The sequence below is a fragment of the Artemia franciscana genome, chromosome 5 (assembly GCF_032884065.1).
Source record: "Artemia franciscana chromosome 5, ASM3288406v1, whole genome shotgun sequence".
In the NCBI taxonomy this organism is placed as follows: Eukaryota; Metazoa; Arthropoda; class Branchiopoda; order Anostraca; family Artemiidae; genus Artemia; species Artemia franciscana.
Window position 1 is genome coordinate 57,961,298 of NC_088867.1, and position 72,089 is coordinate 58,033,386.

At 34.0% G+C, this 72,089-nt stretch overlaps 1 long non-coding RNA gene across 1 annotated transcript; it reads left to right on the forward strand.

Moving 5' to 3' along the window:
- Window positions 1-23,005: 23,005 nt before the first annotated feature.
- LOC136027635 (uncharacterized) lies at window positions 23,006-44,250 on the forward strand. The gene is made up of 3 exons (XR_010617639.1): window positions 23,006-23,071; window positions 32,285-33,119; window positions 42,701-44,250. It is a non-coding gene; the product is annotated as an uncharacterized LOC136027635 (long non-coding RNA).
- The last annotated feature ends 27,839 nt before the right edge of the window (window positions 44,251-72,089 follow it).

A 72,089-nucleotide genomic window follows, 5' to 3' on the forward strand; every position in this document is an offset into this window, starting at 1 on the left:
AATTTATTTTTACTTAAATTTTAAGTAAAAAATTAAAAAAATTAAAAAAATTTTAAAAAATTTTAAATCTTAAAATTTTTATTTTACTTTAAATAATAAAATCTTATTTTTACCCAGCCAAATATATTACTATTTCTCGGCTGAAACATCTCACCAAAGGAAGCTGTCAATCAAAACCTTTGATAAGACTTGATAATTGGTGCTATTTGAAGTTTTGACAACCAACGGTCTCTAGAGAATTAAAAGACAGAAGGCTAACCTTACTTCAATTTTGAAGCTCTATGTTTTCAAGTTCACTTAATCACGGCCTTAAAGTAAAAGTTTAAACTTAGCCCAAATGTAACCTGTTCATAACTGGAAAAAAGTAAAAATTAATTGCATGGTCGAAGCTCTTGTTGTGTGACTAGTTTTTCAGATAGGAATCTCACCTATTGGATGACCAAATTTGGCAACAGTCGGATTAGCCTTTTACAGTGTTATAATATCCATTTATGTAAATGCTCTTGGCAGCAAATAAGTCGTGACGGTTCAGATTTGGCTATAAAATATGAACCGATAATTTCCTTTTTAGGTTCATAACTCTTCTCGTATGTCAAACGACTATAAAACCCTGTTTCTGATTCACTGCTTTTCTCGAGACATTTTGGGAGACCATTAAGGGTAAAATCATATTAAAGTTTCATCTTTCTTATTAATCAATGGCCCATAGTCATCTCAGGCTGATAAGGACTACTGACTACAAGAAATTTTTGGCAAGAAAAGCGCCCCTTCGCCATCTAAGTTTTATGATACTAATTGCTAATATTTAATAAAGATAATACTTCATTGGTAACTGCATAATATAAAATATTGATTCAATGCCTAGGAAAGTCTTACTTTGTATTTAACATGGCAGATTTGCAGCTAATATCACAGCTTTATTTGAATTATCTGCAACATGAGCGATATGCTTTTTTGGACTTTCTGTTGAGTTAGCAACATTCAGAACCATTCCATTCTATGGCCATAATCATCCAAATGTTGCATAATTCTCAATGTGCATTTAGAAAAGAACTAAATACGTTTAGATTTGTATTCCTTGAAAAAAGGTTATAACGCCTCTCTCCCTCCTCATACAATGGATCTGATTACAGTTGTATCATAATATTTTTTAGCTTGTATTTAAAAAAAAATATTATTTGTTGACAGGGCGGTGGATTACGCAGTGTAAATTTCGAAAAATCCAAAATAAGTCCCAAAATCAGTCGTTTCTTTAAAAAGCTACAAAAAAAGTTATTTTGAACAAAATTGCCGATAATATGGAGTTTGAATAGCGCTTTTTATAACACTGAGTAGCTTAAAAAGTGTATAACTTCCCTTCCATCACCCATCAAGTCTTTTTCGTGTATCACGACAAAACAAGCCCACGCCATGGGGGAGGGGTACCTCTTTGGCACCAATATATCAGAGATAATGGACACAAAAACTTTGAACCACGTGTTAGAAAACAACTGATCTTATTGGATTTTGAACATTCTTACATACATTGGACTTATGCCTGACCCTAAAATGGTTTTGGAAATGCGATCGCCTTGGGGAACAACTGAGCATGCGGTCATGATTTTGAGATGCCAGAAAGCTATATTTAGCTTGTCTCTTTTGGCCCAACATCTCCTATAGAAACATTGTGTGAAGCTATCTACTGGCAAAACAACATTTAAGATGATTGTGTTTCCTCCATCACATTCTTTTCATCCCAACTTAATAAGTTTGAACGAGAAACTACGTCTTGCATTAATTAATCATCAATAGGGAATGGGTGTGTGATGTCTGTCTGTAATTATAGTTTCAGCATCATTATTTGAAACAATTTTTCAGTTAAAAAATTGCCAAAACCATGGAATAAAAAGGGGCGACCAGCTGCTTTTCTAGTGAATAAACGTTGATTGTCGATTCTCATTAGAACGCTCTGGAAATCTGTATCGTCTTTTCTGATTTAAAAAGTAGAGTCGAGAGAAAGAGTGAAACTTCAGCGTAAAGAGCGTTCAGCGTAACCTACTTACCTCAAAATTTAATCATTATAAGTCTTTTTTTTTATTAATCTCCGAAGATGCCAATAATTGACCGAGAATTTTACCAATAATCCATGGAAACGGATAGTTTATATTTTACTTTTAGCTATTTATTCTTAAATATTTTGAGCGTTTATATAGTCCTGTCCCAAACGATCTGTAATCGCTGTGCAGCACTGTAAGACCCACCGAAATGTTTTGCGACTTACAATCGGCTTTAATCATTTTTCTTTTTTTAAGTAATCTTCGTAGATTTCAACAATTATCCGAGGATTTTACCAACAATTGTTGGTGAAAGCCAAAAAAAAGAAGTTAATTTTCACATTTTAGCCTTTTATTCTTAAAAATATTTTGAGTGTCTATAAAGTCCACCACAAAACGGCGGGCATTTGTCACAAATATTCCTGTAAGTGGTTTTTATGTAACAGCTGTATAGCAGAGGCAGAGAGATTTACAGTTCGCAAGAGGATTCACCGGAAATGTCGGAGTCCAGCCTTTTTAATGCATTGTAGCTTTTGTATTTAATATTGTAATTGTATATATAATTGTAATTATATATAGTAATTAAAAAAGTGTATACAGTAATGCAAGTAATTGTATAATATAATTGTAATTATATATAGTAATTAAAAAAGTGTATACAGTAATACAAGTAATTGGATATATAATTGTAATTATATATAGTTATTAAAAAAGTGTATACAGTAATACAAGTAATTGTAACTATATATAGTAATTAAAAAAGTGTATATAGTAATAAAAGTAATTGTATATATAATTGTAATTATATATAGTAATTACGAAAGTAAAACAGTTCAAAATAGGGATGATACCTTTTATTGACAGTGAAATATAAAATTATTTAACTGGATATTTCGAAAACATATACAGTGTTCATCATCAGCAGTAAAAATGAGTTTTACTGCTGATGATGAACACTGTATATGTGTTCGAAATATCCAGTTAAATAATTTTATATTTCACTGTCAATAAAAAGGTATCATCCCTATTTTGAACTGTTTTACTTTCGTCATGGAAAGGCAGTGTGGTCTTCGAAGTTATATAGTAATTAAAAAAGTGTATACAGTAATACAAGTAATTGTATAATATAATTGTAATTATATATAGTAATTAAAAAAGTGTATACAGTAATACAAGTAATTGTATAATATAACTGTAATTATATATAGTAATTAAAAAAGTGTATACAGTAATAAAATTAATTGTATATATAATTATAATTATATATAGTAATTAAAAAAGTGTATACAGTAATACAAGTAATTGTATAATATAATTGTAATTATATATAGTAATTAAAAAAGTGTATACAGTAATACATGTAATTGTATATATAATTGTAATTATATATAGTAATTAAAAAAGTGTATACAGTAATACAAGTAATTGTATAATATAATTGTAATTGTATGATTGGCATTGAAGCTTCTATAAAAGCTTCTCATTAAAACTGGTACTCTAAAGTAACCAAAGTTAGTTTTGTTGTTGTCTGTCGTTTTTTGCGTTTGTTACTATTTCTCAGCGAAACTAGTTGACAATGTAGGGTAGCTCAAGGTAAGATAAATCATATTTTTGAGATACTAATAGACTATATTTTGAAACACAAGTTCATGCATACAATACCATACTTCCGTGCAAACAGGAAGCGATATGAACTAAAGATTTCGCTGAAATTATTTCCATACAATTTTTTGCAAAAAAAGACGTATTGAATAATTGAAAATCGTATAATTGAAACCCAATGAAGTTCACAGAAAGAATTTTTCCTAAGAAAAGATTCAAAACCTTATTTTCTCTCTCTTTTATGAAAATGTAGAAAAGCATCAATAAAAAAAAAGCATCATCAAAAAAGTATCAACTTCAGGGGAAGAGGAAGAATTTGTTGTACGTGAATTGTAAAAAGTGAGGGTCCCCCATCTTCCCTGGTTAGCAATTTTCTTTTTATTAATTCATAAGATATTTTAACAGAGCTTGACCACGCCCCAGTACAATCATGTTGGCAACGAATAGATCAGCAGGACAGACACACACAGAGATTCATTTAAACAGGGGGGAGGGGAGGACATTAGAAAAAAAAAATTGGTGTTTTGTAAAAATGGCCTAAGCATAAATGAGTTAAGCATTTGACTCAAAAACGCTCGAAGAAATCTATCAGTCGGTCTTTCCAAAACGGGTATATCTATGATTGTGACTAAGATATAAATTGTTCTAAAAGGGCGTATAAAAGAGCGAAAGTCCCTTATCTTGAAAGTATCGAACAATTCAGCAATTAGAACATTTTTAGCAACTTTTTAGGGGTCACTTTTTAGGGGGCAACAACTTTTTAGGGGTCACGTGGGAGGATCTTTCCATGGAAAAACTTCTCACGGGGGAAGAAACTTTCAATGAAGGGGGCGCAGGATTTTTTTGCAATATTTAAAAAAAAGGTAAAAAGGTAAAGGATACGGCATTAAACTTTATAGTCTGTACCGGCGGTGCTGATCTCCGTTTCTCGGCCCTTCATCCAGGAAGTGCAATGGGGGGGCTGGGGGCCAGCCATCCTGTTACAGGATGGCTGGCCCCCAACCCCTTTTGCCTTTTTTAGTTTTTTACCTTTTTTAGTTTTTTTTCTTCTTTTGTATTAATGCTAAAGCCAAGGTTCGAACCTGGAATCTCTCGGACCTAGAACCTGGAACATAACGCTTTACCAACTGAGCTACTTTGGCTTGAATGCATTCGTTTTTGAATTGGTATATGATGAAATAATTCAGACGTCATATGCGGACAGTGACGACACTCGACAGACAGACAGACAACTTAATTTTATATATATATCTATATATATATATATATATATATATATATATATATATATATATATATATATATATACTAGCTGTTGGGGTGGCGCTTCGCACCTCCCCAACACCTAGTTGGTGGGGCGCTTCGCGCCCCCCCAAGCCCCCCCGCGCGCGTAAGTCGTTACGCGCCATATTAGTTACGCGCCATTGTAGCTGTGTCCCTGTGTCCCACCTGTGAATAGAGATAGATATAAATATATATTTTTAACTACGTAAAACATGCGAATATACAACATTCTTCGCTGTCCCATTGTCTGTGCATATAAATAGCATTTATATTTATATGTCTGTGCATATACAAAGCCTTATGTACTAATAATGACGTCATATGCAAACGCTCTTTTTACAAACAAACAAACATGCATGTCCCGGTCGTCATTTATATTCCCTGTGTCCCAGTGTCCCGGTTGTCATTTGTGTCCCGGTCTGTAATTTCTATTCAAACAATCCCTGTGTCTCAGTCGTCAATTATATATCCCGCCTGTGCCCCCGGCGTCCCCGTTGTAGTTGTTTCCCTGCGTCCCGGTCGTCATTTATATTCCCGGTCGTGATTTGTGTCCGGGTGTCCCAGTCTGTAATTTTTCTTTGAGGTTCCTGGTCGTCATTTATATTCCCTCTGTGTCGGTCGTCATTTGTGTCCCGGTCTGTAATTTATCTTTGAGTGTTTTTTCTTTTTAGTTTTTTTAGTTTTTTAGATTTTTTCAGTTTTTTTTTCTCCTTTATTTTTCAGCGTCACTATGAAGTACATATCGCCGAACCTTTGTTTTTTAACTTAAATCTGGTAGGCATTGATACTCTGTATCAATGAAAACTTATCCAAACAAATAATTATAAGGAAAATTTGCCTTGTCGGTTTTTCCCCCCTCCCCCTTCGCATAGATTTATTGTATTTTCAGTGAAAAAGATTGCCCCACTCTAGACTTTGAAAAAAATTATTTTCCCCTATCCCCTGATTCTAGTGAAATGACGCCACTAAATTATATCAAGATCACTTAAGTGTTAAAAACTTGCCATAGAAACAGTTTATACAAAAAACTTCTGCCAGCGAAAACTCATGAGAAGAGTCTCAACCATATAGAAATTGACCTTTTAAAATTCTTGAAAACTACTAAAATTTGTTCTGATAAAGGCTGTTACCAGATTTCACTGTATAGAAATGTATAATTTCATTAAAAGTTGCTGCTGAGTTACTGTCTTTCTTCAGCATTGTGCTCTTCAACAGTGAAAACACCCTATAAGTGACTTTAAGTTGTAACATTTTGACTATTTACGTCACTTCTCTAAACCTTTAAGACAAGTCAGATACGTTGGAAATATGGACAGGGGAGGGGCAGGCTTATTTCAACATTTTCAGCTTCTAGACATTTTTTCGCTGGTGGCTAAAAATTTGATAGAAATGTCTATTGTGGAATATTCGTAATAGCTTTAATGTATCAGTCTTCATTCGAAAAACTGTTATTTATGATATTAATTTCTTAAGGGTTATAGAATAGGCTTCAGGATTTTTTTCTTTGCCGAAATACTGCTTAATCCACGTAAAATATTTCCTAATTGTATATGCTATTTTAAGACCACCTCCCTAAATCTATTCTCAAATCCGCATAGGTGCGTGAACTGTATGGAAACCGTTGCCCTGAAGTACCTCCTCCACTGTTTGTAGTACCTCTGGCTGAAACAATGGACTATGTTTTGATTGGCTTGAAGATCTTTACCCTATGCTTTTAATCAACGACACGCAAAATTTTCTGCCCACTACATGCTGCTTAAGATTTGATCAGTTCTTAAAACTCCTGCTAGTCTGTTGTGCCGATTTATGCTTCTTACGTTTTTGCATAACAGGTCTAAATATCACGGTTCTGCTTAGTTATGCTTGTTTATATTTGTACATCACACTTCTAAATAGTTCTATAAGGTTTTTTAAGATAAAACTTGTTTTCAGGGAAAGCTCTCCGTGCGGAACGTTCTTGGGGGTAATTTTAGTAGCACCGTCCCAGAAACTGTCCAAACATGAGTTCTCAAGTAAAAAATAAAATAAAAAAGAGGATCGATAAACACTTTCCGGAAAAACTTTCTTTTATATTCTAGTGATCTTTAGCCGAGTCTGATTAATGAAGGGTGAAAATTTTGTATCGATTTTGTAACTTAGACTGATTGTCACAGTTTCTTGACTTCAATTCATGAGGCTGAGTTTCCTTGGACCCTCTAAAAATTGTTTATAATTGGGCTTGTAATTTAAGTATCTAGCATAGACAAATGCTATTCAAAGAAACATACTTAGTATTCTAAGAATCGGCTGTCTGATCAATGAACGGTGAAAATTTGATGTTGGTTTGGGACTTGTTTAAGCTTTTCCAGCTTTTTTCTTGATTCTCCAAATTGCTAGAAATCATTCAGCGACTGCATATTTGTCAGTTAATTGAAAAAATAAGAGCTTTTATTTGCTATATCAATATACAGCCAAACTCGATTAGACCTTTCTTAAGCTTTGCTAGAAACAGATGATGTCCATACCGCAAAAATACGGCACTTTCCTTTTTTTTTCACATCAAACTGCTCGAGAATGAGGAGCGATTTGGATTAATCGAAGAGTGATTCAAGGAGTGACCAAAACTCTAAGAAAAGTAATTTGATAAAAATTAATACCTCAAAAGAATTGCCTTATTATGTTGATTCCAAATAGATAAAATTCATGAATTTAAATAGACATCAAAAGCTACGAGCCTGATTTTTGGAGAAGGGTGAAATAACCATTAAGGCGAGTGAACTTGATGAAAATCACACGATTAAATTTAGGATATCAGAGACGGTGGCTGGAGTTTACCCCTCCCCCCTGAAAATACCCTCTGGAAAATAATCCCCTTGGAAAATACCCTCCACTCCCCCCCCCCCCCGCAGAAAACGCCTTTTCAAGACTAGAATATAATTTGCACTTTACTGCAAACAAAGAAAAATTTCAAATGTTTTCGCTTTTGACTTCAATAAATAAAGAAGCATTAAAAGTATAAGGAATAAGTACCAGAATATGTATATTAAACTGACAGTCCCCGTTTACTTTTTTTGTTTTTTTTTTTCAGTAAAGAGCAAATTATGTTCGGGTCTTGATAAAACATGGGGGCTGTCAGCCCTACTCCTTTTAATATTTGCTCGTTTTGAGTTTGACTAGGTTATCTATTGTAATTTCTTTTCGTTTTGGGTTTTATTTATTTATTAAGGGTGACTTGTGGTAGTTATAATTAACTCGCAGAATTTGACAACGCTTTCGTCCGTAAAAACCTTAAACAATAAGAATATGTTGATTCAAAAAGCAATATATACTTTCAAAGAAAAGATAGATCTTTTTAAACATTTTGGTGCCATATGTTTTAGCTTGATTTATAGCTTGAATGTTTTTAGCGAGTATCAATATAGCGCCTGTCTACAACCCTACAACATTATAATCAGGCAAAACCTAGTTTTGGGGAGGAAGTTTATTTTAAACTTAATTTACCGGCTATGATTCTACGTCGTTGGATTCAGCTTAGGGCAAATTGTCTTCCAATCCAGAACAGGCAAAAAACGTTCGACAAAAATAAAATGATAGTTGGTCCTGATAGGCGGTATCTTTGTCCTCTTTGTAAAGATGATGATGAAGACTTGGATCATTTTCTCCGGAAATGCCCGGTGCTCTTGGATTTACGGGAAATTTATTTGCATGGGATTAATTTGATGCTTCCGGGTATTCTACAAAATAGTAACCCAACCACAATATTTCGAGTGGGAGTATATATAGAAAAATCTTTAATAAGAAGAAAAAGTTTTATATGATTAATTTCTTTTGTAGTTAGATTAGGTACTTTTTGCGTTGAATTCTGTTTTTTTTTTTTTTTTTTTTTTTTTTTTTTGTGCGTGTTCGTACTGTTGTTAATTTCCTTGCTTGTCTGTTATTTATTTATATTTTGTGTGTATATGGCCCACGGGTTTTTGAAATACACTTATCTATCTATCTATCTATCTATAGCGCCTGTCTTAATTAATCGTGATCTCTTTTAAAATCGCAATACATGACAGGAAAAGAAATTGACATTCTTGGCATCTGAGACGGAAATTTCAAGTCCCAGATTAAAGTTTATATCATATTTCAGAAAATTGAAAAAAATTGTTAAATACATATATGGCGCAGATACAATTCGACTGTCAGATAAAGGGTTTTCAAGGTTTTTCATAAAGCGTTGTCAAGGGTGTTCAAACTTATCTTTCTGCATGTCAAAAACTGATCTATCGCTGTAACATGATTCAAGCTTGAAGGGAGCTACCCATCTTTTCACCGTGAAGATACGACAAACGAGTTCTGATTCACCAATACTATTTGAAAAAGTACAAAAATTAAAAGTAAAAACTACATACACATTATCACTGGGGCAAATATTGAATCTTTGCAAAAAATTAAATATTAAATCTTTGCAAAAGGTTAAATATTGAATTTTTGTAAAACATTATTTTTTCTGCAAAAAATGATTAATGATTTTAATTAAATTAAAATTAATGGTATAAATTAAAAATAATGATTTTAAAATTATTAGTAAAAATTAAATATAGATTATTTTTTGTGAAAATATTTAATCTTTGCAAAAGATTCAAATATTGAATCTTTGGAAAAGATTATTTTTGTGCAAAAAAATATCTGTAGGTAGTTTTTACTAACAATTTTAAAATCATTAATTTCTTAAATTCCTGTAGAGAAAAGACCCCAGTTACTCGCCAAAGAGGGGTCTATCAAATACCTTGTGACTGTGGAAATTACTATGTTGGCAGGACCCATCAGAATCTGGAAAAACGGCTACAACAGCATAAAAAAGACATAGACAAGGCATGAATTTAAAGTAGTTCCAACAACTCCTTCGATTCTGCTTTAGCTTTGCATATATTTAATAATCCCTCTCCCATGATACTTTTGAAAAATCTTCACTCATCAGTAATGATTTGGGGATAAGACAGGTGGTTCAGGAATCAATCAAAATTAGTCTCAAAATAAATAATAATATTTCACTGAACAGAGACTTAGGGGAGTACTCACTAAATTCTTTATGCTCAAATTTAATTAAAAATGGTCGTACGAACTATTTTACTAAACTAATTTATAATAGTGTTGAACAAGTTACGAAAAGGCCTTTAAGACAGGCTGCTAGAAATGCAAGGTTGGCTCTGAGAAATTGCATTTAGTCACTTTGCTATGCTTTGTTTGAATGTGTTTATCGTCCTACTTCAATCTTTTTGCCAGTCCTGGTTGAACTTCGTTGAAGTAAGGATGCTAGGGCTGTTTTAAAAAAGTTTTTAACAAAATTAGTTTTTATTTTCGCATTTTAATGTAAGTTTATTTATATATACATATTTTTTTTCTTTCTTGTGTTGTGCTGAAGACGGCCCTTGGACATAGGGCCGAAATCTTCAAAGAATTGATTTCTACTGTCTTGAAAAGATTTTCCCTATTGTTTCAACTTTGTATTTGTTTGTTATGGAAAGGCAGTGTGGTCTTCATCGCTATTTTCCATAGATTCTGTAAAAAAAAAAGCCTTGTCATGCATTTAGAATAAAACAATTATAGTGTTTTCAGATTTGCCTGTATTTATGTTTGAGAGTTCATACTGCAAACACCTTTTTGGATATAATCATTAATACAGTAAGACAATTGTTATTCTCTGGCTGGTCATTCAAGGTGTTAGCATCTCGCTAAAGTCAACCGTGCAAAACCTGTTTTTTGCATAAGATTATTGTTGATAGCAAGGAATGATCTAAGGTGATTTTAACTAGATCGTAATTATTGATTTATTTAATGATGGCGAGCGTCAGCAAAAAGGATTTTGAGGACTTTAAAGTTAGCATTAATGCCAAGCTGATGAAACTTGATAAACTTGATATAATTTTGGCAAACCAAAACGAATTGTCACTAAAGTTTGTGAGTTTGAAAGCTGATATTGAAGTCATAAAATCGGATGGAATAGAACGTGGCAATAGGATTCGTGAACTTGAAAGTCAATTGAATGCTCATAAAGCTTCCTGCGAATTACTTTCGAAAGAACTATTGCTAATTGACTTAAAAAGCAGAAAAAAACCTCATCATTCATGGTCTACGAAACGAAAAGGGTAACCAAACCCTGGAATCTAACGTGAAATCATGGATCAGTGATACTTTGGGAATTTCTAGCCCTATTACAATTGACAATTTGTATAGACTGGGGTCTAAAACAAGCAATAACATTACCACTAGGCGAGGCTCATCGAAAACTGAGACGTTAAAACCAGTTTTTCTTTCCCTTAGCAACGACAAAGATGTGCAATTAATTATGCGTAATGTGGGGAAACTTAAAGGGTCCGGAGCTCGCGTTGTGTCTGATCTTCCTCCCAAACTTAACGATATCAGGAACAACCTCCTTGCTAAGGCTAAAGGTCTGCGCGAAGCTGGAAAATGGGAGTCCTCCAGGATCAAACAAAAGGGAGCGGATCTATGGTTAGAAGTATGTCACCTGAACTCTGATAAGTGGATAAAATACGATGACCAACATGAAGCTTAATAGTTATTATTGAACTCCAGTGAAGATTATAATGATTATTTAAAATGTCTATTATTCCTTTTAAGTGACAACAGTTGAAAGTTCTTCTTTTTTCTTTTCTTTTTTTTTTGATGGGGTTTTGTCAAGATAAGTGATGATTTTTGCTGTTAGTATGGGTTATATTTTAATTTGTAGGGAGATATGTATGTGTATGTGTATATGTGGGTATATATATATATATATGTGTATGTATATGTATATGTATATATATATATATTTGTTTCTTTTTTTTCTTGTCGTCATCAGGGTTTGTTTAAAATTTAAATACGATCTAGCCGTAATAATCATGGTCCTTTTTTTTGTCTTTTGTTGTCTTCTTTTTCTTTTTCTTTCATTATTTTCGAGTTCTCACTGGTTCAGTTGTTTTTGCTACTTTAAGACTCAGACGGTATGCATTTTGCGAAAGTTTCTGCTAGTTCGGATCATAATTCTGATTTTGCACATTGGATGATAATTGCATTGGGGATAGACTGAGATACCTTGAGTCTAACCCTTTTGATTTTTCCATATTCCAGAGCCATGATAAATTTTCAGGAAATAAGATAAATGACGGTGGGCTAATTAACTTTCCAAATTGTAAATATAAATTACCTTCCGAAGTTTCTGATCTTCCCAGTACCGGTGTTGTGAGAACAGGATTTTTAAATTGTAGGGGTTTTTTTAGTTCACAGGATGATCTTATTGATGTAGTTCATAAATTATCTTGTCATGTCGTTGGATTCTGTGAGACTTTTCTTACAGACCTGACTCCTCAGGTTGTTTTTCCTGGATATCAATTTATTTTTAAAAACCGATTGACTAGGCGCCAAGGTGGTTTAGCAGTAATAGTTAAAGAAGGTATCTCTTTTCGACGCATTGCAAATCTGGAAGGTTCTCATGAGGAAATGCTTTTTGAAGTAATGGTGACTGAAATTAGTCTTGGAAAAAAAGATATTTTTTTTTGCGTAGTATACCGACCGCCTTCTTCTCCAGTCAAATCTTTCCTCTCTAAACTCCATGATTTTTTGCATCAACCCCATTTTCAAAATAAAGATGTAATCCTTTCCGGAGATTTCAATATTGACCTTCTAGAAACTTCAAATGAATCTTCTGTTGAGTTATTGTCTTCTTGCTTTTCTGCGTGTCTGCTTCCTACTTGCCTGATACCTACAAGAATTTCACCTAGTTCTGCTTCTCTCATTGATAATATTTTTACATCTTTACCTATTCAAGCAAATTTTGCAGTTTTAAGTGATATATCGGATCATTTCCTGCTGGTTTCAGATTTAGCTTTTACTTATAAAATACCACAGGTAAGTAAGGAACGTCAAGGACGGTTAATAAATAAAATAACATTAAAGCACCTGAATGAAAGCCTTGGACTATTGGATTGGCAGGAGGTAATATCCACGGAGGATACAGATATGGCAACTGATAATTTTCTAAGAAATTTCAATTGCTGCCTTGATTCTAGTTGCCCATTTGTTACAATTAAAAGTTGCAGAGAAAAATTTCCTATAAGGCCATGGATAACGTCTGGAATTTTGATATCAGTTAAGAAAAAAAATCAGTTATTTAAAAAGCAGTTAAAGAATCCAACTGATTATAATATTAAAAATTTTAGAATTTTCAAAAATAAATTAACCACAATGATACGTTTGTCGAAACAATTGTATTATAAAAAGTCTTTCGAAGAAGCTCAAAATTCTCCTCGCAAAACGTGGTCTTTAATTAATTATTTTATAAAAAAAGAAAGTAATTCTAATTTTCCTGAAGTTATTAGTTTAGAAGATGGTTCGACTACTAATAAATCGGAGAAAGTGGCTGATATTTTGAATACTCATTTTGCTAAAATAGGAGAGAAAATTGTTTCATCAGTAATGAACCAGTTTGATTCACGTAGTAATAAACATTTTTCTTCATACCTTCCGTCTCCTCAAAGTAATTCAATTTTTCTCGGGCCTATTTCTCATTCTGAAATAACAAAAATAGTGTGTGATCTAAATCCAGGTAATTCAGCGGGAATTGACGGGTCTAGTTCTAAAATTGTTAAAGAAATACTGTCTGCAATAATATTACCATTACAGCATATAATTAATCTTTCATTTAAAACTGGAGTTTTCCCATCTGCTTTTAAAGAAGTGCGGATAGTTCCGCTTCACAAAGGTGACTCTCCTGAAAATCCATCAAATTACCGCCCTATTTCTATTTTGTCAGCATTTTCTAAAATACTTGAGAAGGCAATTTATAAGAGGTTTTATGACTTTCTTAAATCGTCTAATTTCTTCACAAATTTCCAGTTTGGTTTCCGGTCTGGACACAACACTGAACATGCTACCGTTGCTCTTATCCAATATATTCATGAATGCTTAGATAGAGGTGAAATTCCAGCAACAATATATTTAGATTTTAAAAAAGCATTCGATACAATATCCCATTGTATTCTTTTTAGTAAATTGGATAATTGTGGTGTGCGTGGACCGGCGTTGGATCTAGTTAAATCTTATCTTGATATGAGAAAGCAACGATTAGATGGAGGCAATTTTCTCTCTTCACCTGTACATCAGTCTTCGAAGGTTGGGGTACCTCAGGGCTCTGTCCTAGGTCCTCTACTTTTTTTAATTTATATAAATGATTTTCACCGCGCTTTTACATCCCCGTGTCTCAACACACATTTTGCTGATGATACGGCAGTTTCAATTTCTGAAAAGAATGACGAGGAGTTGGAGACAAAACTGAATACTGCATTTTCTAATGTTCTTGATTGGTGTTCTTCAAATTTTATTGCTTTGAATGTATCAAAAACAAATTTCATAATTTACGGCAGAAAGTCAAATATCTGCCCTCGTATTACCCGAGTTACTTCTTCAAAGTATCTATTATCAATATCTCGGGTGAAAATGACAAAGTACCTTGGACTTGTGATTGACGAAAGCTTATCTTTTAAAACACACATTCAAAATCTACGATTAAAGATTTCAAGGTATGTTGGTTTAATGCGAAGGTTAAAGCTTTGTTTGCCCTACTCTGCTTTACGAAGTATTTATTTTGCTCTGATTAAGACTAATATTAATTATTGTTCTCTAGTATATTTATCTACATTTAAAAGCCATATTAAACCAATACAGATTTTACAAAATAAAGCCCTAAGAATCCTTAAACTTTTTATTCCATCACCTATTGAACTTCCAAATAAGTCTTCTACTGCATCTTTATATACTTATCTAGATATACTTCCAGTCACTCAACAATTTGCTTTTGGAGCAATTCTTTTCAAAATCAATTATGACATTAAGAAATTACCGCCATATTACCTCCATCAAAGTTTGTTCTCCCAATCACAAGATTTACATAATTATAACACTCGACAAAAAAAGGATATCTACATTGACAAATATAATACTGAGAGATCTAAATTCGCTCCGTTTTTGTCAATAGCTCGGTGCTGGGATGCTCACAAGGCTCTTATTGATAAATTTTCCTCTATCCATTTAATAAAAAGGAAACTTAAATTTCATTTAGTTCAGGATTATTTTTAATTAATTAAGTATCTTTTTAGTAAGGCAAAGTTTTTGTATGGTTCGTTGCTCTGGGTGATTATGGGCCTCTCAGCTATCTTCCAGTATTAATTTATATTTAATAATATTACTTTCTTAATTTCTTCAACAGTATTGAATGATCCTGAGCTAGCTGCTACTTTCATACTATTGTTGTGTTATTGTATCTTTGCCGTCATGTTTATCTTTGTATTGTAGTGTGTTATTATTTTATTCTTTGTCTAGGCCTAGTTTTTCGAGCTTGTCTCCCCATGGGCCTATGTCATATATGTATATATATATACATGTATGTGTGATTAATAAATAAATGAACTTGAACTTGAAATGAAATGAACGCTGAATGAAAGGGGCACAGACTGGCTTTACCGTGGAAGTTGAAGCTCCTCTTGGCAGCTAAAGCCTTGGCAGCTTGGGGCTAAAGTTTGACTCTTTCTCTTAACTCTTTTTTTAAAACAGTAAGAAACTTTATCGTAAAGAGTGGGTCGTTGAGGAGGAAAAGACCCTTTCATACACGGAGTAATTTCTGTTCGTCTTAAGTTTTAATGTTGCTCCTTACTTTCATTTAAAAAAACTTTTTTTTATTTAATTTCGGGGCGTTTTTGAATTAATGCATGTTTTGATCTTGGCTCTCCGCACATAAATAATTAAAACGAAATTTGCATATTCATTAATTGCAATTAATCGATAGATTTTGAGAAAAAAGGAGCGAGGGAGGAGGCCTAGTTGCCCTCCAAATTTTTGATTACTTTCAAAAGCAACTAGAACTTTTAATTTTTTACAAACGTTTTCATTGGTAAAAAAATATACGTAACTTACGAATTAACTTACGTAGCGACCTTCTATACTCGTATGTTTTTATTGCGTATATCAGGGGGTTCAACCCTCGTCGATACCTAGCTCTTTACACTAAAGCTTAGATTTTGTCCCAATTCCTTAAGAATGACCGCTGAATCACAAAGGCCAAAGAATAAATAGTTGAAATTACTAAAAATACTTTAGCGTAAAGAGTGAGGTATATCGAGGAGGTAAAACCCTTATATGAGTAATAATATTTATTCGTTTTAAGTTTTAATGCTGCTCCTTACTTTCAGTAGAAAAAACTTTTCATATTTATTTTTCCATTGCTTTTTCAAATTATGCTAGAAAATCCTGCTAGGATTGAAATTATCTTCCCCCATGAAAAGTTTCTCAATGGAAATATCCTCCCACGTAACCCCCCCCCCCTCAGTTCTCCCCCCTAAACCAAAAAAATCCCCCTGAAAACGCCTGTACACTTTCCAGTAACCATTACTATATTTAAACACAGGTCAAAGTTTGTAACTTGCGGCCCTTCCCACTGGGACTGCGGGGGAGTAAGTCGTCTCTAAAGACATAGTTATTAGGTTTTTTCGATTATGGTGAATAAAATGGCTATCTCGGAATTTTGATCCGGTGACTTTTGGGAAAAAATGAGCGTGGGAAGGGGCCTAGGTGCCCTCCAAGTTTTGGTCACTTAAAAAGGGCACTAGAACTTTTGATTTCCGTTAGAATGAGCCCTTCCGCGACATTCTAGGACCACTCAGTCTATATATACATCAGTTTATATTTCCATGGAGAAACTTCTCACGGGGGAAGATAATTTCAATAAAGGGGGCGCAGGATTTTCTAGCATAAGTTGAAATAGCAATGGAAAAATAAATATGAAAAGTTTTTTCTACTGAAAGTAAGAAGCAGCATTAAAACTTAAAACGAATAAAAATTATTACTCATATGAGGGGTTTACCTCCTCGTTATACCTCACTCTTTATGCTAAAGTATTTTTAATAGTTTCAACTATTTATTCTACGGCCTTTGTGGTTCAGAGGTCATTCTTAAGGAATTGGGTCAAAATCTAAGCTTTATTGTAAAGAGTGAAGTATCGACGAGGGTTGAACCCCTCATATAAACAATAAAAACATACGAGTAGAGAAGGTCGTTACGTTAGTTAATTCGTAAGTTACGTATATTTTTTACCAATGAAAATGTTTGTAAAAAATTAAAAGTTCTAGTTGCTTTTTAAAGTAATCAAAAATTTGGAGGGCATCTAGGCCTCCTACCTCGCTCCTTTTTTCTCAAAATCTTCCGATTAATTGTAATTAATAAATATGCAAATTTTGTTTTAATTATTTATGTGCGGAGAGCTAAGATCAAAACATGTATTAATTCAAAAACGCCCAGAAATCTAATAATAATAAAAAAAATTTAAATGAAAGTAAGGAGCAACATTAAAACTTAAAGATCATATGAAAATAAAATGAATGTAAAAAAAAATGGGAGATAACATTGAAATATGAGCTAAATAGGTTTGAAGTGGAGGCCTTGGATAAAATTCCCGAGGATCTGACAGATGCAGCTAGACGGCATAATAGTAAATTATTTTACTTGCATGCTAATAAATTGAGAATAGTAGTGAAACCGGACTTGTCCCAGTTAAATATAGTTTGTGATACCTTGGATGTGAAAAAAGAGATTCGTTTTGCAAGGAAGAATAAGCGACAGTACTAAAAGGATTAAAAAATGTTAAGGCACCAGGTGTTGTTTGTGTGGCAAATGAGTTTCTTAAATATGGTTGTTCTGAGATTAGAAATAAGTTACTGAAGATTGTGAATATGATTTTGGAAAAGGGGAAGTACCTAACACTTTAAAAAAAAACTTAATTAAACCACTGTATAAGAAAGGTGATAAGAGTGAGTGTGGCAATAATCGATGAATTAGTCTGGTCTCTGTAGGAAGCAAATGACTTGCTAATATGATACTTTTAAGACTGAGAGATGCTGTAGACAAAGTTTTAAGAGAAGGACAGTGTGGTTTCAGAAAGGTAGAGGATGTGTTGACCAAAATTTCTCTCTTAGGTTAATACTTGAGAAAATCCAAAAACCTTTGGTCCTCAGTTTTATAGATTATGAGCAAGCATTCGATTCTATTGATAGAAGAGCTTTAGCAAAGGTCTCATCCTTGTATGGTATACGAGATAAATTCATTAAAGTGATTAGTGCTATACGAGAATAACACTGCTGCGGTTAAGGTAAGAAATGAGGTTAGCAGCAGGTTTTGTATTAAATCAGGAGTTAGGCCGGGTTGTGTTCTATCCCCCTTTATATTGATCATTTTGATTGACTTTGTCTTAAGGAGCACAGGAAAGGCAATATGAGACGATGGAATCAAACGGGGAGGAAAAGCTATTCTAGACTTAGATTATGCTGATGATTTAAGCATCCTAGGTGAAAGTGTGGGCAAATTGAATGACCTTTTAGAGGTTTCGTGAGTTCAGGCTGCTAAAACAAGTTTGGAAAAATTAATGTTAAGAAGACTAAGTCACTAAAGTTAGGAATAAGTGAAGATGAAAAAGTGACGTTGAGTAACAACACGATTGATCAGGTTAGCTGCTTCACTTACCTTGGTAGTATTATTAGTAAAGATGGTGGGAACAATGAAGATGTTAAAAGTAGAATAGTCAAAGCTCAGGGTGCTTTTTCACTGTTAAAAAAATGTTTGGAAGAATAGGAAGATAAGTTTGCAAATAAAGATTAGAATATTGGAAGCCACAGTGGTGACAGTAGTCAAATATGGCTCTGAAGCATGGGCGCTCCAAAAAGTAGATGAAGCTTTGCTAGATGTTTTCCAGAGAAATTGCCTCCAGATTTTTCTAGGTACCCGGCTGACTGATCGTATTTCAAACAGGAGGGTGTGTGAAAAACGTGGGTTAATCCCGCTTTCTAGGGCTATAATGAAAGAAAGGTAAATGGCTAGGGTAGGTTCTGCGGATAAAGGATGACAGGTTGCTGAAGATTGTCGTTTTTGGCCAACCGTCTAGATCCGTCTAGGTCCGTCCTCGTCTGTGGTGGGAGGATGTTATAAAGAAAGATTTAAAGGAAATAGGAGCTTCCTGGGAGGGCGTAAAGAGGGAAGCTTTGAATAGATCGGGATGGGGGAGGAGCGTAAGTAGCTGTGTTGGTCTTAGGTGGCTTGGTGCTGCAGTAAGTTGTTAGGTAAAGTAGTAGTAGTATTTTGGTTAAATTACATTACGCGACTAAGTAGACTGATCCCTAAGGTAGGTAAAACCTTCTGAGCCACTAATCAGATCTGAAAGACTGACTCAGAGATGAGTAGGAAACATAATTTCTGGTGCTGGTGATTAAAACTGCTAACTTACACCTGTTTCTTACTTACACCTGTTTCTTACTCACTCACACAATTCTGGTGCTCACCTAAACCTTGTTAGGCAAAGGTAACGGAAACCTTCAGGCTCAAGATACTTCTGAAACAAATTCATGGGTACATTGATAAATTCCTGTATGGAGGGCTCTGCAAGTGCAGCACTATAATCTACCTAGTACGGATGTTTGACTTTGTCCTCCAATGGCTCAAAAAAGGTGGTTTTCTCTCTCTCTCTCTCTCTCTCTCTTCCTCTTTCTCAGTTCTTATTTGACGTTTTTTTCTTTTCTTTTTTCAGGAATAAGTCAAAGTTCCTCAAATGTACTTAATTGGTTGCTTCTCGTATGTTATACGTAAATTTGAGCCTATATTTTGAAATGTCGGTTCAATATTGATTAGAAATTCTGCTATTTGCAGGAGTGAGACCAAAATGGTCTCTCCCGGGGAAAAGAGATCTTCCAGATATCTTTGAAAGAAGATATCTGATACTTTTTTCTCTTTATTGTAATATACATTTCTGATCATCCGTTTGTTCTGCGTAGCGCAAAAAAATTTTGCGTCTTGCCCGTGGTGCAACACGCAAAAAAAACAGACATGGTACAATTTTTTGATAGGTGGTACAATTTTTGGGCGTTCTGTGGTACATTTTCTTCCGAAGCGTTGGCAACACTGTTTTCCATTGGAATATTTCTTTGGAGCGAACGTATTGCTACTTTGAGTTCTAAATTAGACACTTGAGGAGAGGATCTGGCCTCTCCTCATATCGAGTTAATAATATCGAGTTCTAAGTTAGACTTTATCTGGTAAAACGTTTGAAAACGGGGTGAATTGTGAATATGAATACACCATCCACATCTGAAAATACAACAGAAATCGAATCAGTGAAAAAACAGAAGGTCGGTATACGTTAGAAAATATTTTTATAAAGAAAAAAAATCATTGAAAAAGAAAATAGAACTTAGTACTTTTTATAACTGGATTTGTAATATAACTAGATAGATTAAATCCATTACAGTTTTGATTATTGAAGTCGTCTGGGGGCAAGGAGGGATGGTGTCAACTCTGGGAAATGTCTAATGGTTTTAATCTTTCCTTTTAATATCTAATCAAAACTCCAATAATTTTCCAAATTCTCTTAAGGGTAATTGAAACACCTAATAAGCACAGATAGCGTCTTGTTCTTTAAGTTTTTGGATTTATGTGCTAAAATATTTAACAGTTTGTGATAACGAACTGTAAGAACGGAGCAACAATGCTGAATAGTAGCCGAAACTCTAGAAAGCAAATTTCAAATTGTTGATTTCAAATCTATAAGATTCATTAAGCTTAATTTTACCAATAAAAGGGTAAGAAACTGTGAAAATTTTGCCTAATATTTGAAAGAGGAAAGAAACACCCACCAAAAGTCAAAATTTTTTAATTAAAATTAAACCATTAAATTTGGTGTATCAGAGAACCCTATTGTAGAGGTTTCAAGCCTCTATCTGCAAAAGTGTAAAATTGTGTATTATTTACCAAGGAAAAATCATGTATGCGTGTTAATTTGTTTCTTTTTTCCCAGGGGGGATTGTATCACACCAACGGTCCTAAAACAGCGGGAGAGGACTCATTTGAACGGAAATTAGAATTGCTGGTGTTCCTCTTATTGTATTAAAAAGATCGGACGGCTACTTGACCCCCTCCATCTCTGACAGATCCAGAGGGAATTTTTTTTTTCTTGTACCCTCTTTTCCTGTTTTTTTTTTACTCTTTTTTTTAGAATGAATTTATCAATTTGGTCACTTGTTGGCACCTTCGTCACGCCGTCCCCCCTCCAAATTTTTGCTCATTTGTATCTTTGTCGTACTGGCCCCCTTATTTTTTCATCCCGATCTGCCCATGCCTCCCGTGTCTGTTTTACCCAAAAATTGTTCGATCTAAAGCTCTGGAATTTAGAAGGCTCTGGGAACGTTAGCCCTACTTCTGTTTGCGAAAATTTGTGTTCCTTTTATGTCTAACTAGATTATTCATTAAAATTTCTGTTCATTTAGTGTCTCGTTTGTTCACTGATAGTGACTTTTGTTCGTTGTAAGTTTGAATAACTATATCAATATAATTTCCACTTGTCATTGGTTTAATTTATCTCTTTACTTTTCTTCAAGAAAATTTTTTTCTGGAAAAGTTTCTTTTTTAATCAATGAAAGTAAATAATGGTACAAAACCGCTATCTCGAAGCCGAAAGAAGGGGGACTACAATTGAAAATTTCCACTCCTTAATTCTAAAAATTTAAAACTTCTACAGCCTTAGCGTTAAAAATACAAATTATGTATTCAAATCGAAGTTTGAAATTATTTTTTGACCCATTCTATGAGCTGCATGCTTTACGTAAAAAAGAAATTAGATTTTAATATTATATTATGAGGCTGGGGGAGAAGATATTTGCGAATATATGGGGTAATTTCTACTTGGTATATATATATATATATATTTTTTTCCACATACAAAACCAAAACACATTTTTTACAAAATGTTGCCGCACTAAGAAAATCGGCAGTAACAAGTAAGCTCTAATTTTGCCTTTTGCGGACGCTCCTGTGATATGTTCGTTAAATTGAATGTCAAGGGCATATAATTCGAAACGTGAATATCGAAAAATCAAGAAAATATGAATTAAATTTTGATTTAGAGAAGAAGAAGAATCAAGAAAATATCAGCCTCTTTTATTGCAGCACAAAGGGATATTTAAGAAAAAAAATACTCAAAATTATTTTACCAAAGGGATTAGGTGTGTGAATGGTCGCCAACAACCCCCCTCCCCAATATATTCTAAAAAATCGAAATATATTATAGGCTTTGCCTAAAAAAAGAATATTTTAGATAAGCTCCGGAAGTAAAAATGCAATTTTGAAATGAATTAGGGTTCCAAAAACTGTTCCATGCTCCCGTGTCTGATTTAAAAAAAAGTGTTTTATTGCTATAAAAGGGGACTGAGAGAGAGGACACTCCCTCCTTACCCCCTCATACATACGTTAGTTTCCGCTTGCTGTAGATCGAAATCTTGTCATTTATGGTCATAAAGCGACCTAGTTTTCAAGAATTTTTTCCAAATAACTAATTTTTTAAAGCATCCAATCTTTATGGTATTTCAAAATTTGTTATTTCAAAATAAATATTTAAAATTTTGATCCAAAATTGAGAGAGGAGATTACAGGGGGAGGGGTATAAAAAGGCGTAAAAAAGGCGGGTTGGTCTCAAATCCCTTTCGACCCTGAAATAACTTCACTAGAATTTACAGTTGCCAATTCAAACCAGAATCTAGCATGGGCCAGAGGGAGAGGGGGCCCCAACATAACCTTCCCCAATACATAGGGTAATTTCTCATTGTTATAGATTATAATCCTGTCATTTATAGCTACGAAATCAAAATAATTTTTAAGTGTTTCCTTCAATTCAACTCATTTTTCTTAAAGCATCGAGCCTTTTTGGGCCAAGATTTGTTGCTATGTTTTGATCGAACAAAAATAATATTTTGGAGAAGGCCCATAAAAAATGAACTCCAAACAAAGTGTAGGCCCAGATCCAAGATTTCCTACGCCTATCGATCAGGCAATTAGGACCATATCTTAGCTGTATCCAAGTGGAAATCCTAATTTCCAACACGTTTCGAAGGTCGTTGTTTCCAAAAGCATTTCTTTGTAACAAAGGATTGGAAGATTTCTAGTTTTTGACCAATCAGAGAGAGAGAAAGGAAAGAGGAACATGGGTCACTTTGGGTGTTATATAAATTATGATTTTGGGGTTTTCTTAGAGTTAGTACGCCATCGTTAGCGGACAGGAAATATAGGGCTATACCTTTGTGTCCTTATTGCAGTGGCCTTGGCCGGTACGTCAAATTTTTTCCTTTGTTCTCAGAGCTTAAGCCATGGATATAATGTCATAGCATCTTGAGACAGGACATGCTAGAACGAAGAGGGATACTTTTAAATTACTAATTTTATGGTTTTGTTTGTATTTTGACAATTCATCCCAAGCCCACCCATAGCCCTAGGCTATGTAGAAAAAAAAATAGCATGATAGTTGACAGAAATTGATTCAAAAACAGAGAAAAAAGAAGAAAATATGGTTCATTGGTACTTGCTGCAAATCATGAAGTAAGAATTCCATCATTATTATCTTTTTTTTGCTTAGTTTCTTGTTATAGCCTAGGGATTTATAAGATCATTAGAGGAAGGGGGGTCTGGGGATGAATTGTTGAGAACGCGAACAAAAGCATAAAAAGGAAAATAAAATTAGCTATCAAAAGATTTCTCTTTTTTCTAGCACGTCTCCATCTAGACAGGTGAGACATTCATGCTATATTTTCACCGGTTTACGGCTTCTGTTTCGATGCATTGAGGAGCAAGAAAAATTAAGCTCTTTTAAATAGGGGTAAACCGACCGATTGTCGGTCACAGACTAAATTCCAGGCAGAATTTTTGATTGGATTCCAACATGCCCAATACTTAATCAAAATACATTAATCTCGGGCACCCGATCTCAGTCAGAGACTTGCTTTTTCTGAGTCACTTCCGAAAAACCTGTTTAGAGGCTCTTTGTCTGGTTATTAGACATTTAATGTCTTGAAATTTGTTATTTTAAATTGGATTTTCAGAGAGAAAATAGTGGATCCAGGATTTTCTTTGGGGGGAGGGGGGCATAATAGGTTGCTTAGATAAACTTGCAAACAAAAAAATACCCGAAATTTTAAAGGGAACCTCAACAATTATGCGTCGTAGGGTAGAGGAAATGGTCTAAAGTACTAAAGAGTTTGGCCTTTATTTTAATGTTTTAAGATGAACAGAGGAGGTGATATGTTGTATGTATAATGCGGAGCTTTAATTAGATGAAAATAGGCAGTAAAGTGGCCACCATTTCTCACATAAACTTAAATTAATAAATTTTGCGCTTCTCATGCATTTATTTTCTATTATACAAATTCCCTAAAAAACTACTAGGCTATGTTGTAAAAGCAATCCCTCTTGGCAAAAGAAAGCAGACCCAAAAGCCCAAAACAGACTAACAAAAAAGTAATGATAGGCCTATCAATCTCTTTGCCTCAGTGCCATAGCAAGACTCAAAAACAAATTTTAGACAGTAAAACGAAGTAAATATTTTGCTTTTCAGTCCCGTTGTGACAACACAATCCTGAAATATCATTTTGACAGCCTAAAGAAGTTAGGATTTTAAATTTCTCCTCCTTGTTATTACGAAACGAAGATTTTCGCCTTGCAGTTGGCTTTTGCGGTAATGGGGACAGATTCCGTTGATAAGCCTAAACTTAATTAGATAATTTTTGGCGGTATGCGACATCAGTCAAATCTAACAAAGACCGCACAAAGTTACTAAAATCTGATTTTTTACAACAATAGTTACTTCAAAAGAATCGCATTTTAATGTTAATTTTAATTATATAAGTTTCATCAAGTTTAGACTTACCCAACAAAAGTTACGAGCCTGATAAAATTTGCCTTATTTTAGAAAATAGGCGGAAACACCACTTAAAAGTCATAGAATATTAACGAAAATCGCATAATCATATTTAGCGTATCAGAAAAACCCTACTTTATGAGTTTCAAGCTCCTATCTACGAAAATTTGGAATTCTGTATATTTTGCCACAACACAGATCACGTATGCGTGTTTCTTTGTTTTTATTGTTGTTGTTTTTACCCAGGGGTGATTGTATTGACCCAGTGGTCCTAGAATGTTGCGAAAGAGCTCATTCTAACGGAAATTTAAAGTTCTAGTTCCCTTTTAAAAACAATGAAAAAATAAATATGAAAAAGTTTTTTCAACTGAAAGTAAGGAGCAGCATTAAAACTTAAAACGAACAGAAATTATTACGCATATGGGGGGTTCCCCTTCTAATACCTTGCTCTTTACGCTAAAGTAATTTTAGTAATTCCAACTTTTTATTCTACGCCCTTTGTGATTCAAGGGTCATTGTTAAGGAATTGGGACAAAATTTAAGCTTGAGCGAAGAGAGAGAGGTATTGACGAGGACCTGAACCCCCTCACATACGTAATAAAACCTACGAATATAGAAGTTTGTTACGTAATTTAATTCGTAAGTTGCGTATATTTTTACTAATAAAACAATCGTAAAATTAAAAGTTCTAGTTGCCTTTTAAGTAATCGAAAAATTCGAGGGTAGCTAGGCCTACTCCTCCAGCTCCTTTTTTTTTCAAAATCGTCAGATCAAAACTATGAGAAAGCCATTTAGCTAAAAATATAAATTAATGTGCAAAATTCGTTCTAATTATTCATGCGCGGAGAGCCAAAATCAAAACATGCATTAATTCAAAAACGTTCGGAAATTCAATAAAACAAGTTTTTTTTTAACTGAAAGTAAGGAGCGAAATTAAAACTTAAAACGAACAGAAATTACTCCGTATATGAAAGGGGCTGTTCTCTCTTCAACGCCCCGCTCTTTACTAAAGTTTTTTAATGTTTTAAAAGGTGGAATGGAGAGAAAGAGTCAAACTTTAGCGTAAAGAGCAAGGTGTTGAAGAGAGAACAGCCTCTTTCATATACAGAGTAATTTCTGTTCGTTTTAAGTTTTAATGTTGCTCCTTACTTTCAGTTAAAATAACGTCTTTTTTATTATTTAATATATCTTAAAACCATATAACAAATATATCTACACAAATTTAGGAAACATCCATTGCTCTAATTCAGCCACATTAAGGAATTCTGACCACCTGCTAATGATGTATCTTGAAGATGGAATTATTTTTCCTTATATATTCAATTCTTGTTTAGCTACTGCCCTTAATTCTCTTTCCTGCTCTTTTGTTTCATTATCTCAAAATCTGTCTTACATTGCATATGCTGATGACATTATCCTTCTAAGCCGGTCCAAGTCTAGTCTTGTTTCTAATTTTAATATTTTAATTAATTGTTTAAAAGGTTTGGGCCTTTATATCAGTTTTGAAAAATGTCAATTTTTTGTTGTAAATTGTTTAGAGGATAATGTCAGGGCGACTCTCGATTGCGGCAAATGTGTTATTTTTCAGTCGTCGCCAATAGTCACTTATTTGGGATTACCTTATGCTGCTTCGAAAAGAGATTTTAAACTAGTCCTGGTTCAGCATGTTCAGATGAAACTACGCAAGGCATTTGGTCTTTTAATTCGTTTTCGGGGTATTTACCGTCGGGACGTCCTTGGTCGTATGTATAGCGCTGTTGCCCTGCCTCATGTATTGTTCCCGTCGCTCCTCTTCCGAAATTTCAGACCTTCTGATCTTTCGCCAATTAAAGTTTCTTATTTTAAATTCTGTAAATTTTTACTTGGTTTCCCCCTTTCTTTTAGAAACACAGAGATTATTTTAAAGCTTAATGTGAAGGATCCTGTAGTCTGTATAAAGAAACAAGAGCTAAGAGCTCATATGTCACTTGTGACGAGGCGAGAAGAGCTAAGAGCCAAGAGATCATATGGTATGAGCTCTAATAAAATTCTATGAATCAATAGATTGATTTAAAAAGGAAAATAAGAGGCTTAATGCCGGTCAGGATTTAAAATAAGAGCTCTGAGTCACGATGTCCTTCTAAATATCAAGATTTATTAAGATCCGATCACCCACTCGTAAGTTATAAATACCTAATTTTTTCTAATTTTTCCTCTCCCTTTAGCCCCCCAGATGATTGAATCTGGGAAAACGACTTTATCAAGTCAAATTGTGCAGCTCCCTGACACGCCTATCAATTTTCATCGTCCCAGGACGTCCAGAAGCACCAAATCACTGAACCCCTCCCCCCAACTCCCCCAAAGAGAGCGAATCCAGTACGATTCTGTCAATCACGTATCAAGGACATTTGTTTATTCTATCCACCAAGCTTCATCCCGATTCCTACACTCAAGTGTTTTTCCAAGATTTCCCCCTCCAACTCCCCCTAGTGTCAAATGATCTGGTCAGGATTTGAAATAAGAGCTCTGAGACATGAATTCTTTCTAAAAATCAAATTTCATTAAGATCTGATCATCTATTCGTAAGATAAAAATACCCCAATTTTAACGTTTTCCAAGAATTCCGGTTTCCCCCTCCGACTCCCCCCAACGTCACAGGATCTGGTCGGAATTTAAAATAAGAACTTTAAAGCACAAGATCCTTCTAAATATCAAATTTCATTAAGATCTGGTCACCCTTTCGTAAGTTACAAATACCTTAATTTTCAAAACTACCTCCCCTCCAATTCCACTAAAGAGAGCAGATTCGGTCCGGTTATGTCAGTCACGTATCTTAGACAGGTTTTTATTCTTCCATTCCATTTAAATGAAGAGGACTTCCATGTGCAGATTACCATTAAATCTTATATAAGTATGCATATATAAGTACATAAGTGCAGTCTTAAAGCAGTTTGTCCATATAGCTTTTTTATTATAAATGTCTATTTTTCAGAACGTCTTACTAGATAAGAGGAAAGATTTCTTGATAACCATATTTAAATTTTCTAACACTAAATTGTGAAAAATTAGTATACATTGTCGCAAAATTGAAAGACTAAATTCTTTTAGCCGAAACCATCGTTAAAGAGTCTATCACCTGCAGTGAATTATTAACACTCCAGTATGGATTAAAATTCGAAAACTTTTTAATACCAAAAAAACAGGTTTTAAGTTTATTTATAATTTCCTTTAAAATTAAAGAGAGGTCAGTAGCAGCAATGCAGGTTGGAAATCTAGCTGCTCCAGCAAATAACCGTGTCCTAGGGGGATTCTTATGAATTTTTACAGTCCAATATAGGAAAGGGAACTTTTTATGATTGTCATTAATTCTAATATTAAATTTTTTTTAAGTATTTCCTTAGTTCTTTCAATTAAATTTTCATCCTCTAAATTCACCTTTTCATTTCACCTTTTCATAAACATTAGTCGTGCATAACTCCCTTGCTAAGACATCACAATACAGCTTCTGACAAATTATGGCAAAATTATTATTAGCTTTATCCACTGGCACAATTACAAATTCATTATGTAGCTTAGCAATTGCTTGTTTTATTCTAGCATTATAAAATAATGGTTTAGTGTTACTATTTTTTATATTAGTATATATTTTATTTTTTATTCTATTAATTAATTAATATATTCTATTAAAAGTTTCTTCCCGTATTCTATTAAAAGTTTCTTCCCAATCTCTCCACTGTAAGAGTTTTCCTAGATTTCAGGTTTCCCCCTCCAACTCCCCCCAATATCACCGGGACCGGTCGGAATTTCAAATAAGAGCTCTGAGACACAATATCCTTCTAAGTATTTAATTTCATTAAGATCCGATGACCCGTCCGTAAGTCACAAATGCCTCATCTTTTCTAATTTTTCCAGAATTAACCGTCCCCTACTAGCCTCCCCACTCAGATGGTTGAATCGCCCTAGCTTATTTGGAAGTGCCCAAACTAGCAAAACCAGAACCGACAGAAATTGCAATAACTGTATGTCACTTGGTAAATACCAAGTGCCATAAAAAGCAGGCCCATCTGTGTCGCGTTTGTTTTTTTAACTTACATAGTCCTTCCCAAACTTTTTCTACCATCCCTTTTCATAAACAAATATCACTCAGTGCCCCGTGCGGATTATTTAATTTCACATTTTAATACCAAATAAACAGAAAGAGTATACAATAATGCACCTACCTTCTTCGTAAATCATACTAAAGAAAAGAGGAAACTGGAATAACTGATGCTATTATTAAACCAATTTTATTATAAAGCATAATAAAGCAAAAAAATTATCTACAATGAAATTTGATTTATGACAAAATCTTGAAACTAGCCATTGAACTTAGAATAGAATAGTAATATATATATATATATATATATATATATATATATATATATATATATATATATATATATATATATGTATATATATATATATATATATATATATATATATATATATATTCATATATTGTTTTTAATATTGCTTTAAGCCAATATTTCGCAATTAAGTGTGGAAAAATTCCATTTTGTCGGCTGTGATTTTGTTCAACCCATAAACGTATTTATTTATCACAGACTGAATAAAAGACGTTTTTTCCAAATATCCTTGTGATTTTTAAAAATAAGTTATATTTTTTAATTTTCTTACAAAAATAAAGTTTAGGTTTTTGAAAAGTGAATAATGGTGAAAATTCATCAATTAGATATCAGGTGAAATAGACCAAACAGTGTAATCAGGTTGTGTCTAAATATATTTAGGATTAAACCATATGAGAGCCACTCAGGTATTGATTTGATCCACTCCATTTTTTTAATATAAATTTTGGTGTCAAGAAAATTCCGACCGGTCCTGGTGATGTTGGGGGGAGTTGGAGGGGGAAACCTGAAATCTTTGAAAACGCTTAGAGGGGAGAGATTGGGATGAAACTTAGTGGGAAAAATAAGCGCAAGTCCTAGATACATGATTGACATAACCAGAACAGATCTGCTCTTTAGGGAAGTTTGGGGGGGGGGATTGGGAAAAATTAGAAAAATGATTTCTAACTTACGAACGACTGATCGGATCTCAACAAATTTGATGTTTAGAAGGACCTGTTAGCTAAGATCTTTATTTTAAATCCCTACCATATCCAGTGTCATTGGGTGGGGGGGGGGGGGCAAAAACCTTTGAAAAAGCTTAGAGTGGAGAGATCGGGATGAAACTTGGTGGGAAGAATAAGCACAAGTACTAGATACGTGATTGATATAGCCGGATCCGCTCTCTTTGGAAGGGGGGAGGGGGCCGATTCGGTAGTTTGGAAAAATTATATGTTTTCAACTTACGAACGGCTGATTTGATCCTAATGAAATCTGATATTTAGAAGGAACTCTTGTCTCTGAGCTTCTATTTTAAATCCTGACCATATCTGGTGACATTTGGGGAGTTTGAGGAGGAAACCGTAAAATCTTGGAAAACACTTAGAGTGGAGAAATCGTAATGATACTTTCTGAGAAGAATAACCATAAGTCCTAGATACATGATTGATATAATCGGACCGGATTGACTCTCTTTAGGGGGGTTAATTTGGAAAAATTTGAAAAAATGAGGTATTTTAACTTACGAACGGGTGATCAGATCTTAATGAAATTTGATATTTTGAAGGACCTCGTGTCTCAGAGCTCATATTTTAAATCTCGACTGGATCCAGCGACATTGGAGTGAGTTGGTGGGGGAACTTGAAATCTTGGAAAACGCTCAGAGTGCAGAGATCGAGATAAAACTTGGTGGGAAGAATGTCCTAGATACGCTATTGACATAACCAGACTGATTCTGCTCTCATTAGGGGAGTTGCGGGGGTTTTAATTCGGAAAAATTTGAAACTTGCGGTGTTTTTATCTTACGAACGGGTAACCAGATCTTACCGAAATTTGATATTTAGAAGGGATTCATGTCTCAGAGCTCTTATTTTAAATACTGACCAGATCTGGTTACATTGGGGGAAGTTGGACGAGGAAACCGGAAATCTTTGAAAACGCTTAGAGTGGAGAGATTGGGAAGAAACTTGGTTGTTAGAATACGTAAATATCGTAGATACGTGATTGATGCAAGTGGAATGGATCTGCTCTCTTTGGGGAAGCTAGGGGGGTCCAGTGCTTTGGCGAGTTCAGTGCTTCTGGACGTGCTAGGACGATAACAATTGGTGGCCGTTTCAGAGACCTGCACAAATTGACTTGATACAGTCATCTTCCCCGATTCGACTATCTGCTGGGCTGAAGAGAGATGAAAAATTAGAAAAAGTGAGGTATTTTTAACGTGCGAATTGGTGATCGGATCTTAATGAGTTTTGATATTTAGAAGGACCTCGTGTCTCAGAGTGTTTTAAATCCTGATCGGTATTAAGCCTCTGATTTTCCTTTTAAATCAATCTATTAATTCTTATAATTTTGCTATTATCTCTCTTCTCGTATCCTTTCTTATAGGACAATTCTTTCTCTTATGTTATTTAGAGACAGTCTAGAACCTTTCTAAACTTTTATTTCAAATTATATAAAATTTGAGGAACAACTTGGTTGAATGCAACCAAAACCAGCTTATGTAACTTATGTTAAATGTAACTGCCGTGATTCTGTTTTAAAACAATTTAATTTAACTTATTCAGTGAGGTAAAATTTAAGTCCTTTATGATCAAACTCATATGATCAATGTTATATGAACCAATATGAATATGAATATGAATATGATCAATATGAATATGAATATATGAACCATATGAACCAATGTTAGATCAACGTATGTAACTGCAGTGATTCTGTTTTTAAACAATTTAATTTAACTTATTCAGTGTGGTAAAATTTAAGTCCAGTATGATCAAACTCGTATGATCAACCAGATCCTCTTCCAGATCCATTGAGTTTTTACATACACTGAAACTATCTTCAGCAATGGCTAAAGACTTCAGAAAGACTAAAGAACAGCTTTAGCTTTACAAATCAAATTAATTCAGTCTGATTGACCTGATATTTTAGATACGGACTGATTTTTACTGGGAATATATACATCAATTACCAATTATAAATTAATTTGAAATTTAATTAACCCTTTGTTTATATATTCTTTTTGCTTACATAGTAGGCCTACAATAAAATACCACTTTTTCTATACCTCATACTTTCTGATAATGACTGAAAACTAAAATCAAAGAATAAAAAGAGTAAAGTGAAAATGTTGAAAAAAACTTTTTTGAAACGTCCTTATGTCTCCAAATGCAAGAAAATTAAAACAAACAAAAAATATGTCTGTGACCCATTCTAAGATAGCTGCTTCTATGTTATAGATGATCAAGCACAACGCATTATAGTTGATGGTAAATAATTCAATTGTTCAATTTACAACCTATTCTATCTAATGAAACTATCACTCATAATTAATAACTATGACTACCATCACGTAGTAAATGATTAAGCATTTATTCATTAGTTAAATTTCTTGCCGTCTTTCGGTCCAGACTAGAATTTTATTTTACTATATCAAGCAAAACTTTTAAGATGAAAAAAAAGGAATTTCTTGTCACGATACACCATGTATGCTAAGAATGGCTGTAACTCAAGAACCTCATCAATATTTATCGCTGATTTTTTTTCAGGTGTAAAGCAGAAGAAAAAGCAGAAGAATATTTTCATAAATAGCATATTCAAGCTTTAACTCATCACCAAAATCAAAAAGTTTTGAGCCACTATGCTCTATTGGAGTCATATAGCACTTCCCATCACTTGAGACATTATTCAATATGGCTTGAACATTTTCAATCCAGATGTTGCTATTTTTTTCGTCAAAAATGGGAAATTTTGTGAATCGGCTTGATCTAAGGAGCTCAAACTCAGAGGGAAAGTCAGTCTCGTCTAGAATATATGTAAATATACTACTATGTACGATACGCTCTGCATTCAGCTCATTGCTCAGGAGCTTGAGAATTTTTCCAAATTCTTCTGGGGTTGAAAGAGGAGAATAGGACTGAATTCTGGACAAAAAATCGTTTTTCTGTTGAATATTTGCTGCCACATTTATAAGTTTGGACAGACTGGAATAGATTTGCTTTCCCGTCGATCGAAAATTAAGCATTGTGCAAGTGACTAGGTCATCAAGTGCATTTTTACTGGACGCATCATTGTCCAATGTAGCCTTTAATGTGTTTCTTAGGATTCCAGTACGTCTATGAAATTTATCGATTGTGAACTGGATATTAGCAATCTCATACTTAACTTCGATAGCCTTTTCTGAAAAATCAATTTTTAAATCAACAAGTGACGTCAGCGAATCAAGCTCCGCTACGATTTGGCCTCCTAGTAGGCTAGAAGCATCGAAAATTACAGATTTCAACCGAGAAACCAACAGACGAACTTTATGACGTTGAAACCTGGTGCTTATCCTGTGTCCGTTTTCTAGATGGCCATTCAAATTACATGGGAAGATTGATGAAGGTATGACAAATTTTTTTTTTTTTTACAACACTATTTCTAAAACTTTTAAACGTGTTAAATGCTTTGTTAATGTCTCTTGTTGAGTTCAACGCATTCAGGATACGAATACCTTCCTGTACAAGTTTCTCCGCTTCAGCACGTTCAATATAAGCAAATGACATTCGTTGTTTGGAACATCGACTAAACATATTTTTTTGTTCCAATACAAATGTGTCTAACATAGGACTAATTTTTTCTGTAATTCCTAATGGTAATTTACTTAGTAGTTCTCGGGAGCTTGAAAGTGTGGTGGAAAAATGTTCCTTCAAGCACTCACGGTCTTGTTTGGGGAAGTACATGCAGACGTGAAGGAGTTTCATCAACTATGATTGAATTTCACTTATTGCAATCTGTATGTTATCATATTTTCCATTGATTTTGTTAGCCGAGCTTCAGTTACATCCCATACTTTCTTAACCAATCCTTTTTTGTCATTCATTTTGGCTTTGCTCTGCAAGGACACTCAATTTGTTTTTTTCCTCATCTGTTAAGGACTTGATAGCTTCAACCAGATTTTCAATCGTATTATTTTATTATATTCATCATTATCTTATCTTATATTATTATTATTATTATTATTATCTTATTATATTCAATCTTATTATTTCTCTCGATTTCATTTAGATTTTCGCTAAAGAGAAACACATACTCAGTTACGTTTTGTTTTGTGTTAGCAGCAAACAAATTATCCATTATGTCAGCATCACGAAATTTGGCACCTGAATTAATCTTTTCAAGTACTAGTTAATACAAATTCGTCATTATTGTTGGTGTAACAACAGTACCAGTAAGGACTCTAACTTGGCCTCTTTCTTGTAAAATCAATGTAATTAATTTAATTAGACTGTTTGAAACGATCTGATCCTTCCCCTTTAAGGCTAGTATATTTTAAATACTCATCTATCCTCGGGAGATGCAAATAAGGGAATCCTACAACTTGAAGTGACTTGAAACATTGCTTTAGTTCTTTGTGTATAGAATTTCGGTTTGTTGCAGTTTGGGTTTCTGATTCAAATTCTTCTTCTAAAACTTCGTCTGTAAGATCTTCGTCACTTTCGTAGCCTTACATTTTATTCACTATTACGACTCATCGCCCGTCCATAAAGTCAGTGCAAAGCTCACCACTCTCATCTTGGATTTTATTTGCCAAATTCAGTAAAAATTCAATTTTGTAAGCTCCTTATCTGCCCGTAAGGAATCGGAGATGCCCTCCAATTTTATTTGTCACTGAAAAAGGGCACTAGAACTTTTTTTCCGTTAGAATGAGCCCTCTCGCAACATTCTTCGACCGCTGGGTCGAAACGATCACCCCCGAAAAAAAAACAAAAAAAAACACGAACCTTGTGATCAGTCTTCTGGCAAAAATACGAAATTCCACTATTCTTAGATAGGAGCTTGAAAATTCTACAGTAGGGTTTTCTGATACCCTCAATATGATGATACTATTATCATTAAGATTCTATGACTTTTAGGGGGGGGGGTATTTTCTCCCATTTTCCAACATAAGGCAAATTCTATCTGGCTTGTAACTTTTGACCACGACTAAATTTGATGAAACCTATATATTTTAAATCCGAATAAAAATCGGATTCTTTTGACGTATCTATTAGTATCAAAATCCCATTTTTAAAGTTTCGTTTACTATTTCGGTTACTATTGAGCCGGATTGCTCCCTGCTATAGTTCGTTACCACGAACTGTTTGATTAGCTCTAAGTTATAAAATTTGCCCACTCCTTGCATATAGTAACTGTTATTGAGAAGTGCACATATATTTTCGGAGGGAAAGGGGTGATTTTTTGCTAAATTGGGTTTCCGTGGGAATAATTATCTACAGAAAGGGAAGTTTTCAATGGTGACCTTTCCTGGAGAAATTTTACACTGAGAGGATTTGAAATAATTTGCAAAACGAAATTCTTTTTAGTGTCTTTCTTTCTCTTTTCCAACTCAATTTGTTTTATAAGATGTTCTGGGGGAATTTACCGGGGGAGATTTTTGGCAGGTTCAGATTTCTGAGAATAATGTACCTGGAAAGGTGATTTCTCGATTGATCGAAGAAACGATTAGAAATTTAACAGTCTTTTGAATTAAAGCATGTAAAGGAGAAGTGATTCAGATTGAATCATCGGTAAAAATATTACGGAGAGGAAGAAAGAATTTTCAGCAGGGATAACATTGTCAGAAGGAAATTTTACAGGATAGGGGAAGGGCTGTTTTAGGTAAAAGGACTTTTCTACTCAAGAGTACCCTGTTATAGGAGGGGATTTTGCTTGGAGGCCGAAGCAGATTGACCAGTATTATATGAAGAACGATAAGAAATGAAATAAAAAGGAAAACGAAGTTTTTCAACAAAAAGTAAGGAACCATACTAAAACTCAAAATGAACAAAAATTATTCTATATATGAATGGGTTACCTCCTCCTTAATACCATTATCTTTATGCAAAAGTTTGGCAGTTTATCTCAATTTCTCAATAAAGACTCCTGAGACACAAGGGATATTAAATGAATAGGGAGCTTTTTTAAAAGTGCTTTAGCGTAAAAAGTAAGCTATGGAGGAGGGGGAGGGATAAACCCTTTATATAAGGAATAACTTCTTTTGGTTTGAGTTTTAACATTGCTCCTTACTTTCAGTTGAAAAAACTTCAGTTTTCTATATTTAAATACCTGAAGAAAGATCTTGGATGCGTGTTTATTTTTTTGTTTCTTGCGTTTTCCCATGGGTAATCGTATTGAATAAATGGTCCCAAAATATTGGAAGAGGTTTCATTCGAACGGAAATGAAGAGTTCTAATGCCCATTTTAGAGTGACAAAAAAAAATTGGAGAGTAACTAAGCCTTGTCTCAAACGCCTTTTCCCCAAAAATTGTCCAATCAAAACTTGAGATATCTATTTCGTTCAACATAGTTGAAAGGTTAATAGGTATACCTTTGGTGATAACATAGCCCCCATCACCCCTGGGAAAAGTTCACTAAACTATAGATCTTGCCCATTTTTATGTATAGCATTTCCTAAAAGGAAGCATGGATTCATTTTTCTGGTGACGAGGGGGGTGGGGAGGAGTTTTCTGCTTCGGATGGTTTCCACGGAAAAATTATCCATGGAAAGGAAAGTTTCTGGGGACTGAAATACAGGAAGTACTGAATGAATAAAATACTGAAATGAAGGAAAGTTACACAGGGGGGAAATGTCAAAATTCGTTTACAGAATTCTTTTTCCTTGTCTAACTTTCTCTTTGGCGACTCAATTTTACGTTTGAAGATATAAAGGGTAACTGTCTGGAGTAAATTTTTACCGGGACTGGATTGTCAAAATGATATTCACCTCGAGGGAGGATCTTCCCTTGAAGGTAGAGCTGGATTTCTTGGCATTATTAAAAAACATCCAGAAATTAAATAATAATAATAATAATAATAATTTATTTATAACCCACAAAGTACATTAAACTGTGGAGTAAATACACACAAAAAAAAAAGAAAAAAAAAACAAGACAAAAAAAAACAACATAATTAACATAGGAGCATAGCAACATACAACATAATTAAATTACCTCAATTCAAAAAATGGCCAAAGATGGTCAAAAACCCCAATCATTTGCCGAGTTTTAAGACATATGTCTTTAGATAAATGTTTCAGTCACGAGGATGCATCAACGATGTCAAATTTAGAAACGACTGTATGATTCCGATACTACCGAGGCAGACGCAGCAAATACTTGCAATACTTAAAGTATCCTGAGCGTATTTTCTTTGTATCCTTCTTGCGAAGGAGGAAAACAAAACCAGAAAGATAAAATGAAAACACAAGTTTTTCAACTGCAAGTAAGAACTAGCATTGAAATTTCAAACGGCCAGAAATTATTATGCTTAAAAGGGGGTTTACTCCTTCTCCATGCCTTGGTAATTACGCTAAAATTGTAATTTTACTCCAATCCCTTAAGGACGACTCATGAAATACAAAGTTCGTTTCGTTGGAATAATGAGAAGCTTTTTAGAAAGCACTAAGAAATTAGCGTGAAGAGCAAGGGATTGAAGAAGGGTCCTCCCCTTAACTACGTAATAATTTATGTTTTTTTTAAGTTTTAATGTTTGTTCTTGATTTTAGTTGAATAAAAAAGTGTTTTTTTTACTTTACTATTTCAAAGCACCCCAGAATTTATTAGTTCAACTGAAATTCCTGCTTTGTCTCCCTCTGACTTGAAACTAAAGATAATAATGATAAATAGTGTGTGATGCATAAATTAAAGAGAGCTTAGGTAAAGAAACATTGTTGGTTGTTAGGGAGGCTAGAACTTTCAATTTAAGCTTAAATGAGCCCTCTCTCAATATTATAGGACCACTGGATCGATAGAATAACCCATGAGGAGAAAATAATTCCATGGTCTTTCTTCTGGTAATTAAATAAAAAAACATTAGTCTTAATGCTAAAAGTAAGGACCAAAATCAAAACTCAAAACCAAAATACGAAAGGGTTTTCCCCTTCCTCAATAACTTGCTTTTTTTACTAAATACTTTAGCACCAAGGCAGACGCAGCAAATACTTGCAATACTTAAAGTATCCTGAGCGTTTTTTTTTGTATCCTTCTTGCGAAGGAGGAGGATAACAAGCTTATCCTGTTAATATATCCCTCATTTTATCAACAATAGGTAAACTAAATATGATAAATTTTACTAAATCACAAATATTAACACATGGCAAAAAACCTGAATGAACTAAACAATTATAGAATTCATTTTTACCATGTGGCTATATTTAAAAAAAAATCCGCTCTATTAGAAACACAATTCAAAATAAATGGCGCTGCATCATGATTTCTCGAACCTCCGAGATTAGTTGAAAATTTCTTTAAATATTTCCAGATAATTCTTTTGATATTTATTTAAATGTTCGTTATAATGAAAACAAAATTTTTTAAATTGCCAAGTTAATTTATTTGCAGAAAAACCTCTTGATATCAATTTTTGGCTTAAGATTTTACATCTATTTTTTAAATCAATATAATTACTACAAATCCTTGCATAACGAAGTAACTGTGAGAAAAACGCCGAATATGTGATATTTGAGTGTATATTACTTTCAGGGAATGGGAAACTAATCACTTCAAAATCAAAATCATCCGTTTTATTATACATTTTAAAACTTAATATATTATTATCACAAATATTAATATTTAAATCTAAGAAATGATCTTCATGACCAGCGCCATAACTAGGTTCAAGAGTAAGCTCTGATGGATATATATTTTTAGAAATATCAATGAAATCCTTACAATTTAAGACCAAAATATCATCTAAATATCTTTTATTATTTGACGAAACATGTTTTAAATTATTTGGATTATTCTTATCCATCTTATATTTATATTCTAGTTGACTTAAAACAAGTCAGCTATAAATGGGCTGGCTTCCCCCCCCCCCATGGGAATTCCCACGATTTGCTTGTACAAATCACCACCAAATCTTATATAAGTATTGTATAAAACAAATTCTAATAACTCAAAAATCATATCCAAGCTGTAACATCTCAAGTTAACTGTAGTATTAAAGCAATTTGTCCATATAGCTTTTTTATTATAAGTGTCTATTTTTAAGAACCTTTTACTAGATAAGAGGAAAGATTTCTTGATAACAGTTTTTAAATTATCTAATACTACATTAAGTGATAAATTAGTAGCCTATACATTGTCGCAAAATCGAAAGACTCAATTCTTTTAGCTGAAACCATTGTTAAAGAATCTATCACCTGCAGTGAATTATTAACACTCCAATATGGATTAAAATTCGAAAATTTTTAATACCAGAACAATAAGTTTTAAGTTTATTTACAATTTCCTTTAAAATTAAAGAGAGGTCAGTAGCAGCAATGCGGGTTGGACATTTAGCTGCTCCAGCAATAAACCGTGGTTTAGGGGGATTCTTATGAAATTTTACAGTCCAATATAGGAAAGGGAACTTTTTATCATTGTCATTTATTTTAATATTAAAATTTTTTAAAAGTATTTCTTCAGTCTTTTCAATTAAATTCTCATCCTCTAAATTTACCTTTTCGTAAACATTAGTTGTGCATAACTCCCTTTTTAAGATATCACAATACAGCTTCTGACAAATTATGGCAAAATTATTATTAGCTTTATCCACTGGCACAATTACAAATTCATTCTGTAGATTAGCAATTGCTTGTTTAATCTTCGCATTATAAAATAATGATTTAGTGTTACTATTTTTTAAGTTAGAATATATTTTATTTCTTATTCTACTAATAATTAAATTCTTCCAACTTTGAAAACTCTCTTTATTTTTATTCTCTTTCTTACACCACTTATCAATAAATAAATCAAAATCATTTTCCAAGCCATCAAGAACAATCGATGGTTTCAGATGATGAGAAAGACGGAAATTAGCCCCTTTATTCATTATAATTTGAAGATCATCTTGCTTTATTATTGACAAGTCTCCTGTTATAACATGTTTGTAAGTAGGATTTGCAAATGGGCCAAGTTGCTTACAATTACAAACCGGTTTCCAATTTATATCACTATCTAATCTTTTAAGTATCAAATTATAATTAAAAATAATTTGCCCAATAGTTTTTGAAAATTTATAAGTTAAAATTGGACTATCATTATAATTCAAATTACTAGGAAGGGCCTGTTTCACATGCCGCTGATTTAAAATTTCTGGTAAATTAATATCTTCAATCTGCTTACAAGTAAAATTAATAGGTAAATATAATCTGTTATCCTTATTACCAATCTTATCAAACTTTTTCCTTTTTGAAATAAATTTTGTTTTAGTTAGAATACAAATTGTATCACATATTACTTTAAAATTATATTCAAGAGCTGTATTATTCTTAACAATCCAGAAAAGTTTGATTAAATTCCTCTTGGATAAATTATTTATACATTTTATTACAGAAATTATACCCCTAGATTCAAGTAGCTGGCATAGATCTATAAAAAGCATATGTAAATCTAATTCATTTTTTCTATTATTTTTCCTATGTCCTCTCGATCGTTTTTTACGTTTAGTAGGACAAGTGAAAGAATGATGGTCCATAAAACCATCAATACATTTAACAACAACCTGAGACATGTCACCATATTTTGCTACACGATCATTTACGAACTGTAAAAAACAGTTTCAATTCTTGATAATAATAGATACATCAAAAGGATAGAATTTTGAAGCTTAATCAAAACATATAAGATTCATGAAGTTTAATGCTACCCATCAAAAGTTATGAGTCTGAGAAACTGCCTAATTTTCACAAAAGGTGGAAACACCCATTAGAAATCAAGTGGTCTTAATGAAATTCACACCATGAGATTCAGAATATCAGAAAACCCTACTGTAGAGGTTTCAAGTTCCTATATACAAAAATGTGGAATTTCAAATTTTTGCCAGAAGCAAGATCACGGATGCGTGTTTATTTGTTTGTTTGTTTGTTTGTTTGTTTGTTTTTGTTTTTTTTTTCAGGGAGAATCATTTCGAACCAGTGATACTATAAGATCAGGATAAGGCTCTTTTGATCATAAATCAAAAGCTCTAGTGTCCTTTTTATGTGACCAAAAATATTAGAGGGCAGCTACCCCCCTCCTACCCCTCTTTTTATCCAAAATTGTCCGAGTTTAATTTTGAGATAGCATTTTTTTCAGCATGGTTAAAAAATGGAATAACTATGTCTTTGAGGATGATTTGACCCCCCACAGCCTCCGGGGAAGGGCTGCAAGTTATGAACTTCGTGCATTTCTTACATACAGTATTGGCTATAGGGAAGTATTACAATATTTTTGGTTGAGGGGCTTCTGGTGGGGGTGATTACGCAGAAAGATATTTCTACGGAGAAGTTTTCGTTTGAGAAGGGAATTTTCCATGGAAGAAGGAGCTGGAATTCTCGGCTTTGATTAAAAAACTATCAAAAATTAAATTGGACGCCTCACTCTTAATTTCTTTGCGAACACTACGAGGAAAATTTCGATCCTCGTATTCAATTTAGGTTAATTTGTGTTTCGACTTTTCTTTTGTTATCATATCTAATTTCTATAAAACCAAATTCTTTAGAAACGATTCCTGAAACACAAGGATCATTTATTTAGAACAATAAACAACCTTTTTAAAAGTACCAAAACCTTTAGCGTGAAGAGCGAGGTGCTGAGGAGGGGGCAACTCCCCTCATGTACCTTATAATTTCTGTTCGTTTTAAGCCTTAATGTTGCTCATTAATTTCAGTTGAAAATATCTTGAAAATGAGCAAAACAAATGTTCAAATTAAATTGTTCAAAGGAAGAAATTTGCCTCTACAGGCTTGCGTCGCAAGTGATTAGACCAAATATAAATATAAAATAAAATATCCATATTGGCTAGGATAAAAGTAAAGAAGAAAAACTTATCCTCATTTGATTTTTTCTTAAAGGGTTTTCGTCGTGTAAAACTTAAACCGTGTCTTTCAAAGAGGGCAATGACTTCACACAACACCCACGGATGTAGACGCTCAAAATCTTCCTCTGATAAATCTTCCATTCTTGTTATTCCACTTTCTACAGGTTCAGGAAAAACATCTTGAAAAAAATGTCAAATTTAGGTTTTTTTTAAATTTGTTATTCTTCGGAGAAACAAACTTACTGTAAATGATTATTCAAACGATACGATGTGGCTATCACTGCAATCCTTGATATATCCTGCTTCTTACAGGTTCAGGAAAAACATCCTGAAAAAATGTCAAATATAATTTTTTTTCTTCGGTGAAACAAATCTTCTGTAAATGATTATTCAAAGGATACGATGTTGCTATCACTGCAATCCTTACATATCCCGCTTTTTACAGCTTCAGGAAAAACATCCCGAAAATGTCAATTTTTTTTTTAATTTGTTATTCTTCGGAGAAACAAAGTTACTGTAAATGATTATTCAAACGATACAATGTGGCTATCACTGCAATCCTTGATATATCCCGCTTTTTACAGGTTCAGGAAGAACATCCTTAAAAAATGTCAATTTTTTTTAAAATTTGTTATTCTTCGGAAAAACAAAGTTATTATAAATGATCATTCAAACAATACGACGTGGTTATCACTGCAATCCTTGATATATCAAACTTTTTACAGGTTGCGGAAAAACATCCTGAAAAAATGTCAAATTTTAGTTTTTTTCTAATTTGATAATCTTCGGAGAAACAAAGTTACTGTAAATGATTATTCAAACAATATGATGTGGCTATCACTGCAGTCCTTGATATATCCCGCTTTTTACAGGTTCAGGTAAAATATCCTGAAATATGTCAAATTATAGTTGTTTTTTTTTTTAATTTGTTATTGTTCGGAGAAACAAAGTTACTGTAAATGATTATTCAAACGATACGATATGGCTATCACTGCAATCCTTGACATATCCCGCTTTTTACAGGTTCAGGAAAAACATCCTGAAAAAATGTCAATTTTTTTTTTAATTGTTATTCTTCGCAGAAACAAAGTTATTATAAATGATCATTCTAACGATACGACGTGGCTATCACTGCAATCCTTAATATATCAAACTTTTTACAGGTTACGGAAAAACATCCTGAAAAAATGGAGTTTGGAGTTCAATTTTCCGATTTGATGAATGCTTATACTCCTGTTTCTTTGGCAAATATTGATATAAGCACCAGGTTTCAACGTCATAAAGTTTGTCAGTTGGTTTTTCGGTTGAAATCTGTAATTTTCGATGCTTCTAGCCTACTAGGAGGCCAAATCGTACCGGAGCTTGATTCGCTGACGTCACTTGTTCATTTAAAAATTGATTTTGCAGAAAGGCTCTCGAAGTTAAGTATGAGATTGCTAATATCCAGTTCACAATCGATGAATTTCAAAGACGTACTGGAATCCTAAGAAACACATTAAAGGCTACATTGGACAATGATGCGTCCAGTAAAAATGCACTTGATGACCTAGTCACTTGCACAATGCTTAATTTTCTATCGACGGGAAAGCAAATCTATTCCAGTCTGTCCAAACTTATAAATGTGGTAGCATATATTCAACAGAAAAACGATTTTTTGTCCAGAATTCAATCCTATTCTCCTCTTTCAACCCCAGAAGAATTTGGAAGAATTCTCAAGCTCCTGAGCAATGAGCTGAATGCAGAGCGTATCGTACATAATAGTATATTTAAATATATTCTATACGAAACTGACTTTCCCTCTGAGTTTGAGCTCGTTAGATCAAGCCGATCCGGAAAATTTCCCATTTTTGACGAAAAAAATGGCAACATCTGGATTGAAAATGTTCAAGCCATATTGAATAATGTCTCAAGTGATGGGAAGTGCTATATGACTTCAATAGAGCATATTGGCTCAAAACTTTTTGATTTTGGTGATGAGTTAAAGCTTGAACCTGCTATTTATGAAAATGCTTACAAAAACCCAGGCCCTGAGTGGATTATTGAAGCATCAACTGTATATAATCATGCTGAACTTATAAATTATCCCTTTTCATCTTATTACAAAATTAGTGTCCCACAAAACTATCAAATAGGCAATGATTTGTACAATATAAATGTGAATATGGCTTCAATTCGTCAACTAGAATTAATTTTCAAAGTATGGATTAAAAAGTGAAAATATTCGCACAAATTTGGTCACTGAAGGATTTTAATCAAGTTGATATTTAAGCGTATGAAAATTTATTGGCACTTTTGTTATTTATTTCTCTTGTTAGATCTTTATTTTTTTTTTATTAGGTGGTACATAGGTGAGACCCATACCTTTGCAAAAAACCACAATAATGAGAACATTCAAAGCCACTAACAAGACTGGAAAGGCTATTATTAATTCACTTATTTAACGTAAATTTATCCAAATAAACGTTTAACTCCATTCTTTATTATGCCGGCTAAACTTTTAAGTCAACGACCTAATTTGTTTTTAATTCGAATCTTAAAAAAAAATCTAAAGATAGAGAAAAAGTCACTATAAAACCTAAGACAAGCAGAAATAAAGTTTTATGAAAGTTCGATATATTTTTTCGAAAAAGTCAGTTTCAGATTTGTTTATTCCTTTTAACTTAATTGTATCTGTTTTTCTTATGTTATTGAATAAACCTTTATCCCTCTTGCATCCATCCTCATGTCTCGTGAAATCCGGGTAAGATAGCAGGTGCTACTAGCTGTCTATTACTTCAAGTTTTTAGTTTATTTTTCCCTTTTCTACAACTACTGGTACTCTTACTACTACTACTACTAGTAGTATTACTGAAGCTAAGGATATTAAGACGAACCTTTCAGAGAATGTTGTGGAAAATCTTAAACTATATAGGAACACACTATGTCAATTTAGGTTATCGAATGGGTGTAACAGGTATATTCCAAGGGCAAACTAGCGTATTCAGTTGAAACTTCCAGTGAATGTTAAAGGCGATGTTGAAATAACCAAAAAGCACTATATGCATACTAAAAAAGCACTATAGCTACCCCTTTCTACCTACAAAATACCCACCGCACTTCCTTCATAATAGCTGATGCACAATTATATTACACATTACATATCAAGCATTAATATGAATATTTATATTAACCACTCATCTTATATGGACTGCAAAACTGTTTCAGCAACTGAGAAGTTCAACATACAAAAACTAAATGCTTTTAGATTGATTGGATATATCAGAATTTTTCAGTTTGTTTCAAATCGTAGTTTGATGATGTAGTCAGTAAATTGACAGAACCAATCAAATTTAGTATTGATGATTCGACAGTTATTTATTTCAGCAGTGCAGGTAATATTTTTGGCGCCAAAATGTTGAGTAAAAGAAAAAAAAAACAAAAAAAAAGAATTGTAAAACACTTTTGTCTCTAAAATAATTAGAACACGATTTTTTTCCACTTTTTTTCTCTTAAAAAATGATATTTCTTTATACTGAAAATGTAACTCATGTTTTTGGCCTTAGTCTTAAAATTTTCAGATTTCCAGGTAAAGGTTTTTTTTATTACTTCTTAGTAATAAAAAAAATATGTCTTTTAAAGTTGTTTATGTTATTGTTCTTGTCTTCTTTGTGCGCCTGTGGTGTCACACTGCTTGTGTGACCGCAGTAAGCTCATCTCTACTTGGCGTTTCGGGGATTCAATTGACATTGAATCTCTTCAATGTCACCGAATATGGTCGGGATTTAAAATTAGAGTTTTAAATCACAAGATCCCTTTAGATATCAAATTTCATTAAGATCTGATCACCTGTTCGTAAGTTACAAATACCTCATTTTTTCTTATTTTTCCAAATTACTCCCCCATTTTCCCCTCTCACAATTCCACTAAAGAGAGCGGATCCGGTTTGGTTATGTCAGTCACCTATCTTGGACTTGTGTTTATTCTTTCTACCAAGTTTCATCCTGATCTCTCTGCCTTAAGCGTTTTACAAGATTTTCGGTCCCCCCCCCCCGTAATGACACTGGACCCGGTCGGGATAAAAAACTAAGAAATCTGAGTTTCGAGGTTCTTCTAAACATGAAATTTCGTTAAGATACGATCACCCTTTCGCAAGTTAAATATACCTCATTTTTTTTAATTTCTTAGAATTAGCCCCCCTCCCAACTCCCCCAAAGAGAGCAGATCCGTTATGTCAATCCCGTATTTAGGACTTGTGCTTATTCTTATCACCAAGTTTCATCCTGATCACTCTAAGCATTTTTCCAGAGTTTAGGTTCCGCCCCCCCCCCAAACATCCCCTTCGCCGGATAAGGTTGAAATATAATATAAGAGCTCTGAGACATAATTTCCTTCCAAATATCAAATTTCATCAAGGTCTGATCAATCTTTCGTAAGTTAAAAATACCTCATTTTTCTAAATTTTCAGAATTAACCCCCCCCCCCATTCCCCAAAGAGAAATGTGAAATATCAAATTTCATTAAGATCTGATCACCCTTTCTAAAGTTACAAATACCTCATTTTTTCTTATTTTTTCAATCGGAATTTAAAACAAGAGCTATGAGACACGATATCCTTCAACACTTCAAATTTCATTAAAGATCCGATCACTCTTTCGTAGGTTAAAAATACCTCATTTTTCTAATTTGTTCAGAATTAAGCCCCCCCCCCCCACCAACTCCTCCAAAGAGAGTGGTTCGTTCTGGTTATGTCAATCATGTATCCAGAGCTTGTGCTTGTTTTTCCCACCAAGTTTCATCCCGATCCCGCCACTCTAAGCATTTTCCAAGGTTCTAGGTTCCTCCCCTCCCCCTCCCTCAATTCTCCTCAATGTCACCGGATCCAGTCGGGATTTAAAATGAGAGCTCTGAGACACAGTATCCTGCCAAACTTCAAATTTCATTAAGATCCCATCACCTGTTCGTAAGTTAAAAATACTTCATTTTTTCAATTTTTTCCGGATAAATTGGTTAATACCAAGTGCCATAAAAAAGAGATTAGTTTATTTGTTAAGAGATATGTCTATCTATTATCCGTATATGCGTAATTGCTAGGGCAGTAGAACCAAGGTAGATAGTCATAGAGATAATTTTATTTTACTAATTAAAAGTAAATACATTTTCCAATTTGGCTGGGTAACTTCACCTACAACAATAAAGTTTGTTTTACCACTAACTGAGTGCGTAGCTTTTCGACCGTATTTCCTAACAAGTTCTTCAGTTTGGTCAAGCTCTAAAGAATCTAGCACGCCGGTTATGACATAAGTTAATCCAGCCAAGCAGCCTTCAGTCCCCTGAAATAAGAAGACATTAAACATATTTATCTAAAAGGAGAAAGGAGGGAATATTCACAATTATCTAATATTATTTCCAAGGACCAAATTAATTGATTGAAAAATAAGTTTTCAACAAAAATTGAAGATCAATATTAAAACATAAATAATTAGAAATTACAGCAAGCTCGAGAGGCAAAAAAAAAACAAAACAGATATTACTAAAAACAGAGACAACACCTCTGAAGGCTGAAGTATCATTTACACTTAATTGAAAATTAAATAGATTCCACAAATTGAAAGCTTTATTGATCCAGTGGATTTTCTATACTTTCGGATATGAATGGTTTTTAAAGAATATTTTAACGAATATTAGGTCCATTAGAACATAATAAAGCCTTTGATGCAAACTGTGGTAGAAATCGGAGGCCATTTGCAGAGCAGGTAGGTCGAAATAGGTGCTTTTTATCAATTTATAATTCTAGTCATATTTTTGCAATTAGTGATTTTAAAACAACATCGATGGCACTCACAAAAATATGTGCCTTAAACTATTGAAAAGGAGCAGTTTCTTTTAAGATTAAAAAAAAAACAAAAAAAAAACAGCTGAATGATTCAGCTTCCTATCAATATGTAGCTAATAGAATCATGTCAAATAGTTTTTGGGCTACAAATTATGTGCATACTAAATATACAATAATATATAGCAGGGGCGTAATTTGCTATGGGGCATGGGGCTACTGCCCCCTTCAGACCCAAGTTTGCCATCCCGCTCAGCTGAAATTTATTTTGAAAATAAAAATATGCCTGCATAATTCAAGTGTACATATAAACAGGTCAGTTTTCTTTAGTATATCTTTGCCTTTGTGGTACCGCTTCGATCATTTTTCAGTTTTCACTGCCATTTTTACTTGATTTGGTAAAATTGGCTCCAACTTTGACCAGCCTCCCCCACCCCAATAATTTTGACGAAATTATGCCACTGATATATAGATACATATCATTATATAATTTTACTACAGACACTATTGTCCTCCACTTGTTCTAACAAATAATATCACAGGGCCAAGAACCATAGAACCCATCTGCCATCTTCATAGTTTCTACAAAAGAGTGAGAATAAGTACTTGAAGCCTTTGAAATAAATAGCTTTTTAGTAGGATTAAAAAAAAGGCTGAATAATTTAGTTTTCGTTTGATATTTAGAATTTAGAATCATATCAATAGTATTTGGGCTAAAAAGTACCTATAGACTACACATGCTATTACCTAAAGTAAAATCATTCCATAGAGACTTTGTAGAGTGTATACAGGATTTTTTCAGGAAGGAGGTTATTTTTTCGGGTAGAACGGAAGAGAGGGGGGGGGGGGTAATAAAAACTCTTATTTATATGAATTTATGTTACTTTTTTGAGACTCAGTAAAAAATTTAGAGAGAGGGCAGACCCGGTAAAACCCCTTGGATAATCCTTATGGTGCTCTAAATGATAAAACCGTAGGGCCCAGAAACACAAGACGTATCTAATTACTTAAAATAGAGCAAAAACTGATTTCTGAAGCTTTTCAATAGAACAGCTTCTGAGAAAAAGAAGCAACTGAAGATAACTAAGAAAAATAAGGCTCCAAGTGCTGCTAGTGTGGTAAATGAGTTTCTTAAACATGGTGGCTCTACGGCTAGAAAAAAGCTACTGAAGATTATGAATATGATTTTGAAAAAGGGGTAGTACCTAAAGATTTTAGGAAAACCTCAATTGAAACACGGTACAAAAAAGGTGATAAGAATGTGTGTCGTAATTATGGAGGCATTAGTCTTGTCTCTTTAGGTAGCAAGTTATTTAGTCATATGATACTTTTTAGACTGAGAGATGTTGTAGACAAAGTTTTAAGAGAATAACAGTGCGGTTTTTGAAGAGGTAGAGGATATGCAGATCAAATTTTAATTTTTAGGTTAATAAGTGTTCGATTCTGTTGATACAAGAGTTTTTGTAAAGGTCTTATCGATGTATGGTATACAACACAAATACATGAAAGTGGTTAGTGCTATGTGCGAGAATAACACTGCTGCGGTTCAGGTAAGAAATGAAGTTAGCAGCTAGTTTTAAATTAAAACAGGAATAAAGCAGGGTTGTGTTCTATCCCCCTTTATATGGATCATTTTGATTGACAATGTCATAAAGGGGACAGGAAAGGAAATGGGAGACCGCAGAATCAAATGTGGAGGAATAATTTTCCTGGACTTAGATTATGCTGATGATTTAAGAATCCTACATGAAAGTGTGTGCAAAATGAATGAACTTTTAGAGGTTTTGCGAGTTCAGATTGCTAGAATAGGTTTGAAAATTAAGGTTAAGAAGACTAAGTTACAAAGGATAGGAGTAAATGAAAATGAAAAGGTGACGTTGGGTAAGCAGCTTCACTTACCTTGGTTACATTATTAGTAAAGACGGTGGGAGCAGTGGAGATGTTAAAAGTAGAATAGCCAAGGCTCAGGGTGTTTTTAGCAGTTAAAAAAATTTGGAAGAATAGGAAGATAAGCCTGCAAATCAAGATTACAATATTGGAAGATACAATGATGACAGTGGTCACATATGACTCTGAAGCATGGGATTTCTGAAAAGCGAATGAAGATTTACTAGATGTTTTCCAGAGAGATTACCTACGAATTGTTTTGGTTACCCGGCCGACTCACCGTATTTCAAACTGTAGGCTGTACGAAAAATGTGGTTTAATGTTGCTTTCTAAGGCTATAATGAAAAAAAGATTGAGAGGGCTAGAGCATAATCTTCGAATAAAGAATGATAGATTGCCAAAAATTGTCCTTTTCAGCCAACCGTCTAGAGCTAGGGATGAGACAATGTCATGAAGAAAGATATAAAGAAAAGGGAACTTCATAGGAGGGTGTAAGAAGGGACGCTTTGAAAAGATGGGGATGGAGGAGGAGCGTGCATTGCTGCGTTGGCCTCAGGCAGCCTGGTGCTGCAGTGGGTTGTTAGTAGCAGTAGTTAGTGGTAAGTAACTGAATAAGTTGGCCTCCTTGTGGCATATAGCAAATAGAATAAGCAACATATACTTAAATGTATTTTTCTCCATATCAAGACGGAAAACAACCTTCACAATTACATTTTAACACAATTAATCGTTGTAAAAAATAATGACAGGTTAAGTTCGATCACAAAAATTTACGCTTCTTTTCTTAAGTAAAAAATAAATAAATGACAAAATTTTAACTTTAACACTCAAATTAGATTTTAGTTAGTCAATGAACTTGCTGAAAGCTCCATATGGACACTGCAACCACCAAGTCCTCTTTGACATATTCAAAGCAATGATAAAAAAAAAAGGATTTAGGGGTTTACAGCATGTGCTAATTGCAAATAAAAAGTGACTTGCATCCCTATTTTGTTTATAAGTCTCAAAATGAATACCTCTGGTATTTCATTACTTCCAAGATTTTTACGTCCTTCTCTTGCCAGATATTGCTGATAATTGAACAATTTTCGTTTCTGTTCTCCTTCTAAACCACTTTTTTGTTCCTTTTGTTCTACACGATGGGGTTCGAGTTTAGGTTCATCTTTAACCCTCTTTTCTGCTGGCATTACTTCCAGTTCATAGGTTTTGCCTTTCTTCACCTTTCAGAATTTTTTTTTATTAGCCTTTCCTGACGCCAATTTATTTAATATTTGCATCTCAGGAGCAACATTTTGATTTTATCTTTCTTTATATGGTAAAGATTTCAGTTTACTTCAAGAAAATAGTGAGGCTGTAGTATATGTGACTTAATGCCAAGTGTGCACCTCAAACCAGACTCATGAATATTACACTACATATTAGAAAGCTGGATATAATGCATGTCTCGCTGTCCTTGATCCAGAACCGAACAACACGAGAGGTGAAGTGTAGTGCTACAGTCAACATAAGAAAGGGATTTCTCAAGTTTTTCTGTAAAGCTCTCATTTTTTTCAGCCATAGTCCTACTTTAAAGCTCAGTTTCAGCCTTTCCAACATGCAGTGTCACATTCATTAATTTTGTTTTGGACCCCAACTGATGTATCCCAGGAAGCTGAAGAAAAAAGTCTTTATTCATCCTTAAATAAGCAATGGTCATTATCTCAGGATCTTCTGATGTTGAGGTCAACTGTTGTTGAGTTATAGTCATTGGGCATTGTATGAAACAAGTGTAAGACAATCCAAGACAATGAAACTGGTATCAGTCTTAAATTAAACTTACACTAAAATTGAGAGAGTCTAAGTGGCACGACGATTCCCTGGTCAGTGGCCCAGCCACCAAAATATTTCATTATAATAATAAATTGTATAAAATTACAGATCAGCTGAAAGACGAACAATTTTCGTGTTTTCTAAATTTAGGCATAAATTGGTCCAAGAACTTCAGACTGCCCTCCTATCACCAGCTTTTCATCATATTAGACTTGTTGCTCCCTATTTGAAGCGGAATAGTGACAGAATAAAGATTCTATCGGTATGACCACAGGCACTTGGCTCCTCCAAGACAACCTTCTACCATCAAATTTTCAAAAAAAGTAGAGAGGAATTTTGTTCACCAATTGGCTTGAAATTTATGGGGCAGACACCCGAGGCTAACAGGACATGATGGGACAAAGTGACATAAACAAGAAGAATCATTTCTAAAACCGCTTTACTATTCTTTGACCAACAATCTATTTGAAACTTATGAAGCAAGCAATTTTTAGCCAAGGGAAAGCAGATGAATTTCCTTTGGCACCCAAAACTTCTGAGGTTTATCTGATTTCCAAGTCAAAGTGTCTGTATTAAGTAAAAACTTGGTAGGGAGGTACCTACAGCCAAAGACCAAAGCTGTTTTGGTTGACCTGAACATGAAGAAAATTCGGTTCTAGAAGAGCTTGTGATAGCCTTTTGAAAAACAATATTAGCTTATCCTTATGTTTCCTGAAACTGCAAACCATGGCACAATGTTACTCCAGCAACACTTTGGTCAGCAAAGCCAACAAACAGTTGCTGCAATATTGCTCTATCGAAAAAAATCTAGCTTCTTGCTTACAGGATAACTTACTCGAGCCGTGATTTATCTAGGGTACACCTGCCCTGGCATGGTAGGTTCAAATTCATACTCGATTGAGAAAAAATATTCCATTAAAACAAAATATCAGAGAATTTTCCTGTTTTCAAGATTTAAGACCCCCATTTGCAAGCTCAAGAAAACTCAGTTATTTTTTCGTTCTCGTGCTGATCTGCTCTTAATCTGCTGATCTGCTTTAATGCTTAACTTTGTGTGTGATTTAGGGCCGTAAGCGTTAAATCATACATCTAAAGTGTTCTACAGAAAATGACAGAAGATGAATAATGGTAGAGTTAACAAAAGACTTTGTAACAAGTTTTGACAAATTTCCATTTTATATCTGGTTAGCTCCTAAGTGACTTTACCGAACTCTATTTGAAAGAAACAACAGATGCCATCCGTACAAATTTCCATTTTATATCTGGTTAGCTCCTAAGTGACTTTACCGAACTCTATATGAAAGAAACGACAGATGCCATCCGTACCCTCAGTCAGTTTATTTGGAAGTTATTACCGGTATAAATATTAGCAAATAAGTTTTTTGCACTGTAAATAGACGTAAAGTAAAAAATATATTTTTTACTTTGGACAGAATCTAGGGTTGAGTTTAATCCCTTAAAAGAATATCTTCAGAGGGGGGAGGGTGTAGGGCCTAATCATTCAAGAACACAGACTTTCACACCAAATTACCAGGATTCATGTTTACTTTCTTTATCATCAGAAACGGTACTTTTTAAATTATCAGAGACGCAATCTAACATAAATTTTGTTTTGGGAACTAAGGCATTAGAAAGAGTTTTTTCTCTCATACAGATAGGTGTGCATAGGTCTGTGGGTCCTCTACAAAATACTACTACTGCTAACAAGACACTGCAGTATCAAGCCGCCCAAGGCCATTACAGCTACGCAAGTTCCTCCTCCATCCTAATCTCTTCAAACCTCCCTCTTCACATATTCCCAGGAAGTTCCCATTTCCCTAAAAAATTTTCTTACGTCACTATCCCACACAAACCAAATACGATCTGCTTTTCGTTTAGCCATAGTCGGTTGGCCGAAAAAGACAGTCTTTCGAAATATGTCATCCGTCATCTGAAGAACGTACCCTAGCCCTTCCAACGTTTCTCTCACCTTAACCAAACTTAAGAAAGGAAAAACGTGTATAATTATAAAAAACAGTGGAACAAAAAAAGGAACAGCAGCAGCAAACTTTAAATAATAAAAATCCAAATATATTGACTCCATGTCGGAGAAACTTTGCAAATGAAAAAAAAAATTAAAGTTGAATTAAACACAAGGTATAAAGACAAAGAAAGAACAAAAGCAAAGAAAAACAAAAAAAACGAATAAATAAAATCATATCTTAGTAACTTCCAAAATGCTGCAATCAGTGTATAAGCCTGAATAAGCACACAGAAACAACAAAGCACTGTCTCTGGTACACCAAATTGTGCCTCGTACTATTTCAGATTGGCAACGAGATATTTTTATTTTCTGGATGTTTATTCAGGCTTTTACCCGGATTGCAGTATTTTGAAGGTTATTCAGATACGAGTTTTATTTATTGATTTTTTTTTTCTTTATACGCTGCATTCATTATATTTAAACTTTTATAATTTAAAGTTTGTTTTTCCACTGTTTGATTAAAATTATACCCATTTCTCTCTCTCTTAAATTCTGTAAATAGAAAAGCAATGTGGTCTAAGAAATAAATCTAAAAAGAGGGATTCAACCACACCTTTCATAAATTTCTCTGGAAGACATCTAGCATATCTTCTTCCGTTTGTCGGAGCGCTCCTGCTTCAAAATTATACTTGATCCATGTCATCACTGTAAATTGCTGTATTCTAATCTTAGTTCACACACGTAACTTCGTATTGTTCTAAACTTTTTCAACTGTAAAAAAAAACCTGAGCCTTGGCTATTCTACTTTTAATATCTTCACTGCACCAACCATCTTCACTAATAACACTACCTAGGTACATGAAGCTGTCCCCATCATCGATCTTTTCGTTACCAACGTCACCTTTTCATCAATAATTTTTCCTAGCCTTAGCGATTTATTTTTCTTAACATTGATTTTCAAACCTATCCTAGCACCCTGAACTCGCAAAACCTCTAAAAGTTCATTCATTTGGCTAACACTTTATCTAGGACGCTTACGTCAACAGCATAATTTTAGTCCATGAATGTTTTACTTCCCATTTGATTGCTTGTTCTCCCATACCTTTGTTGTGCTCCTTGAGACAAAGTCTATCAAACTGATCCCTTTAAAGTGAGATAGAACATAACCCTTCTTAGCTACTGATTTAATACTAAATCATCTACTAGCCTCATTTCCTACCTTTAACATAGCAGTAGTTATTCTTGTACGTAGCAATAATTACTTTAATATATTTATCTCGTATACCATATCAGAATAAGACCTTCGCTAAAGCTCCTCTATCAGTTGAATCACATTCTTGGTCATAATCTATAAAACTGAAGACTAGAGGCATTTGATGACTCAGACGCTTCTCAACTGTTAGCCTAAGAGCGAAAAACCGCACTGTTCTTCTCTTAAAATTTATGTATACAATATCTCAAAGCCAAAAAAGTATCATCATATTAAGTATTTTGCTACTTACAGAAACAAGGCCTTTTTTTATACAGGGTTAAATTAAAGTTTTTAAAATTGCTTGGTATTTCCCTTTTTCCAAAAATAATATTCATAATCATCAGTAACATATTTCTAACCCCATAGCCACTGTTTTTAAAAAACTCATTTATCACGCTATCAGCATCTGGGTATAATCGTTTTTTAGTCCTTTCAGTACTGTTACTATTCTTCCTCACAAATAAATCTTCCTTCACTTCAAAGGTGAAACAAACTTTTACATTCTCCTCTATATATTTTTCTGTAACTCTATCCTGGCTTAGCATATTCTCAAAATGTTCAAGCCATATTTCTTTAACTCTTATCTTATCACTAATTGTGGTCCTGTTCCAATCAAACAGTTCGTGGTAACGAACTGTAGTAAGGAGCGACCCGGCTTAATAGTAAACGAAACTCTAAAAAACGGAATTTCGATACTAAAAGATATATCAAAAGAATCGGATTTTTATGCTGATTTTAAATATATAAGTTTCATCAAATTTAGTCTTTGTCATCAAAAGTTACGAGCCTGAGAAAATTTGCCTAATTTTGGAAAATAGGGGGTAACACCCCCTAAAAGTCATTACACCATCGCATAAAAATTACACCATCGCATTCAGCGTATCAGAGAACCCTATAGAAAAAATTCCAAGGTCCAATCTACAAAAATGTGGAATTTCGTATTTTTTGCCAGAAGACAAATCACGGGTGCGTGTTTATTTTTTTTTTTTTTTTTTTTTTTCCCCAGGGGTCATCGTATCGACCAAGTGGTCCTAGAGTGTTGCAAGAAGGCTCATTCTAACGGAAATGAAAAGTTCTAGTGCCCTTTTTAAGTGACCAAAAAAATTGGAGGGCACCTAGGCCCCCTCCCACGCTCATTTTTTTCCCAAAGTCAACGGATCAAAATTTTGAGATTGCCATTTTGTTCCGCATAGTCGAAAACCATAATAACTATGTCTTTCGGGATGACTTACCCCCCACAGTCCCTGGGGGAGGGGCTGCAAGTTACAAACTTTGACCAATGTTTACATACAGTAGTGGTTACTGGGAAGTGTACCGACGTTATCAGGGGGATTTTTTTGGTTTGGGTGTGGGGTTCAGGGGAGGGGGCTATATGGGAGTTCTTTCCTTGGAGGAGTATTTCATGGGGGAAGAGAAATTCAATGAAAAGGGCGCAGGACTTTCTAGCATTACTATAAAAAAAAAACAATGAAAATATAAACATGAAAAAGTTTTTTCAATTGAAAGTAAGGAGAATCATTAAAACTTAAAACGAACAGAGATTATTACGCATATGAAGGGTTCTAAAAATACTTTAGCATAAAGAGCGAGGTATTTAGGAAGAGATAAATACTTCGCTCTTTATGCTAAAAATTTTTTAAATAATTTCAACTATTTATTCTACGGCCTTTCTGATTCAGGGGTCATTCTTAAAGAATTGGGATAAAACGTAACGTAAGTTATGTACGTTTGTTACGTAAGTTAATTCTTAAGTTACGTTTTTTTTTTACTAATAAAAACGTTCGTTAAAAATTAAAAGATCTAGTTGCCTTTTCGAGTAACCGAAAAATTGGAGGGCAACTAGACCTCCTTCCCCACCCCTTATTTCTCAAAATCGTCTGATCAAAACTAAGAGAAAGCCATTTAGCCAAAAAAAGAATTAATATGCAAATCTCATTTTAGTAATTTATGTACGGAGAGCCAAAATCAGACATGCATTAATTCAAAAACTTTCAGAAATTAAATAAAAAAAAACAAGTTTTTTTTAATGAAAGTAAGGAGCGACATTAAAACTTAAAACGAACAGAAATTACTCCGTATATGAAAGGGGCTTTTCCTCCTCGACACCCCGCTCCTTGCGCTAAAGTTTGATTCTTTCTCGCAACTCTACTTTTTAAAACAATAAAAAACTTTAGCGTAAGGAGCGGGGTGTCGAGGAGGAAAAGCCCCTTTCATATACGGAGTAATTTCTGTTCGTTTTAAGTTTTAATGTCGCTCCTTACTTTCATTAAAAAAAACTTGTTTTTTTTTATTTAATCTTTAACAGGAACAAATCTAGATTGACTATTCCCTCTCAATTTATTAATATACCTATATCAGTACAATATTTTACTATTATGCAATCTAGCTGCATGTTCCAGATAAAGAGTCAATTGGAAAGGTGATCTTGCTCAAAATCATAGTCCTGGAATGCTTTTTATGGCACTTGGTATCTATCAAGTGACATATAGCGATCGCTAATTCGGTCTGTCTCTCTGGCCCGGTTTTGCTACTTTAGGCACTTCCGGGTAAGGTAAGACAATGAAATTTGGCATGTGTATCAGGAATCAGACCAGATTAAATTAATAGTTTTCGTTTTCCCCATTAGACCATCTGGGGGGAGTGGGGGAACGGTTAAATCGGAAAAATTAGAAAAAATTAGGCATTTTTAACTTACGAACGGATGATCGCATCTTAATGAAATTCCATGTTTGGAAAGATATCGTGTCTCAGAGCTTTTATTTTAAATTCCTTCTCGATCCAAAAATATTGGGAGAATTGGGGGAGGGAACCTAAAATTTTGAAAAATGCTTAGAGTGGAGGGATCATGATGAAACTTGGTTGGAAAAATAAACACGAGTCCTAGATACGTGATTGACATAACCAGAATGGATCCGCTCTCTTTGGGGCAGTTGGGCAGGGGGAGAGTTAATTCTGAAAAATTCGAAAAAATGAGGTATATTTAACTTACGAAGGAGTAATCGGATCTTAATGAAATTTGATGTCTGGAAGGATGTCAGGTTACAGAGCTCTTATTTTATATCCCGACGGGATCCGATGACATTGGGGTGAGTTGGGGGGAACCTAAAATCCTGGAAAACGCTTAGAGTGGAGGGATCAGGATGAAACTTGGTGGAAAAATAAGCACAAGTCTTAGACACGTGATTGACATAACCGGAATAGATCTGCTCTCTTTGGTGGAGCTGGAGGTTGTTAATTTGGAAAAATTGAGGTATTTTTAACTTTAGAATGAGTGATCGGATTCTAATGAAATTTGATATTTAGAAGGAGCTCATGTCTCAGAGCTGTAACTTCAAATACCGACCAGATCTGTTGACATTGGGGAGATTCGGAGGGTGAACCCGAAAACTTGGAAAACGCTTAGAGTGGAGATATTGGGAAGAAACTTGGTGGGTAGAATAAACAAATGCCGTTGGAACGTGATTGACGTAACAGGAATTGATCAGCTCTCTTTGGGGGAGTTAGGGGGTGGGGCTCAGAGCTTTAGCAACTTTGGTGCTTCTAGACGTGCTAGGACGATAAAAATTGATAGGCGAGTCAGGGAGCTGCACAAATTGACTTGATAAAATTGTTTTTCCGATTCGACCATCTAGGGAGCTGAAGGGAGAGGAAAAATTATAAAAATTGAAGTATTTTTAACTTACGAGTGGGTTATCGGCTCTCAGTGAATTTGATATTTAGAAGGACCTTGTGTCTCAGAGCTCTTATTTTAAATACCAACCGGCATTAAGCCTCGAATTTTCCTTTTATATCAATCTATTGATTCTTAGAATTTTGCTAGAGACCATACCATATGAGCTCTTGGCTCTTAACTCTTCCGACTTCGTCACAAGTGCCATATGAGCTCTTAGCTCTTGTTTTTATAGAAAAAGAATTACCGCATCTTTGTGCTAAATTAAATAATCAATCAATCCTTTTATTGATACTAATTACAAAACGATAAAATAGACCAATACTTCAAATATAATTATTAAAGCAATCAATTGGTGAAGCAATTCTTTCAGTTTGAATTTTGATAATTTAGAGGAGTAGATTTATGCTCCGAAATTGAGTTCAAAGCTGGAAAACCAGTCACTTCTAATTGGAATATTTGTGGAAATATAAGAATATTCTAAAACGTACTCTTGAGTATTGCTAAAAAGAGACCATCAAAACATGGTGTTGTTAAAAGTTTGGCATCAAAGAGTAAGACCATTTAATGACTAAAAATAGGGTCAGATAAACATGTATTATAACATTAGTTAGCTTTACCAAATAGTAACAACGATATGAAATATAATTTTTGGAATATGAAGTAAATCGGTAACTTGGTCGTAAGCCATCAGCCAGCAATGACGCATGTTCGAAGTTGACGGACTAACCTGAAAACTCGGATTGTGAGAGAGGGGTGTAGTTACTACAGCATTAATTTTAGCATTATCAATGGCTGCAATATTTTTCTTTTTCATTTGTATGAATTTCTTATTAATTTCATTAAGCCTTTTTTTATTATTTCTTTTATTAATGTTTGTAAAAATTAGTTTCGGAATCTGTGATAGTAATACAGAAGAGGACCCAATAAATTATATATAAGCGTTTTAAAGCAATAAGTATACGAGTGTCTTCGGGAGGGGGGATATTTTCATATGTAATATGCAGTTCTATTTGTTATAGGTAATCTTGGTACTTTGACAGTACGTGGTCCCTAAGACCCTCTCCCCCTGCACACATAAATACCTGATTTAAAACGTATCACCTTGAGACAATCATTTACTAGGGTAAATTAGAAAGTTAGGTATACTTTAAATTAGCAAGGTTATGAAAACAGAAATACTTTTTTGCCAGTTTGATCCATCTTAGCTGGCTGAGAACACGGATTTTCTTGTATTTTCTTTTGGTTATTTCAGGTTATGAAGTTTTTAGGACAATAAATGTTTCTCTAAGTACCCACATTGAGCCAAATAAATGAATAAGTGAAGCTAATTAGTTAAATTTTACAAAGTTCTTCGTCTGAAAAAACTCAAACATAACAACTTTATCGATCCCCGAAGATGACAACTTACGATTATCAAATTGTCAGGTAAGGCCGTATCAAAGGTGGAGGGAGCACGGTCTATGTGCACTGTACTACTAGTCCACAAAAGATTTTTTCACAAGGAGAAACTCTTTCTTTCCCTTGGAAAACTGAAAATCACCAACGCCATCTAAACTTCGGTGATTGACCATTTGTCTTATTTTGGATACATTAAATGTTTGTAAGAGTAAATGAAGTGGCGTAATGTCGGGAATGAAATTGCCAGGTCAAAGTTGAAAAACTTACATAGACCTGCCAGGACTTTCCACGCTAATCCAGTTCTACTTAGCGAAGATTTGATTTCGACATGACCTTTCATGTCATGCTGACATGTGACTTGCAGACATGACATACATGTTATGTTTGTTAACAACGGTGCAGCACCAAGCCTCTTGAAGCCAACACAGGAACATCCAAATTTATTCAAAACTTCCCTCTTTACACCCTCCCAGGTATTCCCCATTTCCTTTAAATCTTTCCTTACGACATCCTCCCATCCTAATTTGGTTCGACCTGTTTTTCGTTTGGTGCTAGATGGTTGGCCGACAGAGACTTAAAACTTTTTGACTTGAAATAATATTTAAAAACAATACCGATTAGATACTAATTAGTTCTGTCAATTATCCAGCTGGCTTTGATGTTTTTTTATTCTATTAAAAATGTCGCCAGACGCTAAAATGTTAGAAGCACTAGTGAATATCCACCATGTTAAATTACCTAAGATCTAACTCTAATGAGTTTCCCAGTCTCTTTGGTATAATTTAAAAAAAAAAAAGTTTTTTTTAGCTGAAAGTAAGGAGCAACATTAATACTTAAAACAGACAGAAATTACTCCGTATATGAAAGGGGCTTTTCCTCCTCAATCCCCTGCTCTTTACGCTAAATTTTGACTCTTTCTCTTAACTTTACTTTTTAAAACAGTAAAAAACTTTAGTGTACAGAGTTGGAAATTGAGGAGGAATAGCTCCTTCCATATACGGAGTAATTTCTGTCCGTTTTAATGTCGCTATTACTTTCAGCAAAAAAGCTTGTTTGTTTATTTAATTTCTGAACGTTTTTGAATTAACACCTCTTTTGATTTTGGCTCTCTTCACATAAATAAATAAAACGAAATTTTTAAATCAATTTTTTCTAGCTGAATGGCTTTCTCATAGTTCTAATTGGAAAATTTTGAGAAGAAAAGGAGCAGGGAGGAGGCCTAGTTGCCCTCCAATTTTTAGATTACTTAAAAAGACAACTGGAACTTTTAATTTCTTACGAACGTTTCCATTAGTAGAAAATATACGTAGCTTACGAATTAACTTAAGTAAAGAACCTATGTTCGTATGTTTTTATTACGTATATTAGGGGGCTCACCCCCTCGTCAATACCTCGGTCTTTACACTAAAGCTTAAATTTTGTCCCAGTTCCTTAAAAATGACCTCTGAATCACAAAGGCCGTAGAATAAATAGTTGAAATTACTAAAAATACTTTAGCGTAAATAGCGAGGTATTACGAGGAGGCTAATCCCTCATATGCGTAATAATTTCTGTTCGTCTTAAGTTTTAATCCTGATCCTTACTTTCAGTTGATAAACTTCATATATATTTTTTCGTTTTTTTTTTTTAATAATGCTAGAAAACCCTGCACCACCTTCATTGAAATTCTCTTCCCCCATGGCAAATTCCTCCATAGAAAGATCCTCCCATGTAGACCCCCCTCACCCAAATCCAAAAATTTCCTCCTGAAAACGTCTGTACACATCCCAATAACCATTACTATATGTAAACACTGGTCAAAGTTTATAACTTGCAGGCCCTCCCACATGGACTGTGGGGGAGTAAGCCGTCCCCAAAGACAATAGTTAATAGGTTGAATAGGAATCGACTATGGTGAATAAAATGACTATCTCAGAATTTTGATTTGGTGACTTTGGGAGAAAATGAGCGTGGGAGGGGGCCTAGGTTTCCTCCTATGTTTTTGGTCACTTAAAAAGGGCGCTATAGCTTTTAATTTTCCGTTAGAATAAGCCCTCTTGGGACATTCTAAGGCAACTCCCACCCCTGGGGAAAAAAAACAACAAACATCCGTGATCTGTCTTCTGGCAGAAAATGCGAAATTTCACATTTTTGTAGATAGGAGCTTAAAACTTCTACATTAGGGTTATCTGATACGCTGAATCTTATGGTGTGATATTCGTTAATATTGCATGAGTCTTAGGGGCTGTTTCTTTCTATTTTCCAAAATAAGGCAAATTTTCTCAGGCTTGTAACTTTTGATGGGTAAGACTAAACTTGATGAAACTTATATATTTAAAATCAACATAAAAATACGATTCTTTTGATGTAACTATTGGTACCGAAATTCCATGTTTTTAGTTTTGGTTACTATTGTGCTGGGTCCCTCCTTACTACAGTTCGTTACCACTAACTGTTTGATGCGTTACGCCCCGCTTTTTTTAAAAACTTAAAGGAATCTATGCATTTTGTTTTAATTATATTTTGGAAGTTAAAGATTTTCAAATTTATGCCATTGTTTCCTTTAAGAGCCAGTCAGTTTTCATTAGTAATCCAAGATTTAAATTTGAAAAGGGCCTCATTTGAAATTGGGTGACAAGAGAACTCAGAAGTGTGTCATTCATTTGTGACCATGATATCATCCCATACCTTTTCCAGATAGATAGTTCCTCAAAAACGTAATAGTACCCCCCTGAAGCTAAACCAGAAACCTGTCAATAGCAGGGTAAAGAACAATGTTTTCTCCAGCTATGTGGTTGGCCCAATAAGCTGAGCCCTCATCATCAGTAACCAGTATGTGTAGGATTCATCCTTATTACTTGCAAGAGTGATATAAGGCAATCAAGTTAGTATGTAATATGGCAAATTAGTTATTTGCCCTGAGGTTAAGAGTTAATATATAGCTTGTCAAGCTAACCCTTTCCCCCCAAAGTCATCTGATCAAAATTTTCAAATGGTTATTTTATTCAGCATTATTGAAAAATCCAATAACTATGCCTGGTATATCTGTATTATAGCAAACCCACTAAAGTTCTTGATCTGAGTAGAGCTGATTTCTCTGACAATAAATGAAATTTATTAAGTTTGACAGGTGTAGTGACAGAGAATAATTTCTCCTATGGAAGTTAAAATGAATATTTAGGATTTGCCAAGGCCTGAAGAAGAGGGAATTAGACTTTTCCAAGATAAAGGGGTGTTGCCCAAAACATAACAGTGTGTCAATGGAAACAACATGACTTAATGCTTTTTCAATAAAAAGCCTTTTCGGAAGTGAACAACTAAGCCATGAAGGAAAAGTCGGTAAGTGTGTCAACACGTGGTTTGCTGATAGTAACATTTTATTAATTTCCTTAATTTTCTTCTGTAGTTTCCATAATTGCGTTAATAAAATATCATGTTTTCATCCTGTTTTGATATATTTCACCGAGCTTCACTTCTTGAGTCCTGTTTTGATATATTTCACCGAACTTCACTTCTTGAATGGGGTCACTATAATACATAAGTACCTATGTCCTTAGGGACAAAATAACCCCCCAATGTCCTTAGGGAGAGCTCAGAAATGAGCTCTCCCTAAGGAGAGGCTGTAAGCTCAGAAATTTGCTCATTGTTTACATATGGTATTTGTTATTTTGAAGTTAATATATTTTCTCTGGGGGGTGGCCAATTGGAGTCGGTTTCTGTATGAAGAATTTTGAGTGGAGAGAAAAATTGACCGGGGATTATTTTTTCAGGGAAGATTTACATTGGGGAAATTTCACAAAATTCCTATACGAAATTCCTTTTAATTTTCTTACTTTCTTTTTACCAACTCAATTTTGAATGTGGAGATGATGTGGGAATTATCCGAGGTATTTTCAGCGTGTTTTGATTTCTGGGAAAAATTTCCATGTAGGGTGGATTTCCGAAGTGATCGAGAAAACGGTTATATATTAACGTATATTTCAAAAGAAAGTAAGTTCAGGTGAATTTTTCTCACTGAATCCTCCGCAATAAATTTTCGGCGAGGATGGAACTGTCTCGAGGAAATTTCGCAGAGGGGTGGCACTGTATTTTACAATGAAATATAATTTCTACAGATGAATATTCCGTGAGGGAGAGGGAAATTTTTCATGAAGGGTGAGTCAGACTTACTGCCCTTATTTGAAAAACGATCACTAATTAGATACGAAAGATCAAGTCTTTTTTTAAAAGGAAGGAAGGAGCAACATTAAAGCTCAAATCAAACAAAATTGATCTGTATATGAATGGATTGCCTCCCTTCTCAATACCTTGCTGTTTAAGCTAAAGTTTTAATATTGTCCTAGCTTTTTTTTCAGTAACAGATACTGAAACACAAGGGCTGTTTAAATAGAATAGGAAGCTTTTTTAAACTAGCTAAAACTTTAGCGTAAAGAGCAAGGTACTGAGGATAATGTAAGGCTTAGAGGGGATTTGATGATATAGTATATATTTTATTAAAAAGGTAATAACCAGAATTGTCTTTTTCCGCATTCATAGTGTCTATTTCTTCAAATGATTTATGTATATATATTTCAGGTCTATTTCCATTAATTTGCTAATTTTCTACTAACCTATTAATTTGCTAATTTCTGCTTCCATTAATTTGCTAATTTTCTAATAAAAACTCACTACAGAACCAAGCTACCTGAGACAAGCACTGCTGCATACTCTCCTCCTACATCCCAATTTACTCAAAGCTTAACTCTTTACCCCGCTTCTGATTTTCTATTTTAGTTAAATTCTTCGATATTTCAGCGGTTACTTTAAAAAGATATTTCTGCGAAAATTATAGATTGAATCAAGCACATTTTTTTAGTTAAAAATCTCTAAATATTCAATCTTGGGAACCTTGAAAGAATATAAACCTTTGCCATATTTCAGACAGAAAAAATTAAAGACATATAAATTCTCACTTAATAGCTCAAATCATAGCACATTTGGTTAAAAAGGTAAAAAAAAGACCCCCCCCCCCCGCAACTCATATTTTCCCAAAATACATCTGATAGAAATTTTGAGATGTCTATTTGTTGTCGTAGAAACTTCAAAAAAGGCTCATTCGATTGAAAACTGAAAGGGGGACAACTAGCCCCCCTCTTACGCCCACCATTTCCCCACATCACATCCATTTCCCCACCAAACACATCCAATCAAAATTTTGAGATTGCAATTTGTTCAATATAATTGAAAGCTCCGGAAATTGTGTCTTAGATGATTATATCCCTCTCCAACCCTTCAAGGCAAGAGTTGTAAGTTATATGCCCTGGGTGCATATAAAGTTTACGTATAGAAACATCAGACGGGGGATGATTGGATTGGTATTGCGACGTTCTAGTGGCATGTATAAGATTCAGAGTTATTGGAGGGTGAATACCCTCCCCCCAAATCTCGTATTTTCCCGAAATGCATCTGATAGAAATTTTGAGATGGTCATTTGTTGTCGTAGGAACTTCGAGAAGATTTCATTCAATAAAAAATTAAAAGGGCTAGTGCTCTTTTCAATATTTGAAAGTGATTGAAGGGCAACCAACCCCTCCTCCCATGCCTACCATTTCCCCAAACACTTCTAATCAAAATTTTGAGATAGCTATTTTGTTCAACATAATTCAAAGGTCCTGAAATTGTGTTTTTAAGGATGAAAAACCTCCCACAGTCCTCAAGGCAAGGGTTGTAAGCTATGCCCTGTGGGTATATAAGGTTTATATAGAAAGGGTGTTCTAGTGTCCTTTTAGAGATTAAGAGTGATCGAGGGGTGGATATCCCCCTCACCACTCCTCATATTTTCACGATCTGAATCGTATTTTCAAAGGTTGTATGTTATGCCCTGGGGCATATAAGGTTTATATAGAAAGGGTGATCATATATACTTCGGAGGGGGCTCTTTGGATTGCTAATCAGGAGTTCTAGTGTTCTTTTCAACACTGAGAGCGATCAAAAGGTGGATATTCCCCAAGCCTCGTATTTTCTTAAAATGTATCGGATAAAAATTTAGAGATGGTTATTTGTTGTCGTAGAAACTTCGAAAATTCGATAGGAAATTCGATTGGAAATTCAAATGCCTAGTGCCTTTTTTATTAGTCAAGGTGATTGGAGGGTGACAAACCCCCCCCCCCCCTCCGTACGCCCATTAATTCCTAAAACACATCAAATAAAAGTTTTGAGATAGCTATTTTGTACAGCGTATTTGAAAGGTCACGACTAAAACTGAAGACTAAAGCATAGTTTGCACTTTGCTGAAAAAAAAAGGATTCTGGATTGTCAGTATAGTATACATATACTGATATATATTCCTTAAAGTTTTAATAATTTTTGTTTATTAAAGATGAAAAAGAAAAAATATTTGAAACATATTTTGTCATTCAATACCTAAAGCAATGAAGGTGAAATTTTCAAGAAATTTTTAGGGGGAAAGATAAATTGAAACATAATTGCCCCTCTGTATGCAGGTTGTCAAAAGGGTGTAACAGATATATCAAAAAAGGGTTGTCAAAAGGGTAAAACAGTTAGGTGTTAGAAGTTGAAACTAACAGGGCTTGTTGTGAGGAGCTTTTAACTAACCAAAAGAAAATATTGCATCCTAATGCTTCTGCTTCTACTCATTCTATAATTACTGTTGCTATTATTACTGCCTCTTTAACTGCAACTGCTACAAAAGCTTAGGCTATTAGAACTAATTCTACAGCTACTACTACTACTACTATTAAAACTAAGGGTATTAAGGCGACAATGGAATATGTAAACATTCCTATTTTATATTTTATATAATATTATAATTTTATATAATAAGGCTGATTATATATTTTTATACTTTAAAGTATAGTCAATAGTTTTGACTTCAATAGCTCCTCCCCCCATTTGGTAGAAAATTGGAATTACTGGTTCCTTTTAAGTCAAAAATGATGGATGGCAACTAGCCCCCCTCCCACATAGCTAACTCTTCCTTCACTAAATGTATCAAATTGAAAATTTTAGATAATCATTTTCTTCAAATAGTCCAAAAACACATAAAAATACCTCCAGTGTTAGGATAATCTACCAGAACCCTGGGCTGAGTGTTGTAAGTTACACAATGGTCTACCTCTTTCTTCACCGAATGTATTTAATTGAAATTGTGAAATAGTCATTTTGCTCCAAATAGTCCAAAAAATACATAAAAATCCCTCCATTGTTGACATAATCCGCCAGAACCCTGGGCCAAGGGCTGTAAGTTATGCCATGGGGGCCTATAAAGTTTTTAAGGAATGGATGGTCATATAAACTTCAAATGGGGCTCATAGACATTGGAAGTTATAATGCCCTTTTTAAGAGCCAAAAGTGATTTGAGAGCAACCAGTCCCCCCCCCCCACACACACACCCATCAATTAAAAAAAATGCCAGAAAGGTTTTGAGACATCTTTTTTTTCAGTTTTGTTGAAAAGTTAAGTAATTAAGCGTTTGGAGGTTTCGATTCCCTTTCTCCGGGGCCTCAGGGCAAGGTCCGTAAGCTAAGCAATTTGTTCATTGTTTATATATAATATATGCTATTGAAAAAAGGTATGCATGTTTGACTTCTACTTTCCCAAAACGCGAAGCGCATTATTGAGAGTATTTCAGGGAATGTAACGGGGAGTGTTGAACTATATGAAAACATGTTATATGTATATGGGTTGTCAAAAGGGCATGACTTAGGCACGACTGAGTATATTAGTTTAGAACCTTCCGGAAATGATAAGGAAAGTAATCAATTGACCAAAAAGGTAGTGTTTGCATGCTACTACTGCTGCTACCAAAGCTACTACTGCTACTACTACCACTACTGAACAGAAGTAAAACTATTGTAACTAAATTGTAACTAAAACTACAACTTCTGTAGTGAGTGCTACTAAGGATGAGGACATTAAAGTAAAAATCTGAGGAAATGTTGAGGGAAAAGTTGAACCAAATCAAAACATACTATTTGCATACATATTACTGATACGGGCGTATTAGCATTATTTTTGGAACGGTTTATTGTATCAAGATGAAAATACATGGGTATCATGAGTTAATGTTCAGTTGACCAAAAGGCAAAATTTAACTGCTATTACTGGTATTAATACTCCTGCTACTACTGTCATTACTACAAAACAGAATCCAAAACATACTATGTGTCTGCAGATTGTCAAAAGGGTGCATCTCAAAAATGGATATGGACATTAAAATGAAACTTTCATAGAATACTTAAGGGGGGAAATCAATTGACAAAAAGGTAATATATGCGTGTCACTATTAAGACTTCAACCACTGTTACGTTTACTAATACTGCTACTAAACTACTACAGTTACTACTTCAATTGCAACAAAGCATTAAGATGAAAAGGAGGTCAAAAGTGCAAAAGCTAAGGGTATTCAAGCTAAAATGTTGAACAATATTCAAAACACATTTAACTAAATCCAAAAATGTTATGCCAACATAGGTTGATGATATTAAGTTGAAACTTTTATCGTGTATTGAAAGGATTAAAAAAACTAAAGGATTTATTTTCGTATTCTACTACTAAGGCTTCTACTGAAACCACAATTATTGCCAATACACAAGTGAAGGGTTTTAAGGTAAAGCTTTCAAGGAATAATTTGGCGGATGTTGAACTAAATCAAAAAAAAGTATGATCATGCAGATTGTCAAAAGGGTGACAAAGTGATGTCACAACAACAGCTTAAATTATTGAATTAGACGTTTGAGGGTAAGTTATGGCGGACGTTGACTTAGCCAGAAGACACTTTGTTTATTCTTTTAATACTAGTTCTATGGTTAGTATAACTAATGACACAAAAAATATTAAGAAGAAACTTTTTGGGAGTGTTTAAGAGAAGTTAAGGATGTTAATTGGGAGTGATTAAGAAGAACTAGGATGTTAATTTTAAGCGTTCGAACTCATTATCTTCGAAGAGATTTCAAATCGGTTCACAATTGTTGACAGCATATATATAGAGTGTTCCTGTAAGACCACTGGATTTGAATCTTTTGTAAATCGATATTGTTAATTTGAAAAAGAAAACAAAACACCATTGTCATCAGGAGATGTTAAAATCATACCTGAAACCCAGCATCGGGCATATCCCCCCCCCCGCTCATGCTAGCCCCAAAACACATGCTACAAGAATCAGTTGCCAAATCCTTGCTATAATTATAAGTATTAAGGGGTTAAGCTAGCCGTACAGCTACTAAGAACCAAAACCATTTAGCCTCATCTGGGTTAACACTTTTTATCCTTTCAGAAGCATGGCCAGCTTTGATTAGACTGCCAATGATAGTCTACGAAATTTTCGAAGGCTTTGCAGTTCTATTGGCTGTCCAATCATAGCCGGATGTCTAAAAATAATCCAACTCCAAAAAATGCTGCTTTCAAGGTGAATGGTGTCAATCAAGACGAGACTTTGCAGTTGGTAAGGTGTCATTTAGTTTCATAGGCAAATTTGTCTGAAACTCGAAGCTCAACTCAATATACAACTTCTACAATTACTTCTTAATGAAAATGTTCATTTGCAAAATCATATTATCAGCAATCTTTTAAAACCAATGCGCATCAGTAAGCCCTTTGAATCTTGGAATGAACTGAATCGTAGCGTGTGTTTTTAAATTGTAAAACAGTAAAATTGTAAAAACGTAAAACATGAGAAAAAATTGGTTTGTTTCTATTCCCTCTTTAGTGTGATTTAATTTTTGTTTCTTTGTTATGTATCTTGGGTTATCCTCAATACGAAAGAGGTTCCCATTCCTTTAAATTTAAATTTTGGATATAGTTGTGTAGAAAATTGGGCTAATTTAGTCTCTTTGATTTTCAATATACTTTCTTTTGAAAATCGGAAAGAAGATGTTCTGTCAAATATTGTAGCAATTTATTTCTGAAATAAATGTTGCTGATGCCCCAGGAGCGTCCGTAAAGTAAGGGTCCCCTTAAAGTCCTAAATTTTTGGAGTTCTTGGTAGCCCTAGTTTGTATTCAAATTATTAAGAAAAATTATTATAAGCCCCCTCCCACTTCAAAAAAGAACAAATTATGTGCACATACTTGTGGAACGTCATAAGAAAAAATTACCCAGAACTCTTATCATTAATTTCAATTGATACGATATTTCTAAGAGATAATATTTTTACCTTTGTTCAGTTTAAGTTTGACCTTAACATTTATATAATTTCAGCTTCCTGTAGAATTCATGTATTAAGTGTGTTTTGAATTTGACATCGTAGCAAATTGTTCTGGTTCGATGCCTCAATGTCTTATCCAAAATTTTACCTTTACGTTGATTGAAAACAGTGCCATCTTTGGATTTCGATTTTCTCTTATACTTTGTTTCGGGTTTCATGTGTGCTGGTATTAAATTGTTTTGGGTCGATGCCTAAGCGTCTTATCCAAAATTTCACTAAAACGCTAACTGAAAACAGTGCCATCTTTGTTTTTCGGATTTTGCTTAAGCTTTGTTTCAGGTTTCATGTATGTTGGTAGTAAATTCTTTGGTTCGATGCCTCAACGTCTTATCCAAAATTTCACCTATACATTGATTGAAAACAGTGCCATCTTTGAATCTGTCATTTTGCTTATACTTTGCTTCAGGTTTCATGTGTGTTGGTAGCAAATTGTTTTGCCTCGATGCCTCAACGTCTTATCCAAAAATTCACTGATACGTTGATTGAAAATAGTAATATCTTTGATTTTCGGATTTTGCTTATACTTTGACCGTAAAAACAAATGACCGTATATTACCAGTTTAATTGACATATAATGCTATTTATTCCTTAAGGATTTTGATAATTATTTATATATGAAAGTAAGAAAAGTTAAAAGATTTCAAAAGTATTTCGTTATCAGCCCTACTCATGTTAATTTTTGCTCGTTTTGGGCTTTACTTGGCTATTTATTGTAACTTCTGTTCGAATTGAGTTTCATTTATTTATTAATAATGATTTTTGGTTTTTAGAAACTAAAAACTTTAGTTTTGCTCATTTTGGGTTAAATAAAACTCTGCTTTTTTTTTGAAAACTTTCTCTGTGGAGAAATTTTTTTAAAGTAATTTTTTTTTCATTTTTATTGACATAGGCCTAGTCCTTTTGCTGGAAAAAAAATCCTTTATATCTTTTCACTTTTTCGTTCTATAGGAATACATTGTATGGGTTGCTATTTGTATGTTGGAGAAACTTTTGGAAAATGAAAGGGCTTGGAGGAAGGGCTGCTTGTCGTCCAATCTCTTGTTAATCTTAAAAAAGGCCCAAGAACTTTTTACTTTGAATCGATTTAGCTCCTTCACAAGTTTCAATGATATTTCTAGCTATTATAGATGGGTGCTGCCCATGATATTGCTTATATACCCCTTTGAAAGCCTGCATGTCTACATTCTTTTCCTTTGATTGAAACTCCTAAATATTTCCTAAGAATTTCATCTTAATACTTTTAGCGTAATTAGTTACATTACCTGTAGTGGTAGTATTAAAGGTATAAATATTGTGCTTTCTGGCTAGTTCAAAATTCCCCATTGCTTACCCTTAAAGGTCTAAATTAATAATATAAGTTGTTCTTCAGATATAGCCTTGTTACCTTTTTGAAAGTGCACATACTCATAGCTTTTTTTAAGTTTAAGATCCACCTAAATACTCGTTAAAAGTCTCACCTTAATACCTTAGCTTTCGTAGTAGCAGCATTAGCAGCAGTATGGGATTAGCGCCTTTAGTTTCTTCAACATCCCCTTCAACAAACCTGGAAGGTCTCAGCTTAATACATACCATCAACCATTCCTGAACCTTTTCCAACGCATCCACTTGACAACCTGTGTTGGCATAGTGTGTTTCGATTTAGCTCCATACAGATTTTACATATTCCAAATTTGTCGCCTTAATACCCTTAGTTTTAACAGCAGTAGAAGTAGTAGCTGTAGAATTAATTCTAGTAGCCTAAGCCTTAGTAGCAGTAGCAGTAAAAGAGGTATTAATAATAGCAACAGTAATAATAGAATGAGTAGAAGCAGAAGCATTAGAATGCAAATATTTTCTTTTTAAAGTAACCGGTAAAATATGGAACTAAATTAGGATGAAGAGTTAAGCTTTGAATAAATTGGGATGTAGGAGGAGCGTATGCAGCAGTGCTGGTCTCAGGTAGCTTGGTGCTGCCGTGAGTTGTTATTAGAAAATTAGCAAATTAATGGAAGCAGAAGTTAGCAAATTAAGAGGTTATAAGAAAATTAGCAATTTAATGGAAAAAGACTTGAAAATATATACATAAAATATTAGAAGGAATCGATACTATGAATACGGGAAAAAGATAATTCTGTTCATTACCTTTTTAATAAAAAATATACTATATCATCTAATCCCCTTTAAGCCTTACATTATTATGCATCATTGAATTTTACTCAAAAATGACCCAAAATATATGACTCAAATTAAAACACAGTCATAGTACAACGCATCAAACAGTTCGAGGTAACAAACTGTAGTAAGGAGGGACCCAGCTCAATAGTAACCGAAACTCTAAAAATATAAAATTTTGGTACCAATCGTTACATCAAAAGAATCGCATTTTAAAATTTATTTTATATATATAAGTTTAAAAAAAAACGCAGGGCGTAACGTATCAAACAGTTCGTGGTAAAAAATGTAGTAAGGAGGGACTCGGCTCAATAGCAATCGAAACTCTAAGAAACGGAATTTTGGTACCAATCGTTACATCAAAAGAATTGCATTTTAATATTGATTGTAAATATATAAGTTTCATCAAGTTTAGTCATACCAATCA